The sequence below is a fragment of the Myripristis murdjan genome, chromosome 17 (genome assembly GCF_902150065.1).
Source record: "Myripristis murdjan chromosome 17, fMyrMur1.1, whole genome shotgun sequence".
NCBI classification, from domain to species: domain Eukaryota; kingdom Metazoa; phylum Chordata; class Actinopteri; order Holocentriformes; family Holocentridae; genus Myripristis; species Myripristis murdjan.
In genome coordinates, this window is record NC_043996.1 from 28,787,622 (window position 1) to 28,859,710 (window position 72,089).

General features: G+C 41.4%; 1 protein-coding gene across 6 annotated transcripts; it reads right to left on the minus strand.

The window, feature by feature from the left end:
• Positions 1-6,284: 6,284 nt before the first annotated feature.
• Positions 6,285-56,257, minus strand: zmynd11 (zinc finger, MYND-type containing 11). 6 transcript variants are annotated; one of them, XM_030074358.1, is made up of 16 exons: positions 56,106-56,257; positions 48,484-48,622; positions 44,912-45,071; positions 43,020-43,043; positions 32,213-32,374; positions 31,150-31,227; positions 29,121-29,213; positions 26,415-26,502; positions 24,040-24,095; positions 22,629-22,706; positions 20,582-20,700; positions 16,803-17,088; positions 14,550-14,624; positions 13,769-14,047; positions 11,829-12,014; positions 6,285-9,723 (listed from the first exon to the last, which is right to left on the minus strand). In XM_030074358.1, the coding sequence occupies exons 2-16, from the start codon at positions 48,612-48,614 to the stop codon at positions 9,601-9,603; spliced, it is 1,938 nt and encodes a 645-aa protein (XP_029930218.1). In that variant the 5' UTR covers positions 48,615-48,622; positions 56,106-56,257; the 3' UTR covers positions 6,285-9,600. The 6 variants fall into 6 exon arrangements, with proteins under 6 accessions (XP_029930218.1, XP_029930216.1, XP_029930215.1 ...); XM_030074356.1 differs by having other exon boundaries at positions 16,794-17,088; positions 48,484-48,619; positions 56,106-56,256; XM_030074355.1 differs by having other exon boundaries at positions 16,794-17,088; positions 56,106-56,256.
• Positions 56,258-72,089: the final 15,832 nt, after the last annotated feature.

Genomic DNA, 72,089 nt, shown 5'->3' on the forward strand with positions numbered 1-72,089 from the left:
TCGAAATCTAATCAATCACTTATTGTGTGGACTGTACAAGGTAAATACCTGAATTTAATGTGCTTTTATAGGTTTTCACATATGGGGAATTCAATGCCATGCTCAGATTTAAGATCAAGACCACAGAAAATGCTTGAAATCAATGTACATGATTAAAATTGTTGTCTCGGATAATGAATAATTCATGAACAAAAGAGGACCATGAAACGGGTTGATGGTATTCTGAATAATTTACTTGAAATATGTTTAAGAACAAGGTTGATTACAATATTTTAACTATTTATTTACTTATTTAACTGAATTTTAACTATTTATTTATTAATGTATATTTTATACATCCATGGTGTGGAGAGGTAGGCTAGATATGCACACATACACTACCAGTCAAAATTTGGACACACCTTCTCATTCAGTGTTTTTTCTGTATTTTTACTACTCTCTACATTGTAGATATATACTGAAGACATCAAATATATGAAGCAAAATATATGGAATTATGTAGAATTTTTTTTTTTAAACAACTCTAAATATGTTTTATATTTTAGATTCTTCAAAGTAGTCACCCTTTGCTTTGTTGACAGTGCTGAAAACCCTTGGCCTTCTCTCAGTGAGCTTCATGATGTAGTCACCTGAAATGGTTTGCACCTTACAGGTGTGCCTTGTCAGGGTTCATTTGTGGAATTTCTTGCCTTCTTAATGGGGTTGGGACCATCAGTTGTGTTGTGCAGAAGTCAGGTTGGTACACAGCTGACAGCCCTTTTAGACAGCTGTTAGAATTCATATTATGGCAAGAACCAATCAGATTCAAGAGGTAGTCACCTGAAATGGTTTTCCAACAGTCTTGAAGGAGTTCACAGAGGTGTTTAGCACTTGTTGGCCCTTTTGCCTTCACTCTGCGGTCCATCTCATCCCAAACCATCTGGATTGGGTTCAGGTCCGGTGACTGTGGAGGCCAGGTCATCTGCCGCAGCACTCCATCACTCTCCTTCTTGGTCAAATAGCCCTTACACAGCCTGGAGGTGTGTTTGGGCTCATTGTCCTGTTGAAAAATAAATGATCGTCAAACTAAACGCAAACCGGATGGGATGGCATGTCGCTGCAGGATGCTGTGGTAGCCATGCTGGTTCAGTGTGCCTTCAATTTTGAATAAATCCCCAACAGTGTCACCAGCAAAACACCCCCACACCATCACACCTCCTCCTCCATGCTTCACAGTGGGAACCAGGCATGTGGAATCCATCCGTTCACCTTTTCTGCGTCTCATAAAGACACGGCGGTTGGAACCAAAGATCTCAAATTTGGACTCATCAGACCAAAGCACAGATTTCCACTGGTCTAATGTCCATTCCTTGTGTTTCTTGGCCCAAACAAATCTCTTCTGCTTGTTGCCTCTCCTTAGCAGTGGTTTCCTAGCAGCTATTTGACCATGACAAGGCACACCTGTAAGGTGCCTCTCCTTAGCAGTGGTTTCCTAGCAGCTATTTGACCATGAAGGCCTGATTGGCGCAGTCTCCTCTGCACAGTTGATGTTGAGATGTGTCCACCACTAGAACTCTGTGTGGCATTTATCTGGTCTCTGATCTGAGCTGCTGTTAACTTGCGAGTGGCCATCATTACTTTAAGAAATGAAGGACAGTTAGTCCGGAAAATTGCAAAAACTTTAAATGTGTCTCCAAGTGCAGTCGAAAAAAACATCAGGCGCTACGACAAAACTGGCTCAAATGAGGACCGACCCAGGAAAGGAAGACCAAGAGTCACCTCTGCTGCTGAGGATAAGTTCATCCGAGTCACCAGCCTCAGAAATCGCAAGTTAACAGCAGCTCAGATCAGAGACCAGATAAATGCCACACAGAGTTCTAGCAGCAGACCCATCTCTAGAACAACTGTTAAGAGAAGACTGCGCCAATCAGGCCTTCATGGTCAAATAGCTGCTAGGAAACCACTGCTAAGGAGAGGCAACAAGCAGAAGAGATTTGTTTGGGCCAAGAAACACAAGGAATGGACATTAGACCAGTGGAAATCTGTGCTTTGGTCTGATGAGTCCAAATTTGAGATCTTTGGTTCCAACCGCCGTGTCTTTATGAGACGCAGAAAAGGTGAACGGATGGATTCCACATGCCTGGTTCCCACTGTGAAGCATGGAGGAGGAGGTGTGATGGTGTGGGGGTGTTTTGCTGGTGACACTGTTGGGGATTTATTCAAAATTGAAGGCACACTGAACCAGCATGGCTACCACAGCATCCTGCAGCGACATGCCATCCCATCCGGTTTGCGTTTAGTTTGACGATCATTTATTTTTCAACAGGACAATGAGCCCAAACACACCTCCAGGCTGTGTAAGGGCTATTTGACCAAGAAGGAGAGTGATGGAGTGCTGCGGCAGATGACCTGGCCTCCACAGTCACCGGACCTGAACCCAATCCAGATGGTTTGGGATGAGATGGACCGCAGAGTGAAGGCAAAAGGGCCAACAAGTGCTAAACACCTCTGTGAACTCCTTCAAGACTGTTGGAAAACCATTTCAGGTGACTACCTCTTGAATCTGATTGGTTCTTGCCATAATATGAATTCTAACAGCTGTCTAAAAGGGCTGTCAGCTGTGTACCAACCTGACTTCTGCACAACACAACTGATGGTCCCAACCCCATTAAGAAGGCAAGAAATTCCACAAATGAACCCTGACAAGGCACACCTGTAAGGTGCAAACCATTTCAGGTGACTACATCATGAAGCTCACTGAGAGAAGGCCAAGGGTTTTCAGCACTGTCAACAAAGCAAAGGGTGACTACTTTGAAGAATCTAAAATATAAAACATATTTAGAGTTGTTTAAAAAAAAAATTCTACATAATTCCATATATTTTGCTTCATATATTTGATGTCTTCAGTATATATCTACAATGTAGAGAGTAGTAAAAATACAGAAAAAACACTGAATGAGAAGGTGTGTCCAAATTTTGACTGGTAGTGTATGTGTGCATATCTAGCCTACCTCTCCACACCATGGATGTATAAAATATACATTAATAAATAAATAGTTAAAATTCAGTTAAATAAGTAAATAAATAGTTAAAATATTGTAATCAACCTTGTTCTTAAACATATTTCAAGTAAATTATTCAGAATACCATCAACCCGTTTCATGGTCCTCTTTTGTTCATGAATTATTCATTATCCGAGACAACAATTTTAATCATGTACATTGATTTCAAGCATTTTCTGTGGTCTTGATCTTAAATCTGAGCATGGCATTGAATTCCCCATATGTGAAAACCTATAAAAGCACATTAAATTCAGGTATTTACCTTGTACAGTCCACACAATAAGTGATTGATTAGATTTCGACCTGGCGGCGGCGGCCATTTTGGATTTCTCCATTTTTGAGGCATTCCGGAACATTTTTGAGCCTGGCATACAGAAGATTTGAATTCAGCACCCTTCAAAACCCCCAAAAATGTTGTATGCCAAAAATTAACATGATTTGCCTTCGGGGTTAACTTTTTTTGAAAATTGACCCTGACTAACACTGTTGTAAGGAGGACTCTCAAAAATTAAACATGATGAATGAAATTAAACGTTTAAATTCTTGTTTCATGAATATAGTCCAGTCATTTTATGAAAAAACCTAGGACAAATTGCAAGAGAAGCAAACTCAACTGATTTTGTATCCTCAGTTTGTCCTGAGTGAGGGGAAAAAGGCTATATATATAGTAACCTTTTAATTCACGGTTATATAGTAACCTTTTAATTCAAGGTTACTATATATATAGTAACCTTTTAATTTACTGTTTAAATGTCTCTTCTGGCATTTATTCCTCATATTCCTTATTAGCGCATATCAAATCAGATAATGTGAGACATGCATGTGTAAACAGAATAATTCAAAGAACTTGTAATTGACTTTTTTCTTGTCTTTGTGTGTGTAATCATCTTGTGAATTTTTATAGTGATATCTGAAAGTAAAATGCTGAACCCCTTTCCCCTGTATGTTAAAAACAGTGTTTTTTGGTAATATGTGATCATAAATAGGTGATTTTCAAAACTTTCCACCAATGGGATTTCTTGGGACTTTTTTCCCCTCACTCAGGACAAACTGAGGATCCAAAATCAGTTGAGTTTGCTTCTCTTGCAATTTGTCCTAGGTTGACCCCAATTTTGGCCTAAAATTACTGGACTAATATAACCTTTTTACTTTTCACTGAAATCTGCAAAAGGCCTTTTCATCGGCATGATCAGGTCACTGTTTTTAGATGCTGGTAACAGTAAGCAGATATTTTTGGACACATGTGCGTGTGTGTGCGTGTGTGTGTGTGTGTGTGTGTGTGAAAAGGCAGACCAGGAACACATGGGACCTTACTGACTGGATGGCTGCTATTTGTAATCGCACCCAGAGAAGTCACTTTGACTTTTCTAAATTGTATACATTTTAATTCTGTGACGGCCCCTCCCTCTGTATTGGGTGTGGTGGTTGCTGGCTGGCTGTTGGTTGGTCTGCTCTGTCTTTCAGGGTTTCTTTCAGGCAGAGGTGGGACTGTAATTAGGTGATGCGCTGCACCTGGGCCCGGTGAAGCGCGCACTTATTGTCTCCGCTGGCAGTCACCCCGCTCTCTCTCACTCCATCCACGCTGTCTGAGGGGACGCCACGGCGCGGCTGTGCTCTCTGTTTTCTCTTTTGTTTTCCACATTCACTCACACACATGCATCCATACACGCCTACATCACTGATTACTGACACTGATCTTTTGTCTTTACTTTTAAATGTAGTAATAAATATGTTTGTTCGTGCGAACCTCGTCTTCCCTCCCGTTCTTGGTTGCAGTCCCCGAGCCGGGCTGTAACAATTCATATGATTATTCACAAACAATAAATGGAAATATGGGAGAAAAAAATCGCTTCCAGGATTCAAACTCCACCACAGAATGAATGAATGAATGAATGAATGAATGATCAGACACCAATACCGCAATACCGTCTCACACCACCAGGGGGCTGCAAACTACCAGTTGAAAACCCCTGCAGTGGAGGAAAAGTAGAGCTGTCATTGTGCTTTCAGCTCCACAGCATCTCTGTTAAGGAAGTTATCAAAGTCTGCACACACACACACACACACACACACACACACACACACACACACACACACACACAGAGCTCCAAATGTGTCAGTAGTAATGCTTATGACTCATTTTAACGCTACAGCTTCCACTTGAAACACTTGAAACATGACCTACATCCAAACGGTGACAGACAAGAGGAAACCTCGAGTTCTTGTGCGAGGCGATCCAGCTGGGGAACCTCCAGAGGAAACCCTGCTGTCTCCTCCTCCTCCTCCTCCTCCTCCTCCTCGTCTCCGGCTGGCAGCTGGGAGCCCGAGGGGGAGGAGTGGCAGCGACTGACTGGCCTCAGAGGTGTGGACCTGGACTCCACAAACCTGCTGCAAATCTGATGTTTACACTCGACAAAAATCAAGAAAAAGACTTGCACCTCGACCTCACATTAGAGACTCGGGCCCGGGTCAGAGTCCAGCTGGTTGGATTAGTGTGAACACGACCGCTCCCTCTCTTCATTCACTCTCAAGCTCACTCGACCACCATGCACTCTCTTTCTTTCTCCATGTTGGAGTGTGTAGATAAACAAGCATTCTCTGGTACAGAACATTAGTGATGTGACAGCCCCTTTAACACCGGTGACTTTAACTTGAGCCTTTTGACTCGTAAAGACTCGACAGTCGATTTTCTCCAAAGCCAAAGATTACAAATTATTCTGCTCGTGGTGTCCGGAAAGCTACTTAAGTCACCTTTGACCTCGCCGGCAAATATGAGTTTCACTGATGTTGGAAGATCAACAATCACCTCTAACCAAAGTCAGCTGGAAAACACAGCTCCTCAAACGGTTTTATTACAGTTTGTGACTTCAGGGAACTGGTGGATGATGTGGACAGAGTTTGAGAATAACACCAAAGAACATCCTTGTTTTTAAACTGTTGTAACTGAGTTTCCCATCCCTGTAAACAACTTGTCACTGAGTTCACATCTCTGACATCATCTCAGCAGCTGGCGAAATAATCTTTGATATCAATAAACAAACCTATAAATCCTTTGCAACACATTCTGGTCATTTTTATGCTGTGAGACACTAAAAATCTTTGCTATTTCTCCTTTACTTGGTCCAAATGATTCCTCCTGGGGTGGAGCATTAAACAGTGAGCATGCAACACACCAGCTGCCTTCTCTTTTCTTTTCTTTTTTTTTTCCCAAGTCACATTTTCCAAATAACGCTGAAACGCAGGAACTTGTTGATACATTTATTTCTCCATGTTAGCACATAGAATATATTTATATACATATTGCTAGCTAAAGCGTCAAACAGAAATGTCGGGAGCATAGAAAATGTTAAGCCACGATTAATAGTTTACATATGGACAGAACAGAAGATGACCTGGTCGAGGGGCAGAGTGACATCGGCCTCGCTCCGCTGGAAAGTGTCTGAAGCTCACAAAACGCCCACAAACTCAACTCACGCAGCGTTTTCGTGGACTTGAAATACTTTTCCAGACGCGGGAACGAGGACGCTGCAAAATTCTCGTTACTTGAGGACAATCTCATCGACGCTGTACTTTCTCAAAACTGAAGAGAGCTTCGATATCGGCGGAGAGGTAAAAATGAGCTCGACTGCAATTCCAGAGGCTAGAAAACAAAACGACAAAAAAATTTAAAAAAAAAAAAAAACATCATTGTCATATTGCATCGATCTGAGGGAGTGCAACTATGTCTTCTCACATGGGGAAAAAGAAAAAAAAAAGAAAAATAAAAAAAACGAGCTGGAGATACACACACCTTTACTCATGCAGTTAAAACCAGAGATACAAACTGGAATGACATCAAAAGTTTTCCACAGAGGAAAAACAACAACAAAAAAAAAACAACATAAAAACAAACAAACAAAATCACACAGTCATTACGCGTGGATGGACGAATATAAAAGGCAAACAGTCGAAGAGAAAGCGACTGCGACATAAAACCCATCGTTTTCGACGCACATGTTGCTTGATATGGTTGTACATCGTACAAAACTAAAAACTAACAGTCATCCGGAGAGCTGTGAGCACACAATCAGCTGAAATCTAATTATCCGTCATGGTTTGCGATCCTTTACAATGTACACTTAATATGACTGAGATATTGACATGATATCAGACGTTTTATTTACATGTAGTGCAATACTGGTGAGGAAAAAAAAAACAAAAACAAAGAAAGGCTGATTTTGACCTGAAAAACCAGAGAAATGTGGTGATGCGAGCAGCTGCTTCACAAACAAAGCAGGATGCCCAAACAGAAAAACTAAATATATTTATAATGAAAACAAAAAAAAAAATACAATGTCGCACACACAGTACAGCTCAGACATGAGATCCTTTCCAGAAATACAATATTATATTTGTGAAATCAAATAAAGATGTGTTTGAGAGAGAGTGGAAAAAACATAAAAGAAAATCACACAGCACGTGGGACAGGAGGAGAAAAAGACTCCACAAAAACGTGTCACATCAAAACGTGATGCACTTAACATGAGTTTTACAAATGAGTCGCCACCGCAAAACTCCAGAGATGAGCGAGTGAATGAAAGAAAAAAAAAAGAAGAAGTTTGGAACGACGCGCATTCGTTTTGTCACCAGATGAGACTCGTGACGTCAGCGTGATGAGAACGAGCGCGCACGTCGCTCCAAACCAAACACACAGCCGTTACTGATGGAAACTTACTAAGAGAGAGAGAGTGTGTGAGTGAATGAATAAATGCATGATTGAATGACTTTTTCCTCCGCTCAGTCGATCTTCATAACTAAGGAAACAGTCATCAGATTAAAAAAAAAAAAAAAAAAGTCACACTTGCCAGGGAAATTCTCCCAGAAGAAAAAAACAAAACAAAAAAAATAACCCAACAACAATAAAATTGGCAATCTCATTGCCCCTTTCAAAAAGATTTCAAAGTTAAGCACCATATTATACACCAAGAACACTTGACATACAGCTTAGGGGGAAATAATAATATTATTAATAATAATAATGATAATAATTATATAAAAAAAAAAGCTTAGTTTGTTCATTCACATTTGCATATATTTTATATTGGTCCATCCGTCTTCATTGCCTTTTGGAAACCAGATGCTCTGCAAGCTTCTCGTCTTGTTTTTTGTTTTTTTGTATTTCACCTTAATGAATTCAAAAATTAAAATGATGAAACCATCAACATGCACATAGCAAGTGGAATAGGATGATGTTGGAAAAAGAAAGAAAAAAAAAAAAAGAAACAGGCACTGACCACCAACTACAGCATAAGCAGTGAAAGAGTCTCATAGCTAGTCACTTGGAAGGTTAAAAAATTTAAAAAATAAAATAAAATTTCGTACTTTGAGTGTAACATCACCATAACAATGACACCGACAACGCTTGAAAAAAAATGTACATTAAAAAAAAAAGAATAAAAGGGGGGGTTAGCACTCAACACATCTTCTCTTCAGGTGGGTTCAGCAAAATGTCACTTTTTTGGCAATATTACAAGCATCCGAGCTGCGAAAAACAAAACGACGTGTGCAAAAAAGTGAAAAAACGGTCAAATTAAGGAACCTCTCTAAGATCCAGCTCAAGAAAGATTGCTGTACATTTTCCCCGATTTATTTAGAACTGATTAAAAACTTGTCGTTTACTTTTTTCTCATCTTTAATTCATTAAAAATTACACTATTTAAAAGAGAACAAAAAAAAAAAAAAATAGAATGTGCATAACAATAATAATAAATGGAAGATTTTTTTCGTCGGCATCTTTTAGGGCCGACTTGGTAACCCTGTTCCCAATGATACGTAAGTGACTTGAAGATTTTAGGTAGAAACGATAAAAGGTGCTATCCACCGCAATATTTTCATGAGAAAAAAACAATCACGCTTAACGTTTGAGAATTACGTCATTCATGATTTCATATCGTATGCAGTTTTTTGTTAATTTTTTTTAAATAGATTTTCATTATGAAAGCAGAGCTAGTTCAATGTTGCAATAGTACTTATGTTTTTTTTGTTTTTTTTTAAAGATCGACGGTGTGTATTGTTGCATTTACAGTAAGAAAAGTGATTAAAAAATTCAGGTAACAAAATGTATTCAGTTAATGCTCATCGGTTACTACACACTTAAATAACACATTCTCTGACACGGGTTCAAAATTAGCACTTCAGTAAAGAAAAAAAATAAAAAAATAAAAACAAGAAACAACACACACACACACAAAAAAAAAAAATCATACCATACTCTGCCTTTGAGCCATGCTCTTGAGCAATCTGTTCATGATTCAGAGAAAAACAAAAATACAGAAAAAAAAAAAATCAATACGATGGGTATATTAAATAACGGAGACAAAATAAAAAAAACCAAAGAGAGAAATTGCTGTTGCTGCACGCAAAACATCGGGTCCACAAAGTTTTCAGGAAGGCAAGTAGAGAAGCAGAGAGGAGGGGAGGGGAGGATGAGAGGGGGGGCGGATGTTGAGTGACAGGAGGACAGAGTGTGTGACAGCCAATGGCGTGCTGGCTAGGGGCCGGGGAGGGGGGCGGGACTTGTTCATCTCTTCCTCCGGCAGGTTCGTTTGTGGTCGGCGTGCCAGTGCTCCTGCTGACACTTGATGGAGCAGTAGGAGGTGTTCCAGCAGCAGTGGTACATGGCCTCCTCCTCGCAGTTGTAACACTGGAACGAGAGCAGAGGCGACACTTAACCCTCCTATTATGTTTGGGGTCAATTTTACTCCAACCAATGTTGAACATCTCTAAATAAACGATTAACATCATTTTTTTTGCTTCATATTTAATGAGTGTTCCTAATGTAATGGGTGCTACCAGGTAAACATGAAATTCACATGATGATATGTTTTCAATGTCCTGTACACACCTTGTAACGCATTGGTTATAAATAACAAAAATCTGTACTTAGAAATAATATAAAGCCATTAAAACACCAAAAATTAATATTTCTCTCCAATTTTAGGTCAATCAGTGAGATTTTATGGTGATTTGCATATTTTTTCATAGTGACATAATAGGAATACTGGATGTATAAGTGGGAGTGGGAGGGAGTTATGTTTTATTTAAAGGGCTATTTAGGTCGTCAACAAAGAAACATAAAGTACCTGACACATAAACTTTGGGAACAATTTTAGTTATAATAATTTTGTGGAGGTTTAAACTGCTGGGGTCAAATTGAGCCCAAACATAAAAGATGTTCGTAAGGGGCAGAAACCTTCAGGCATGCTGCGCTCCTGGCCACACCCAGGAGGGATTTTGCACGGGTGTAACAACACACACCTTCGTACTGAACCGATATGTATCACAAACTGAAATAATGTTAATAAAACTTTTTTTGTTTTTTTTGGGTTTTTTTGGGGTAATGTTCTCATTTTTTGTCTGAACAAGGCCTTTGTTTCCCTGAGAATTATGAAGTGATGGTAAGAAAATGTTGGATCTGTTTAAATTGGTTCTGCAGGACCTGCCCCCAGCACACAGACATGCCTGACTTTTTGCATTTTATTTATATTTATTATCATTATCTTTGCCCCGCTGTTCTAATTCCCTCTTCAATTTTTAGACGACTGTTCTGTTCTGCTCATTAAGCACTTACATTTTATAACACAACTGGACTATTTAATTCTCTGTCTTATTAATTTTCTTATTGTGATTTTTAAAATGTCTTGTGTTGTATGTTGTCTTGCTGTCTTCATGCCAAAGACAAATTTCCATTTTTATGAATTTTAAATGGACAAGAAAGTAGTCGGAGTCTGAGTCATCAAAAAACAGCGGTGTGTCACATCTGCTACACAACAGCAGGCTCCACCAGCGGGAAATCTTCAAACACGGCAACTCATTTACGCCGACGACGCCCCGCTGCGTCTAACAGGTGGAACTGGAAGGAAAACAAGGAGCAACACACTCGCTGCAAACTGTCACTGCTGCTTTGGACTAGAAAATAAAAGCCCAGACAGGATGAACTGTGGGAAGCAGCTGCTGTTGCTCTGAGCGCAGCAACGAACAGTCACCATCATCACCAACAAATAGATCACACTTTATGATGTTAATTTTAATAAGGAGCGTCGAGTGATTTTGTTTTAAATCCGTCATTGTTAAAATTTTAAAAAAAGATCATACTTAATTATGTTTTCATGGATTAAAATTTTTTAAAAATCAAGTAAATTTCACTGGCATTTTGACTTTTTTGCTGTATTGAAAACGTAACACCTCCGTATGGCATTGAACCAAAATGTGAACTCAGTGTTACACCCCTACTGTTTTACCATTAACACGGCTATACACTAACTTTTTTCCCCCAAAGAGCACATGTGCCCCTAAATGAAAAAATTTAAGAGCACAGATAAAAATATTAAAGTAGCACCGAGTTTATTAACAATTAATAACAATATATAGATAATCCTTATTGCCCACCGATGTGGAAATCTGCCTTTAGCTTCACAAGTAAATCACAACACATACAATAATAATAATAATTAAAAAAACAACAACAACATGAACAGTACAGAGTTAGTGCATTTTGTATGAAAGACTGTTTGTAAACGATTTCCCACTCAAACAAAGGCTCAAGACAAACCGGAGCTGTGATCTCTCTTTTAACTGGACTTATGTATAAAGTAGTCTTTTTTTCTATTGGTGTATCTGTATTATTTGTAAATTGTAACTAATATTGCCTGTGTTTTTCTGTTACCTGCCTGGGATGTAATTGGATGTAATTGACTGAACCGATTATGGATGGTGGAAGCTAAAAAACACACTGTTCTGTTCACTCACCCACTGTTTCTTCTTGGTCTGCGAGATGAGCTGCTTGTGTTGGGCCACCATCTTCTTCACCTCCTCCACCAGCTCCTCCTTACACTTCTCCTTCACCTGCTTGCACTTCCTCTCCATCTCGGCCTGCGCTCCGGCCACCGCCTTGCTCACCGCCTGGCGCTTCTCCTCCTCCATCTCTGAGCGCAGCTGCAGAATCACACAGGCAGGACGACAACATTTTTCTTGACGCACGACTTGGGAACGTCTGCCAATTAAAGGTTAATAAATATTCCAAATAGGTGTTGACATAAAACATTAACACTGGGTGAGCATTTTGTCCAAAGTCTGAACGATGTGTTTGAACATGTGTGACCCTGGTGGTGTTCATGTTTTCATTGGTGGAGTTTACGCACCGATTTACTTCAAAAAATTAAGAAGCTGATGAAATTCAAAGTTATCTTGCTTACCCAAAACAGTGGAATGTCTAATTACAAGGTGTGTGTGTTTTTTTTTTATTTATTATTATTTATTTTATCAGCTGCTGACTGTAAAAGACCCCATGAAATGGACTCTCATGATTTGATGTATTTCCTGTTGAAACAGGAAGTTTGGGCGGGACATGGTGCAGGGAAGGATCATTCACAAGAGCAAACCAACAGGATCTCAGTTTGGGAGAGAAACTCACTTTTATTTTGAAGGGATGAGGTGGAAGAGAGAGGATGTTTAAAGATTTGTGAAAGTTTTATTGGTTGAAATTTGAATTTACACCCACAACTTGTTCAGCAAATAAGAAAAACTCTTAATAATAACAATAACAAAAAAAAGAGAGATGTTCTTATTTTCTATTTGCTATGTTTGACTGCAATGACTACTTTTGTTTTATTTGTATGTTTTCAGAGCGCAGTTCAATTTATAAGCCAAAAACTGCAAAGAACCATGTTGGGAGTTTAATAAGGGCAGATAACATGGCCTTAAAATAATATTGTACTACTTCAGGGGTATTTCATGATGATACGACAAAACACCAACATGTGTTTTACAATTAAATTCAGCAACACAGAAGTGGAACAAAGTAAAAGTGTTTAAAGTTCTGATGAAAAAAAAATTTCCTGTAATTCTTCACCTTGTAAATTAAACAGAAACTCAAAGTGAGGTGGCCTTCACATACACTCACAAAAAGTTAGGGATATTTGTCTTTCGGGTGAAATTTCAGGATGAACCTAAAATGCATTATAACCTTTACAGGTGAACTTAATGTGACCTTCTGTAAACTTTTGAATGCACATGTCCAACTGTTCAGTGTTTCAGTACTTTTTGCACAAGTTGCTGTTCTCTAACAAGGAGTTTAACGGCAAAATTCACAACAGGTGTTTGATGCTCCAGCTCATCGAGGTCGTATCATTAGGGAACGGCTGCTGGAGACTGGGGTACCTCAAATGGAGTGGCCTGCACTTTCTCCAGACCTGAATCCCATAGAAAACCTATGGGATCAGCTGAGTCGCCGTGTAGAGGCTCAGAGCTCTGTACCCCAGAACCTCAATGTCCTGAGGGCCGCCCTTCAAGAAGAGTGGGATGCCATGCCTCAGCAGACAATAAATCGACTTGTGAACAGCATGAGACGTCGTTGTCAAGCTGTAATTGATGCTCAAGGGCACATGACAAGTTATTGACACTGACATTTTTTGTTGTGGTATATCCACCACTGTTGTTGGCTTTTGTTTCAAGAAATTGTTTGAGATGAGGAAATCACCAGTGTATGCTTCTACTTAAATGCCCTACTTTCATGATATAATATCACTGTAGCGTGAACTTTTTACATTTTCCATAAATTTCACCCGAAAGCCAAATATCCCTAACTTTTTGTGAGCAGTGTATAACCAGTAAATCCAAATAAAACTAAACTCCAATCTTCGATGCTAATGTGCACATTTCTTCTGAATCGTCCGTTCACACTCGCTCACCTTCTCCAGAGCCTCTCGCACGACCCGCTCCGTCTCCCTCTTGTTGTCGGCCTTCATCATCTCCTTGACGTCGTTGAAGATCTTGGTGTACTTCTCGTGGCACATGTTCTGGCAGGCGCCGTCGCTGCTGGTCTGGGTGCTGCGGTGCAGCGTGCGCGGCGACCCCCCGCTGGCCTTCTTGGTCTGGGTGGAAACCGACAGCTTCTCCGGCTGCTGGGGGGCCGACGACACCGGGATCTCCTGGCTGGAGCTCACCGCCTCCATCTCCGGCTCCGGGTCCTGCAGCGGCGCAGCAAACCGGGGACAGGACAAGAAAAGGGACGGGAACATTTCAGCTGGCAGGTGACTGAGGCACACTAGCATCACTAACAGGGAAAAGAAAACAATTTCAGGTGTGTCTGAATGGCATGTGGGTGATGCAAGACCTGTGCCTGTTATTAGCGAGAGGAAATGTGTGTGTATTTTAGGAATTTGTAGGGAATGAGCCCTTGTTAGCCACCAGTGTGCATTCAGACTGAGTGACTTACTGTCAAGCTAAGTTTGTGTCGTAAAGCAGTTCATTCATTTACTCCAAATCCAACGTCACAGTGTGAAACACAGCAGAGCACAGGAGAGAGCATTTTATTCCCATTTTACTGCAATCATCTCGAAAATAATCCCCTAATAATGATGTTAAAACGCTACACATTAAACAGTACCTTTTAAAAGATGAATATAAATTTACTGTGCAGTAGTTTTAATAAATTTAAATATGTGTCACTTATATTATAGTTTGACTTACACTGGCTTCTTCTTTGGGCTCAACGGGTTGACTGCGACGGCTCTTCTTCGCTTTGGGCTCCTGGCTGCCTTTGAGCTGAACATGAACACAACAAAACACCAGATTATCAAATTCAATTCAATTCTGTGATCTCAAACAGACTTTGGTCCGTTTACAGAACCAAAGAGCTTTTTAGACATTCAAAACAATTTCCCTGTATGTCAGACACAAGCAAATATTTTTTTTTTTTTTTTTTTTTCAAAAGCTGCATCATATTCCTTGAACAGCTGCTGGGGGGAATCCCAAAGGCTGAAAGAAAGAAAATAAAACAAACAGCACCAACTTCAAAAACTCTGTTTCTTCAGGGTATTTTCTCACATCTCAACGTTTTTCTGTCTGTTTTGTGCTCAGAATTCAGATATCATGTTTACACCCAGCTGGTGCCTGACTGAGCATGTATTACCACACGGCAGAGTTTTATAATAGACTACTTCAGCCACCAGATGGCACTGTTTTCCACTATTTCCAGCTGGTTTGTATGAATGTGAGGCAGCAGCACGTGGATGGGACATGGAGGGACTCAGAGGTTTGACAGACACAACACAAGCTGCTAATGAAAAAAAAAAAAAAAAAAAGTAAAACATGAAGTTTAAACTGTGTGTGTGTTGACAAGGTGCCGGTGTAGGAAGGTCCAGGTTTACGTGACAGAGTGAGAGATGCTGTTTGAGCGCTGAACTGCCCAGCGCTGAGAATGAGCTGTGATTGTGAAGGTGGAGGTGTGGGAGAAAGAAAAACAACCCAAGATGACAGGCAAGAATGCACTTTAACTCGAGGAGGAGAACGAGACACGGAAACCAAAAGGTGGAAACGACAAGCGTGGGATTAGAAACCAGGAGAGTGCAGATCTGCCCTTTTCCAGGTTACGGGCTTCGCTCTGTGGCCGCTGAGAGACTGGGCAGCGAATTGCACTGACAAACTCTTTTCAAATTACAAATTAAATTACTGTATGATTAAAATCAAATACAACACAGTACAGAAAATGTGCTGTAAAACACATTTTCACAGATTAGGTTTATTGTTCTTTTCCACATCGTGCCAGCTGTGAGGAAGCTATGACCCGTGAGCCATTTCTCACCACGTTTGAAAAAAGAGCAAAGAGCAAAATTCAAAATTTGGCTACTAATAAGGTCTCTCTGTCTTTCTCACACACACACACACACCGTTCAGCCCGGGCTTATTTTTACAGTTGTGAAGCATCAGGCTATTTGAGCTACTTCAACTGCCGTTTGCTGACAGATTAAATCAGCCTCTGACATTTTTACAGTGTTTTTCTCCCGTCTGTCTGCGCTGTGCTGCTGTGCTGACTTTCTCCATCAGCGGTGTGTTTTAGAAATGCAAACGCATGTCCTGGATTTTTCCCACCTGAAATCGGAGCAAATGCTGCCACGATATGGTAACAAGAATATGAGGCTGATGGACCCAGTAGTATGAAAACAGAGAGAGAGAGAGAGAGAGAGAGAGATCAGCAGTGGTCAAGCAAGCTAGACAGTGAATGAAGAGAGAGAGCAGAGGCACCGAGAACAAATGATTTGGATTTCGAATCACCGCAACCAAAAGAGGTTCTTCATCATAAAGTCATGACTGTGCACAAAAAGGTTCAGGTGGACAGGACCAGGAGTTTGTCAGATGAGCTGTGGACACACACACACACACACACACACACACACACACACACACACACACACACACACACACACACACACACACACCTGACCAAACACATGATCTCCTCCAGGCTGCCGCCGAGTTGGCTGCAGTGGCTCCCGAGTGTTTCACTATTTCACAATTTTTCTTATTTCTTCATCATCTTTGCCTTTTTTCAATTGTCTATTCTTTCATCTCTGAGAGTCCAAATGTATTTTAATCATGAGATAAAACCTTTGAGCAACTATTTTTCCCATATAATTCAGTTTTACAAACTTATGTAATTCCTTCTGAGACTACAGCCACTTTGTGCTGAACAAGTTGCGCTCAAGGTTTTCTCCAAGGTTCTCCGTGGGCTGAACTCGGACTAATGATGCACGTAAATGCAAATTAGCTGCATCATTACCTTGAGGCTGTCAGGCTTGACCCACTGTTTGCTCCACTCTCATTTATGTCTTAAAACTGTAGTATCTTATTATTATTCCCATTAACACATCCCGGTTCCACCTTGTAACGTGAAATAAGACAAACACTGACAGAAACCAGAGGGGCCGGACTTACATGTCGGACCTGCTCGTTGCTGGTGGACGAGATGCTGGACTCGGCCTCGTCCGTGCGCTCCAGCCTGTCCGTCCGCCCGCTGCCCTCCTCCTGCGGCTGCCGCTGGCTCTGTTGGTGGTGTTGGTGCGGCTGGCTGCCGTCCTCCATCTTGGTTTTCCAGAAGCGTCCCTCCCTGTGGAAGCGCTGGTAGAGCTCCAGCTCCTCGCAGGCCTTCTTCCAGCCCATGCTGCGCTTCACCTGCAGCTGCTGGACGCTCACCTTGATGTCCTGGATGTTGTCCGAGGGGATCCACGCTCTGGACGGGGAGGGGGGGACACAGGTTTACTGAGGGGTGTCTCATCGCTCTTTACTGAAAAAAAAGTCTTTGTAAACATGCAGGTGGTGTGCTAAAGTCCATTTTTTTAAAAAGTTGTTTGGGCGATAACTCCAATTTTGTCCCACATCCGTCGCTGATTGGCTCCAAGTTGTGAGTTCAAGTGCGAAAATGTTTTGTAATCATAACATAATCTTTACAGCTAAAACATTTGGGCTATACTTATTGTAGCTTTAGACAATAGTTAAGACTAAATTATAGGGTTTTTATTAATTTCATTTTCACTCATTAGTGCATTAGTATCTGTATACAGTGGTCCCTCGTTTATCGCGGGAGTTACGTTCTAAAAATAACCTGCAATAGGCAAAATCCGCGAAGTAGTCAGCTTTATTTTTTACAATTATTATAGATGTTTTAAGGCTGTAAAACCCCTCACTACACACTTTATACACTTTTCTCATGCAGACATTAACATTTTCTCACTTTTCTCTCTTGTTTAAACTCTCAAAGTTCAAACCTTCGTAGAAAAATAAGTCCAGTAAAAAAAAAAAAAAAAAAAGCATGCAAAATTGCACTAAAAAAATCCGCAAAACTGCGAGGCCGCGAAAGGTGAACCACGTTATAGCGAGGGACAACTGTATTTCACATTTCATATCTCATATTCTTCAGTTAGTTTTTATTGTATATTTTTAGTCTCTATTGTATATATTTAGTCTTTATTGTATATACTTCTGCATCTATTCTATTCTATTTAACTTTATTTTATGTTTCTATTGATGCTGCTGTAACATGGGAATTTCCCAGTTTGGGATAAATAAAGTAAATCTATCCATCTATCTATCTATCTATCTATTTATTAGTGGTCACTTCCTCGCTGCACTAAATGAAAACAGAGGAAACACAGCCGTCAATCAGACAACTTGTCGCTCTCAACTCAAGGATGTTATTTAAAATAAGACTGTACGTTAGTGAGCCTGAAGTGACAGTCAACCCTAAAACAGCATTTGACCCATAAAAAAAAAATCTTGACCGTATGACTGGAGGTCACACAGACTAACCACCGAGGTCAGTGTTCAACTTTTCAGAATCAACCATTTCAATTTGATGTGGAAAGTTGAAAGTGTGTTTATGGGAGACGGGAATATGTTGTGTTTTTGTCTAAGTATGACCAAAATATTATAAACTAATAAAATAAAACCTTTCCTCCCAATTTCTTTAAAATTATAGTTATTATTGTAAAGTCACTGCAACTAAATGTGTTGTGAGGTTACCATGCACTTTAAGACTGAACGCATTTCTTGGGGATCTTAATAAGAACACTTAATCAATTTCTTGTTAGATTAAGAGAAAAAAAGGCAAAGAGAAACATAACAGCTCCTCCTGGTCTTTTCCTGCCTTTGCACTCATGTTGAACTCAGACCTGCAGCGTTCGCCTAATTTATAATGTTATTTAAAATGTTTAAAAATATTGGCAAATTTCCATTAAAAATTACCGGAGCCTGAAGCGGTATTTTAAAATTGCTCGCTCAGATGCAAAAAAATAAAGTATTCATTTTATAATGATATGAAATGGAGAAAAGCAAGCCGATTTTAGCCTTTGTGAGGAAATGTAACTGGCAACTGTTTGGTGTGTTTACTTGATCAGATTTCTAATGAGCTATCTTTTCTGTTGGTGGACGGATCGACTAATTGTTTGTGCACCAGTGGAGCGTAAATACATGTAGACTGGAATAACTGGCCGGGGGAGGACTGGAGCTTCAGTCTGGCTCTTAACTTCAGCTGAAAACACTGAACAGCTTCAAACACGCCTTTAACTGGATCCCAGTCTGGTTCCACTGGTTGATAAACTGGTGCCAGAAGCCAAATACACAACTATTTCACCTGCAGAGCCGAGAGCCTGACACCCAGCCGACATCAAACCCCCGCTGAGGTGAACACACGGGTCACGCTAAACATGTAAGTCTCGCGGCTTTAGTTTGTTTTTTTGTGACAGAAAAAAACAGAAACAGAAAAAAACAGACACAGGGAGGAACATTTATAAATATATGAGATCAAGAATGATGAGCCAGAAGCAGCTTGAATCTTTAATGACAAGAGAGAAAACAAGATGTTGAGACCAGCTGAGGCCTTCAGGTGATCCAGGCCTGAGCTGCTTTTCTCTGAGTGCAAGAAAGAGAGGAAGATGACGAGTGAGGAAGCAAGAGGAGGAGAAAAAAGAAAAAAGAGGGAAAGAGAAGAGGACAAAGTGTGAGCAAAACAAAAAGAGAAAAGGGAGAGAGCACAAGAAATATGAGAAATCAAAAAAATTAAAAAAAGAAACATTTCTATAACCCTAAAAAAAATAGTGTTTTTTTTAGATGAAAAGTTGACGAAAATCTAAATTCTGGTATCGTGACAAAACGATGTGCCTGGATCCAACACCTGTGAGTTGCTCATTCAGGTTTCCCACATACATTCACTGGTTACCCGTGTGCCCTTTTCACTGTATCTGTGATTCATGACACCGGCGCTGTCATCATCTAGGCTGCGATCCTGACTCACTGCTCTTCCAACTAATGCCAAATTCCTGTTTTTCCTGACCAATCACAGCAGGAGAAAGCTTCTTCACGTGCGTCCCGCCCATGATTTGACGTCCAATCAGAGCGCCTGACCGACTCCTGAGACCTGAGCGCTGCCAAGCCGGTGAATCACGAACGTCGCCTTCACGCGGTGAGAGCGGAGGAGACGCCGCTGACATCCAGGTTTAGGACGACTAATTAAGAAAAGGAGAGAGAAGTCGACGTGGTTTCCCCAAAGCGCCGACTCCTTGCCCTCTGACAAGCTTTACCTACATGAGATATTAACCTAAAAACTTCACTTCTGCGGCTGTCGGAAGGTCCTCAGGCGATTAAGACTTAATAAAGTGAACAGGACGGTACGTACTGTGCTGAGGTCAGTGAGCGGTGTCAGCTGTGGCTGCAGCTTTCCAAAGAAAGCCTCTTACATCATTTTAATGGATTTGATGGATGGCGTTGTGAGGACATTGGAAACTGTCTTAGGTTTGGGTGTTTGACGCCTGCTTGGGGTGTAACAGCTCACCTTTTCCACGGTTTGGATCTCGGTTTGGTTTGTGCCACTATCTAGATTGAGAAAACTGTTCTATCTTTTTCATTTCAACATAAACCGGCAATTCAACACAAAAAAACCCCAAAAACGAATGGGGCTTTTATTGATGTTCTGTAAAAGTTGTGGAGCTACAGGAAGCCATTATTATAAATCAGCAATGTTGAATGTTATGAATCTGATCCCTGGGATTTTGCATTAAGAAAAAAAAAAAAGAAAAGAAAAATCACATGCAAAGACTGAACAAAAAAATCTTCTGAATAGAAAAGATGCCGTGTGGAAATGAGGGAGCTAGCAGCCGGCACAGTAACAAGAGCTGTGTAACAGAGAGGAGAGACTGTGTCCCGTTGTGAGGCGTGTTAGCGGTGCTGACCTCTGGTGCTGGTGTCCGAAGAAGCGCACGTCCACCTGGTTGTCCTCCCTCTGCAGGACTTTGGCCGGCCAGTAGCCGAAACCTTTCATCTTGGCCCAGACCACCTCGTGGCTGGGGCTCTGCAAGGACAGAGAGGAGGGAAAGAAAAGAAAAAAACAACAAAAACTCACATCAGACCAGGAACGCAGAGATATGCTGTGGGGTACAAAAGGTGGTCCTAGCCATTTTTACCAGTCTTACAGCCATTTTAATTATCAATACCTATATTAATTTGTTGTCAAATGACACAATATAATACAAGTATTAATGTGTTGCATAACTAGACAGGCATGTAATTCAGTAACAGCTCAAAATGCTTTTTAATAAAACGAACCAAATCAATATCGGATCGAATCGGATCGGATTGGATCGTGATAACTGATTCTGAATCTTGTGAATCGGAATCGAATCGATTCTTGAAGTTTGAATCGATACCCAGCACTAATGATGATCCACTGAAGTTACCTGAGAGAACACATTAGCCTGCTTCTGGTATTGCTTATTTTATCTTCTAATTCTTGATAATTCTCCTCCTTATTTTTGTGTTTTTACTCAAACTATTTCATGACTTGCTTTTCCCTTTAGTTCTTTGTCACACACACACACACACACACACACACACACACACACACACACACACACACTCTCCCTGTGTATCCGCCCCATTGACTTTCTTCGTCACCATCGTAAAATCACCCCAAAAAACACAACTCATGTCTTGGATTTTTTCACAGCAGCAGGTGAGCCGCGTGTGTGTGGAAGGTCGAATCGGACCTGGGCGGTCGTCAATACACCTGAGCAAGCCGGCCAAGTTTAACATTTGTGTGGGAAATACTGCTGCATTAATTCAATTCAACCAAACTTTTATTTCAGACTCGATTTAAGGAGGTCTGATGATGGGAGGCACACCTCACATAAAGTGTAGAGAAAGTGAAAACGGCATAAATGAATAGTGAGTATCAACAGTGTTCATAATGTTAAATGGACCATCCCAGTGATTCTGCATATTTAGCATAATTTCCTCAAAATGTTTCAGCTAATCTTTTCCCAAAACAAAAGGTGGTATTTCAAAGCTGCCGTATCATTCCTCCTCTCTTTTCTAAAGCCGCTGGTTTCCATTTATTCCACTACGACAAGAACATGAACTTTCAGAGACTTCAGACTTTCTTCACTCCAGTATCACATCACAGGAATAAAGTCCTCCACATGAGTTTTCCTAAAAGCAGCAGCACTGTTGTGTTTTCAGGACTTGAACTGGGCGAGGTGATACGCTCACTCCTCCGCCAGGGAAAATAGTCCCTAGGGGGAAATATTTGCTTTCCACAGCCAGTTACAAGTTGTGTGGTTTATGGATATTATATACATATTTAATAATTGAGGAATTTGGATTATATGATGGGAAATCTGCAGTAAAAGGGCCAAACATTCAACATCACTGGTATGGTCCTTTAAAATGTCCATGTTTGTGTTCTGTAATACAACCATTAGTACATCCACTACAACTGCTACTAATGATGAATATATTGATTGTGCAGCACTTGTACTGAACCTGAGTTGCAGATATTAAAGCAGTTTTCTTTGTTGTTTGTTTTTCAGAACCCAAACCTCGCTGAAACTTTTCTCTGGCATCATTACGTTTTGGAAAATCAGATGTGTGACGGTTTCTGTCCCCGCTGGGCGGTGCTGAGGCCCGGCGAGGAGACGCAGTTCCTCCGTGCTCGGGCAATCAGATTTTAAAAGTTTTGTTCTGTACGATCCTACTTGATGCCAGACAAAGTTTTAATGAGCTTTGGGTTCAGGGGGAAAAAAAAAAAAAAAAAAAAAAAAAAAAAAAATGAGCCCGTCTTTCAAAGTCTTGGCGTGAAATAAAAGGAGTAAAAACACGGCTGACAATTAGCTGTAATAAGGCGGGAGGAGGTGCACCGCTGGCTCGACTAGGACGTATCGCTTGTTAAAAAGAGTAAAGAGACGTGGGCGTGGCCTGGCGGGGCCGTCGGGGTGTACTCACACAGGGGTAACAGAACCAGTTGTCAGGCCGGGCGTTGGACAGGTAGAAACAGTTCTTACACAACAACAACTCGTTCAGCTGCAAGAGAGAGGAAAGGCTTTCATCTACACGTGTCTTTAAACCAGCCATGTCACCTACACACACACCATCAGCAAGGATATTAACTAAAAAACTAAAACTAGGTGTGAAAGGAGCAAAAATTAAAAACTACACTTTAGGAAAAAACTGAAACAATACTGTGTGCTAACAAAACCAACTAAAATAAAATAAATATATACAGAAAATGTCTTTATTTTGAGTCTGTCAGTTTGTCAAATGAGTCAACACAACAAGCATGAGGAGGCGTTGGCGCTGATATTTATTAAGACCGGGATGTCTACTGATAACTTCATTTTTTTTTCCATTGCAGGTTTACTATTTCTGTTTCATATGTAGAGTTATTTTACTTATTTACTGATCTTTAAATTTGGGCTGTTTTTGTCATTTTGGGTTATTGATACACTGTGATTTTAACTATTGCTTCTTTTTATTGTTGCTGTTTTTGTGTGGACCCCAGGAAGACTGGGGATGGGGAATCTAACAAAAAATAAAGAATACTGAAACTAATAAAAATTAAACTAAAACTAAACATTTTTAAAATAATAAAAGCTACACTGAAAAGGGCAAACTCACTCTGGAAACTAACTAAATTAAAAGCAAAAATAAAAAGTAATTTTAAAAAAATACAAAACAATAATAACACTGGCTGTCTGAAGGTTTCACAAAGCCAAAGTTAACACCTTTCTGATGCTACCTGAATTTAAAAAAAATGTACATTTTTTGTGCAGTAAGTTGCTGGTTGTGAATATTGAACTGTCAGGAAAATTCATGAGCACTTTTTTGAAAATATGGCACTGTTAGCCACAAACACACATCTTTATCTCTAGGCTAATGTCATTAATGGCCACTAAAAATTAAAAACGATTATTAAAAACACAACCACAGCACCAGAACTGAAGACATTTTACTACTTAATAAAGCCTCAGAACTGAGATAATATATTTTAGTCCTGAATGTTTCCTTAGTGCTCGTTTAGCAAGCGATGCTCCACCACAGCAGGAAAAACAACTCCTGAGAGAGTGCATGAGGAATTAAGAAAATAAAGCAGCTAAATTTTCCCCGTGCACACAAACCGGTGAAGCCCTGATGTTTAGCAAGAATGTTTTTTTATGATAAAGTTCCCAAAGGACAAAGTCTGAGGCACTGGATCTTACACTGGAGACACAACAGGGAACAAAACAAACAGGTTTTACCCCGCGCTCTTCATTATTCTGATACGAAAAAAGAGCTGTATTTTTATTATTTTTTTTTTTTTTACTACATCAGGAAATCAGTGAAAAATGGATTAAAATAAAAAAGGAAGCATTTGTACCTCGTGGCATGTGTCACTGTAGAGCAACCGTGCGATCTCAGCCTGGTCACTGTGCACTGAAACACAAAACGAACAATCAGAGAGGAGATCAGGAGCAGGGAAAAAAATAAAAATCAAACAAGAAAACAGTCCACCAATCAGAATAATGGGAAATGTGAAAGTCTGGGGGAGGAAAAATCCTGAAAAAGATGCTGAAAAATCATTTTTCCTGGACATTTTGTTAACATCAGAACAGCAGCAGGCACGTCCAAAAACTTTTTAACCCAGCTGGGTTTAGTTTAGGTCAGGTTAGGTTAGGTTTTCAAGACAGGGTTTGGGGTCCCCCAGGGGTCCTTAGTGGGGCTCCTTAAGTTTAATTTCACCAGAAATGATTTCACTTGGAATTATCACAGTACAAAAAAAATGTATAATGTATTCATTCTTGATCTTTTTTTGTTTTAATCTCACCACTTTGTCTTTCAGTTCAAAAATGAAAGCTGAACAATTTAATGGTTAACACAAACCAAAATATCTTCTTCATATCAGGGTCCCAAAGGACAAAAATCACATCAAATGAGGGTCTGTAGTTTGATGAAAGTCAATTTGTGGGTCTGGAAAACATGAAAAAGGTTTGAAAACCCCCTTACTTCATGTTTCTGGCAGAGGCAAAACATGATGGTGAAATGAAGTGACAGAAAATTATGATTAAAAACAGAGGAAGAAAGGATGCAATAACAAAATTGAAATTGCCAAACAAAGAGCGTGTCGCCTCCAACGACAGAAAGAGAGAACAAAGAGAAAACAAAATCACAAGCTGAGACTCTTTGTTGAACCATTTTCTGTGTGACTGTAACTCAGCTTCTTGACGCAGTGTTTCCTGGACTTTGTAGATGTGTGAGTGGTAATTTTGGTTTAGAGACGGAGCCTCGCTCCTGGTCCCGGTCCAGGATCAGACCCAGCAGAGGAGCCGCAGCTTGAGAACGGCTGACGTTTTGGACATTTTCATTGTGATAAATGTACGACTGCGCTGGTGTTGCATCTAAAACTGTTATCTTCTTGGAGCGAGCTGAACAGTAAAGCCAAGTGATTTGTTTTCATTTTATTTTCCAGCTGTTTGTCCAACAGTCTGGGGACCAATCAGGGTGAAAAAAATGCTTTTTCCCAATCTGGCGCTAATGTGAAATTCAGTGACTTTAGCTGAAGCTATGAGCTAAAAATGAGATTCCCTCCTGAATCATTATCTGTCTTTCAAAAAGAGGTACAGAGTGTGGTTTCCACCTCCAGCTAATGTGAAGAATGTGTGACACGAGTTGTAAAACACAAGCTGCTATTTTCCTGTTAAGTCGCTCGTTGGTAAAACAGACACTTTTTTTCTGGGGTTTCCAAAGACTTTTTCATCACTTATCACTTTTTTTTCCTGAGCTGCCACTGAACAGCTGTGCTCTGATTGATTAATTGATTTATAATAGATCTTAATGCACAACTGAAGATGTTAAGGACAAATATAAACACAAAAAATGTTAAGGCTAATATCCAGTGTGGTTCTCACTGACATGATGGACGTGACAGGCAGGCGACATTTCAAAACATGAAAGAAACACACGGCATCGCGACACAATGTGCAATTGAGAGTGTGTGGCAGGCAGAAATGGTGATGATGTGTCATTAAACCTAAATTAAACAGATGATAACCAATCTGAGTATTTTACAATCAATTATTAAAATATCATTCATTTAAACCTACCTTTATGGCTGGGCAATAAACATGGATCAATCAAAAATTCATGTTTTAAATCGATGCAGGAAAACGAGACACTTTGTTCTTTGAATATTTCTGAAAGTCTTTTACAAACTGCTGTGAAGGAAACATGCTGCTGTTTGATGTCATTTCCTCGACTCGAGGCGGACCGTGTTTGGACGTCTCTGCTGCGGCCTGCCTGCCTCCTTTGTGTTGCTTTTCTGTATTGTTTCTGCTCTATCATGTGAAATTGTTTTTTAATTTTTTTCATTTGAGACTAATTGTGCTGCTGTCTCGACCAGGAAGAGATTTTGTGTCTCAGTGGGACCTTCCTGGCTAAATAAAGGATAAATAAAATAAAAAGAACATAGCCAATTAATCAAAAGCGCCTAAAACCAACACAGTGAACTCAGTGCTGAAGTTTTAACACTTCCACTTTTCAAGGCCCTGGAAATTTACAGATTTCACCACAATCCTGTTTATTGAACCCTATCAAACACCCTCCAGATCAAATCCCCCCGATGTCCCCTTTCTGGAATACACAATAATAATATTCCATGATTTTTCTATGAACCGAGGGAAACGCCGGACGTGAGAGCAGAGGAAACAAATTCAGGCAGAAACGTTGAAAAGTGACGGCCGACGTGCAGAAACCCACCTCCAAACAAAATGGCCGTGTTGTGAACGATCAGCTGGGCGTCTGCCTTGAACTCATCAAAACTCTTATACTTTCCTTCAGTCAGGTTCTGAGAGAGAGAGAGAGAGAGAGAGAGAGAGAGAGGAAGAGAGAGAGAAAGAGAGGGAGGGAGGGGGGAGAAAGAGGGTGAGAGCAAGAGGGAGAGAGAGAGAGAGAGAGAGAGAGAGAAATATGGAAAGAGAGATTTAGAAATTTGGACAGAGAAAGGGAGGAACAAGTACAAAGAGGTCTATTCACAAGCTGGGTAGAGGTGTGTGTGTGTGTGTGTGTGTGTGTGGTGACAGACATGTGAGAGGGCCAGGAGAGGGCACTGTGCTCCACACACACACACACACACAGAGGTCTGGGCAGTTTTCCAGTGTGTTTGGCAGCGGCAGGGTGTGATGCACCACAGCACAGCAGAGTCCTGCCTGACCTCACTCACACACACACACTCACACACACACTCACACACACACACTCACACACACACTCACACACACACTCACACACACACTCACACACACACTCACACACACACTCACACACACACACACACACACACACACACACACACACACACACACACACACACACACACACACACACTTGACTCAAGATAACACACCCATAACCCCAAAACAAATACAGACTTTTAACTTACACACAAACACATCCCATCCCAACAACACCCAAACACACACACACACACACACACAAACACACACACACACACACACAAAATACCTCCCAAATTCTTAACTCACGTGAACAGAAACACACACACACACACACACCCCGCAGGCTCTGACATGTCCTGTGTGCAGACCTGACAGTGAAGAAAACACCAAGACACACAGAACAGGGTGATACCGGAGGACAGAGGAATTCTGGGTAAGTACGCGGCAATCTGCTACTGTAACAGCAACAGAGTCCCGCTTATTACCCAGAAGCCCCTGGGGCGGGGGATCTCATAATTACAGTAAAGAATGCTTCAACAATGCGGAGTGTGACGGAGCGGCGACGGGCGTGTTGGCGGGAGGCTGATCAGCTGACTGATGGATGGAAAACTAATCAGGTAAAATTCTGATGATCAATTAATCATTTCTGTCATTTATCAAGTGCAAACCTTATTTACAAAATATTCAGATTTATTCACATGGACAAAATATTTCATTCACGGATTTGGAATAACAATATGAAAGCAACAAATATTCTTGCAAAGGCAAACATGTCCTAAGCCTATTTAAGACAAACATCAAAATACTTTTAAATACTTTTTATTGATATTCACTGATTGATCAGCTCAGTGTGTGGCTGTGTGGCTCTCATACAGCGGATCTGTTTAAAATGCTGCATTTTTAACCTCCCGGCTCAAAAATGGGAGCAAAAAAAAGCTTGACAAGTTTTACACCCTCCTGATTACGATGGGGTAAAGCAGCTGTGGCATTTCTCAATTATATTATTTTAAGAATTTCAAACAGCACAGTCTGACTTTAACCTGCAGTGGAAGCGGTGCGTGGTTCCCGCTGCTCTGAGACAAACAGGTTTAGGAAATGCCGTCAAACCCCAGCAGATAAACTGAGAAACACATCGTGGTCAGGCCCAAACCGACGTTTGTCTTAGTTCACGAAAAAAGCTGACATTTAAAGAGATTTTGGGGTTTTCACTGGACCGCAGCGCTCGGCTTGGACCGGGCAGCCCGCATTCCTTTATCACAGCGTTTCCGAAACATCCGTTCATGAGGCAACACGGACCGCCGGGCTTTTTCCTGCCGGTGCACAACATTTAACAAAGTTTAACAGCTCATGTCATGTTTTTAGACGACATTTATCATTTGAGTTTAAGTGCAATTCACCCTTTAAGAGTCTAAAAACTTGATTTGATTTGATTTTGGAGTGTGCAGAGGTTGGTGAATCCTCGATTACCCAAATCAGACACTGAAATCGACTTTTAGTGTCATGCATTTTTTTAATACACCAACTGCAGAAGGCTTAGTGCTCGGTCTGTCTCTGCAGAAAAAAGCTGCTTTGTGCTGCTTGATCACAAGGGTTTCATTCAAAAATTCTTCAGTCAGTGTCAAAATGAAAATATTAATGCCTTTCCTTTCATTTTTCTTTTTTTTTTAACCTTGTTTTTAACTAATTAACTAATCTGCATGCTTTTGTGCTTTTTAACTTGGCTTCTCTTCTTCTAGCTCTTGCCTATTTAACATGACGGCCCAGGGACTACAGTTGAAAATTAGCTTTGGCTAACACTGACACATTTACAGCTGTTGCAGATGTTAATTAATGTGTACTGTCCCTGTTAAAATAAAGTCTAAAATAAAAAAAAATAAATCCTCTCCCTCTGCTTAGTGTTGTAACACATACTTTATTAATATATACATATAAGGACTTCATTCCTTATTTAGTAGTATATTAATTTCACTAATTTTCCAACCATCTGTCTCTTTTTTTAATGGCAAAAATGGCTACTTTGCTTCAGCAGAAATATCTTCTTTTTTTTTTTTTTTTTACATTATAAAAAGATAATTGTGTCGTGTACGGCTGCATGATGTACAGTTTCAGCATCGACGTCACAATTTTAGACACTGCAGGACGCGCAATGTCAAGCGAGCGGAATGAACTGAAACACACAAGTTTGTAGTTTGTTTGTTTGTTTGTTTTTACTGGGTTTGATGTTTACCTCCTGGATGTTGGAGACATCCAGCGCAGTGTGGATCAGCCGTCTGTACATGGGATGTTTAGTGTCTTTGCCTTTCTTGTTCAGATCCACCGCCTGTGAGGACGAGAGAGAGAGAGAGAGAGAGAGAGAGAGAGAGAGAGAGAGAGAGGGGAGGAATAATGATTTAATACCACTTTTACAGAGAGGGAGAGGGGGGATAGAGGGATGGGACGAAGAGGGAATAAAGGGAGGGATGAGGAGATGGAGGCTACACGGAGGGAGGGGTGGCGAATAATGAGATTTAACACCACTTTTATCAAGCAAGACGAGGAAAGAGGGAGAGGTAAAGGGTGGGAAGGAATGAAGGGAGACGCGGGTGAGACAGAGGAGGAGGAGAAATAATGAGATTTAACACCACTTTTATAGAGCCGGAGTGTAAGACTGAGACGAGAGAGAGGGAGCGAAGGAATGGAGGAGGGATAAAGCGGAGATGGTTGATGTAATGGATGAAGAAGCAGAGCGGGAGGGATGGGAGGATGGAGGGGGCTGGAGATTTTTTTTTTTTTTTTTTTAGGTGGCTGTTGTGGGCAGTTTTACAGGTCCTTGATTTAAAACGACATAAAAGCCAGACGGTGGAGCGGAGGCAGCCGGCCGTGGCCTCACAGCAGCAGCGGCGGCCGCAGACCGGCTGAGCGCACAATCACAGATTTAACAACTCTGCCGGAGAGAAAATTAAGGCCGAGATTTGCCAAACCGAGGTCCTGGAAGCTCCAGAGGCCCCGGGGCGCGGCTCCGGGGGTCCGCGGGCGAAAACGAAGAGCGGTTTAATTTAGACATCATATCACGTTTGGTGAAGCTGCTGAGGGAAGTGACGACTGAGAGTCTCCGGGTGTTTTTATACCCGGCGATGACACATCAACAAGTCTGCCTACGCCGACCGAACAGCGGAGAGTGTCGTGTGTAGGCGCCCTCAACCGTCAGCGTGGGGCGGAGCTGATGCCATGGTCCATTAATTAATGAAAGAGCCTTGTTTGGAGGACACAGAAAGCTCTCTCTCTCTTTCTTTTTTTTTCTGAACATGAAGCCAGCAGGACAACATGGTGGAAAAGTTGAAGATAAAAATTTTTCTTCATGGAGCCATTTCTTTACAAGTCCAGTATTTTTTCTAACTAATCCACAGGAGAGTTACTGAACTAGTAAATGAAAAAAAAAAATTGATAAGCTCAAGGACGTGCACACCATAACAAAAAGACATTTAAACGAAAAGAATTCTCATCTGAAAGATTCCTTAAATAAACAGATCCACATTTTTTACTGGAGTGGAACTTGTTTTTATTTATTTATTTATTTATTTATGTATTTATGTATTCAGATGTCTCCTGCACAGCCACTTCATTTCTTAGGGTGCCGGTCAAGCGAAGAAAATTCGAAAAATGTTCAAGTCGAGGAATCTTGCTGCACACCGACAAAGCTCTAGACCCCGCTTGGTAAACTGCATATAAACTATTCATTAGATTTAGTTATTTATGAACTATTTTAACGTCCCTATGAAAAAAAAACCTCACATGACCTCTACTTCCATGTAAAACAGAGCATCTTATATAGCGACATCATCCTGCACTAGTGGCTGTAAATTAAAATTTCAACCAATAAAACCAATAAAACGGAGATCCTGTTGGTTTGTGATTGATCCTTCTCTGCACCCAAACTTCCTGTTTCAGCAGGAAATACATCAAATCAAGAAAATAAGAGTCCTTTTCATGGGGCGTTTAAACCGTTTAACTGGGTCTGGAGCTTTGTTGGTGTGCATGCTTTATTTTCCACCCCTTGATTAGGATTTGCCTTTTTGCGATGAGATGTTTACATGTGAGATGAGTTATGATGTAAATGCTATTTCTATGTTTGCATGTGCGTTTAATCCACATAAGAACATCAGATAAATGCTGGGAAATGTAAACGTGTGTGTGTGTCTGTGTTTAACTCATAAACCAGTGCCAGTTAAATGCCTAACAAGGAGATGTAAGACTCGTGTGTGTGTGTGTGTTCTTACCCTTTCCTTCATGCGTTGAACAATGAAGCGCAGGTATTTACACATCTCCTGTTTGTTCAAGTTCTTCTTTTTACTGCCCTGCAGATGGAGGGAGGAACAAAGTGGAGGAGAGGAAGAGAAGGAGAAAGAAAGAAAGAGAGAGAGAAGTAAACAGTTAAAAAAAAAAAAAAAAAGAAGAGAAGACTACAATCTGAATTTATAACCTAAATACTCATGCAGGCGTACACACACACACACACACACAGGTAATATTAGTGACAGCCCGTGATAGAAACATGACGTCTTTAATCATGCTGGTGATAAACTGGGAAGACTTTGCGCCGTAAACTTTTGTCACTGGTTTGTTTGGTGCATGAAAGCCGTTATGTAACACCGCTGCAGCCTGGAAATTTGTGTTTTGTTGACACTTTTGGTCCCAAAGGAAGATTTCCAGGAATTTTACCAGGTCCTGAAGGAGGGAAACTGCCAGACAACTTTCCAGCATTTTGACACAGAGGATTTCCAGAAGATTTCTGTGCAGGGCTGCAAGTGTGAAAGACGTAAGACGGGCTAACTGAGTGTAGTCGGGGTCAGCCAGAGGTGAGATGATCCTCCGTCAGGTAGCGGTATGGTTGAATGTAAAAAAAAAAACACAAGGTTCATGGTATTAAGAGTGAAACGATTTAGCAAATACGGATGGGAAATTCGTTTTGATCTCACTGATGTTTTGAACTGTGGTTTATTTTTCTTCTTTAGTTACTCGTCTTGGAAAAACGAGAATGCTTTCTATGTTGGCGCTGGCGTTACAGCTTAAAGGGATGCATATCAGCTCACGGCAAGCAACGCCAACGGTTCCAAGAGGAAACGTTAACACCGCTGACGAGCGACAGCTGGAGGACAATCGTGATGAAAATGAACAGAATCGAGTTGAAAACGTCCTTAAAGTGTCCTTAAAAGTCCCTCGGTTGGTGCAAACACACTAAAAATACATGCAGCTTTTCAGAGATATTTGATCCATCTTCACACACACACACACACACACACACACACACACACACACACACATCCAGCCACCAGCACCTACCCTGCAGACGACACACTGCCAGTGGGAGCCGCCGTCTCTGGGCTTGTACTCCTCCGACAGGCATTTGAGGTGGTAGACGCGGAAGCAGTTGTCGCACATCAGGACGTCACCCGGTAGGTGACACTCGAAGCAGTACCAGTCGTGGCTCTCTGTCTCCCAGTCCTGCAGGACAGACACAATGGAGCACAGGGTTGGGTGACCCCCCCTCCAGCCCACCAACCACACCAGGGGAGGGAAACAAACTTCTCCATTCACCACTCTCTCGATTGTGCTTGGGCAGCAGGATGGGCCTAACGCTTAAGAGAGACTGTCCCCTAACCTGAACATCTCAGGTATCATCCATCAACACTGAACCTCTATCCACTGTGTGACATGACGACATCCACTGTGGGACAAGAGAGATTTTTCATCTATCGTTTCTATCGCTTGTCACAAAAGCCGCCTCAGGGTAGTATTTTACATCACAAGTCGGAAAATACTGCCCTGCTGCCGCCTCGTTGTCCTGAATGCACCACGTGGGCTTGAATAACAAAACGTGGAGGCGCGTCACACAGAACAAAACTCCCTACAAAACTGAACAGGACGCAGCCCACCCGGGACAAGACGAGGAACTCATACCGAAAAGGGAGGGTACTTCTGTCGTTCAGATAAAAGAAATCTGACACCAAACACCAAAAAAATTCACTCAGCAGAATACGCCGCAGACCGGCTTCCTCGTCAGCCTCCAACACGACAAACTGCCAGCATCATTTTTTAAAAAATGCTGCTCACGGCTGAAGGGACAACAGTTTCAGGGTGTTCGCCACTGGATGTTTGCAATGTGTGTTATGTGCAATGCAGATTATGGACTATTTATTGTTGTGACTCGATTCAGCTGGTGCTGTATTTTGTTTACATGAAGTTTGTTTCACTACAACTGTGGAGGCATTTATGTGTGCAGCATTTGTCCAAGACAAATTTCCCCCACGGGGACAATAAAGTATACTGCATTGTACTGTATTATACTGTATTTTACAAAGGAACCATGAGAGGCAGTACAGGGAGAGCCGAGGATGCGAGCTGCATGGATGGAAAGTGCTGAAAGCAAAAGCAAACCTCAGCTCTGTTCAATGTCATTTGCAAATAAAAGGAGAAAAGACATAGTGGCCTTCATTTGTATTTAGTTCACAGACTTATCAAAAAGTAGTCGTCTTTATTTAATAGACTTTTTTTCCATCAAATATAAACAAAACACACTATATCATGATATATGTCGTTATCAAGATATGAAACTATCCATAACGTGAGAGAAGATTTTGACTAAATACGTAATTGACTAAATACGTATTGACTAAATACGTAAAAATAATGTTAAAAATCTCATTTTTGCCAACCAACCAGCCAACCAGCCTCCTGCATCAGATCTTTGCTTCCTTAGATCTGAAAATGAAGCGATTCCTGAACTGCTAAGTCTTTCTTCTCAGTGGATTTACAATGTGGACAGCTTTGCATCAATTTATCAAATCCTAATTTTTTTTGAGTGCTTATATTGCGAAATTGGACTTAATTTTCCAATGTTGATGACAGTTTGTTTTTCCTCTGAATGTTGCCTGTCTGCGACTTTGATGCTGCTGTCTTTGTTTGTTCTCCCTTGAAAAAGATACAACCTCTGCATGAAGTACCTGGTTAAATAAATAAAAAGAAAAGAGGCTTGTTGGTAACCTGCCAAAGTGGCTGTAGAGTAGGCACACTTAACTCTGTTTTTTTTTTTTTTTTTCTGAACAGATAACGCATAGGGAAAAAAAAAAATTGCAGTAGTGTTGAATGCATGGTTCCAGTTCTGATAAGCATGATCGTGATATCTAGGCACACTTCTGTCGTTCCCCTGTGCATTGCACCAGCAGCTTCACATATTCACTATTTCATTGAAATTCCAGACTAGCCACTCTAAATGCAAATTTTATACAACTTTCATGCTGTCCATGGAAAAAATTCAAAATATTTAATTTTCTGAACTTTCCTCCTGAATCTGATTATGGAAATATTCCAAGTGTAGCCTATTGGTATTCGACAAAGAGAGGGAAGACTGAGGGAAGTGAAGTGAGTTTGAGTTTGTTTGGTTAGAGTTATTCAGGCCTTAGCCACATTACAGGCCGGGGATAGCCGTAAGGTTAGAGAAGCGTGCGAGAAGGACAACGGCTCAAATCCCGTTCCAGCTGTGAAAGCCCGGGTGAGAATAGAGGATGAGAAACGCTCTCCCCTCCCTAAAAAAAAAAAAAAAAAAAAAAATACTGTCTGGGAAGTGAACCCCCTGTTGTTCCCAAGGAGCTGCTGGGTGTGAATGACAGAGGAAAGACTGTGGCTTTCCTGGGTAGCTCCCAGCTGTGAGTGCGTGAAACCGTATTACCGACTACATTTACATGCGCACAAAAAACAGATTACTGTAACCGGGTTATGGAAGGAAATCAGGTAACGTGTTACCTTACTCTGATTAAAATACATTAAAACCCTACTTATAACCTCATTAAAACTGAGTAAGCTTTAAAAAAAACATGAGTAATAATCAAGAGTCATGTTGAAATCTGAATTTGAAATCAAATTGTGGCATGTCAGGATGTCTATGTACATGGACCATGCTCCTCTGCAGCCATGGACAGGCAGTTTATCTCACTTGAACTAATGAGTAGATTGTGTTGCTTCTGTGTTTTCCTTTTAATCACTTTTGTTTTATCACACTGCCTCCATGATTCAGCACTGTGCAACTTAACTAAGACCAAACAGTGCTCTGTGTAAAGACAGATGACGTGTTTGCCAACTCCGGGGGTAATTATTAGCTTGCCTCTTGCAAAGTTTAAACGGTGACATAACAATCTGCCTTTGTTCTGCAGTAAGTAAAAGTTAATACTGAATCTTGGATGTTTGCGTTGGCAACGGAGCCGGGGCAGGGCCATCCCGACGACTTTCAAAATCACCAGGCAGGATTCTGACGCCGTCTGCTCATTCTCAGTTCATGATAGATAAATATATATTTTTAAAACATGCTTGGTGCATTAGTCCTGATGAAGCTTCTGTGAAGGGCACAGACACAGGAAGTACGAACCACTAGAAATTCAACGATTCAATCAACCTGTCGAGAGTCCAACTCCTCCCACTCACAGTCTGGACAGACTCAGGAGGAGAGCACCAGAGTCGTGACTGACTGCAGCTTAAATGTAAGCTGAGCAGAACGGCACTTCACAATCCATGTCTCGCTCTCTTCCCCATTTGCTATGCTTCATACATTTTTGGTCCAGCTGGAGGGAAAACACCAGATCCAGCTAATCAATGCGGTGACAATGAGATATAGCCTATAGGAGTAGCACTTGATAATCTCCTTTTTAAAAAAACTCTTTTCTTCTGCTGTGTTTTCTGTGGCTTGTCGGGCTGAGATGAGCAGCTTTAACTAATCAATGTACCGCTGATCAGCTGACTGTTTTCAAATCTGGTCTGAAAGCGTTCTGTCGGAGGCCTTGAAGCCGAGCTACCTTGGGGCAGTAACATCGAACTAAGTATTTGAGCGAGTCTCGTGGGCAAGGGTTTGCTCAACCCTGCGGTTCTGAGCACAGAACAAAAAAATCCTTGCCAGGAAACATTTAAATGAATTTTGACGGTTGCTGATTACTGCCAAATGCCGGGAGTCTTACCCATCCACATAAATCGTAAAGCACATCACCACCCTCATGAAAACAACACAAACCCCTCAACCTCTTCACGCAGTCCCTTATGTAACCCTGACAAGTCTTTACACAGAGGACCTTAACAAGGTCGCGCACAGCAGCACCGCAGCCTCCTTCTGTCTGAAGATACGACTGGATTTAAAGTGACGCAGGCTGGAGTGCCTCCATCGGTCGTGCCGGGGTGAAACGAGCCCAAACACAACCATAAATAGTCATGAGGACAAAAGCAGTGAAGACAGCTCTGACAGTCACGCTGCCAGCTTCACTGCAACACCAAGGGCCCTGATGTGCCTGCCAGAAACACTGCACACTCTAAAAACCAGGGGTTCCTCGGGGGCTCATGTAGCACAGGATCCAATGAGCACCGCAGGGCGTCTACTCCAGAAACAAATAAACAGATCCCTAAAGGATCTCTTGGATGTTTGAAGAGGTACCATCAGGGCTCATGAACTCTTAATGAAGGCGGTGTTGAAGAAAATTTCTGAGGGAACATTGCAAGCAATAAGTGTAATTTCTCGACAAAAGCCAAGTGGGAGCGCTCATTCCCTTCGCAAGTGGTTTACAAATTTGTTTTCCCTTCCAGGGTAATCAAGCATGGGGCATTAGCATCCGCCGATTCTGCATGTCATTGCTTTTGCAGTCGTTCTTTGGTTCATCCACCATTCTGTGATACGGGAGCGCAAAATTGAATCTGTATTATAAAATTCATCAAATTTTATCCTTTTACTTTATTGCACCCTTTATGACATATCTCCATTAGGGTGCATCAGAAAATAAAATTTTTGAATTTTGATATGGCTGGGTGCTAAAAGTGTTCCAATATATGTTTTAACAACACATGCAAAATATTTTTCCAATACATGAAGGTTTAGGGGTGCCAGCTCACATGTGTTTCTGTGGATAAAGGGGCAACAGTGCTAACCGGTCACCATAGAGCTCTGATGTAAAAAAAAAAAAAAAAAAAAAAAGACTGCATCTCAAGAAAACTGAGGAGATATTTATATTTTTGTGTTGGGTATGTATACACTTATTACATGTAATTACCATATCTGCAGTTGTTTCTTTGTATATTGAAATACTTTGAGTAAAATGTAGTCATATTTAGAGGTATTTGGTGCTCATTACATCTAAGGTTAACTTGCTAGCCACAGTTAGCTAGCTATGTTAGCTAAGCTATTAAGCTTATCATCAACAGTATTTTAGAGTAGGCAATATCCTATTCAGAGTATTGATGTCTCATCTTTATTGAGTGTAGCATTGTAGCTGTTCAATTAACATTTTAAATAAAGGTTTATTTGAGTGCAGCTAGTCACTCTGGTAGAGATGTTTTCATTCTCAGGCACTCTACAACACAACAAACCCCAGGATCAGCTAAGATGCTGTCCTCACCAACTGTAGGGTTCTTTCACGCAGAAAAGGAAAAAAAAGTCTGTCCTAGTTTGCTCAGAGGTTAATACTGAAATGAGGCCATATCACACTTCTTTGGAAAATTACAAAATAAACAGGCTTCAATCACAAAATGTTAACAGTGATAATGCACTGACTGTAACACTGCAATTATTCATTATTCGTTTAAGGGGCTTTCACACAGCACTCGGTTTGGGCCGCACGCTATTAATTATTATTCCCTGCACCGAGGTGTTGTCACTGGGTGCTGCGCCCAAGTTAAAATATTTTCAATTTGGCTCCCGGGTACCTGCTGCTGTTGCTATGGGCAGGCACTTTGTAGCTTAGCAACACTGAGTGACAGCGCTTTCACCAATGAACGGAGTGCACACTCACTGACGTGTGTGAATGAGCTCCGCTCATTGGTCAAACAGCAGGAGAGGGGGCAGACTCTCAAAAATAAGGGACAAAGTACGTCCCATATTGGTTCAATACGGGACGTGTGTTTTGGTTGCCAAATACGGGACGATTCCGTATTTCAAGGGACGGTTGGCAACCCTAACCAACTGGTCCCAGCCAGACTAGCTGGAGACATTTCGGGTGGGATGCACCAGCTAGGTTCAAGGTTCCATTTCCATTCCCTCTCTCTCCCTGGTGATGTTGCTCAGTGAGGCGGACTCTGGCACAGACTGAGCATTTACGTTTTGTCAGTTCTTATCATTAGGTTGTGTGAGTTTCCACTAGGGTTTGTTCTTTTAAGTGTCTCACTATTGCCCCTTGTGTGTAACAGTAAAGTCAGTTAAACTTTATATTTGTGTCTGATGTCCATCTCTGCTGCACAAGCATAAACAAAAAGGTGAAGCATCATCCAACTTAGCACCCATAAAATTTTGGCTTGGATCTGACATGTCGGTCCTTGATCTCCAGTCATTGTTTGGACCAGAATTACACAACCTATAAAACAGATTTTGAACAAACTTGATACAGGTGTGAAGCATTGGCCAGCCTAGAAACCCTAAAATGTTGGTGTGGATCCAACCCACAAGGCAGGTCCACAGGCCACGAGAAGATGTCCTATTGCCCTCCATTCATTTGTCTATAAGCTGTCGTAAATGAAGAATCTTGAAAGGTGAATTCTAAGAAATCCCCAAAGTTATCCAAAGGGCAAACAAACTAATTTTGCTTGAGTTACCCTATAGAACATGTTTCTGTATAAAAGTTCACCTTTCTGGGTCAACCATTTGGCAAATAGACTAAAAAATGCACATTTTTTGACATTTCACAGAAGTTCACATGTTAGCTGCTACCCCTAAATCTCAATGGATTTCCACAAAACTTTGCAAAAGTCATTTGTACATGAATAGGAACAAAATGCAATGCCAGCCAAATTGATATTTTGGAATTAAAATTTCACCATGTTAATTTGATGCACCCTAATCTCCATATTACATTATCTAAAATCCCAGAAGATATCGAGTCTGTATTTACAATATTGATATATTGCCTACCACTACATGACACTAAGAAGAAGTGTATTTCATTTAATTCGATTTTCATCGGTGGTACGGTGCCATAAAACTTTTCAAGAGCTTTCTCTGATGACCGTGTAGAAAAGACAAAGTTTTTATTCTCCCTACAGGTGTATATTAATTTTACTGTGCCAATTTTATCTCCATGCACATGCTTACATGTTTCCATGGCCCAGGAGGTTTCTCCTGCAGAAATCAAGCTGTGTTAACCGGGTTTCTCTTGATGCTCGTAACTGAAACCAGATGTCTTATTTTCATGGCATTTCTGAAATTAGATAATTGCTGTGCCATGTGTATAACTGGATTACCAAAAGCACATGTAAAAGCGTTATTTGTGGAATAAACTGTATAGCCAAATCAAAGCCGGTGGGCAAAATTATAAATATATACACCATCACGCCACCCTAGATCAAAGCGAGATCACGTTCTTGCTCCAAACGAGATGCGACGAGGCCTCCTGAGCGCAACTAAACGAATTACGTGGAAAAATGCTCTGGAAAGCCACACGGGGTACTAAAATGGATTTTAACTTTTTAGAGTGTAATAGACTCTTCACACACACAAACACTTGACAATGCAGAGATGGCTCTTGTGTTCTGTCAAGCACTGAGAGGTACTTCCCTGTTGCTGCACCGTCTGATGAGGGGAAAGTGACTGACTTCAAAAGGCAGGAGCTCTATGGAAGCCAAGGACGCAGAGTGTGTGTGTGTGTGTGTGTGTGTGTGTGTGTGTGCGTGTGCGTGTACGTGTGTGGTTTTAGCAGAGCGAGGTTCGTCGGCAGCAGACAGGCCAGAGTAATACAGATACTATTGCACTGGCATGATATTTGAGTACCATCTTGGTTTAGAGCTTGCGCCTATGACAGGGAACAGAAAATCATAGTATTTTCAAAAGTCTTATCTCATAATACTATCTCACAGGGTTCAGCCAAAGTTCAAGAATATTTACGCCCTATCTCAAATTTACCAGACATATACAGCGTAGAGTTGTCCCTCGCTATAACGCGGTTCACCTTTCGTGGCCTCGCAGTTTTGCAGATTTTTATAGTGCAATTTTGCATGTTTTTTTTTTTTTTTTTTTACTGGACTTATTTTTCTACGAAGGTTTGAACTTTGAGAGTGTTTGAACAAGAGAGAAAAGTGAGAAAATGTTAATGCCTGTCTGAGAAAAGTGTATAAAGTGTGTAGTGAGGGGTTTTACAGCTTTAAAACATCTATAATAACTGTAAAAAATAAAGCTGACTACTTCGCGGATTTGCTGGTTATTTTTAGAACGTAACTCCCGCGATGGACCACTGTATACATTACGGTAAATAACCTAAATATAGTCATGTGAATTTTTGGCAACTCCGGCGAATTAAAACTTGGTTAACAACAGGTATGTCATCCCATTTGATTACTTTTTCTTTTTAGTGGTAACTTTTGGCACTCGTTTTACCTAGCGAGCTTCAACAGCAGGAAAAAAAAAACTGGGAAAAAAAACGGGGGAAAAAAAAAAATCAGAAAAAGCATCATGTTTTCAAAAGTCTTGAAAAATATAAGCTAAAATCGTAATACTATCTCACAGGGTTCAGTGAAAGTTCAAGATTATTTAAGCCCTGCATGAAATTTACCAGGCAAAATCAAAAGCCAGAGGAGGAGGAGGGGGAAAAAAAGGTGAAAAGAAAGAGGAAAATCTGTTTGTGGGCTTACAATCACAGACTTCCCTCAACATCTGAGAAATGCCTCTGTGCTTTCTGGAGGGAGAATTGAGCCTCGACTTAAAAAAGCTGCCAACAAAAGGCACAGACTCGGAGAGCGACAGAGGAGGGGTGGAGGGAGACGCAGGGTTGGCTGCCTTTCGCTGCCTTCCCACTGCCTTCCCTGCTCTGGTAACAGCCCTGCACTGTCGGTGTCAAGCTGGGACACGCCGGAGAGCCGAGGAGGGCTGAGCAGCGAGGGCTAGCGTGCCGTCTAATGACCTACACAAAACATCCTCGGGACTCGCTGCAGCCCCGTGTCCTTAAGAAGCGTCCGGCGCAGGTCTGCGGGCCAAAAATGAAGCCAGACGCTGAGCTTTCGCCGAGAACGCACTGAAGTGGTTTCCAGCATTCAGCAAAGATTAGCATGACTCCTACACATTCTTTTGAATTTTATAATCCTACCCTTTTTAGGCTTTAATTTCTTGACTGGATTGGAGGATTTTTGGCTGGACTTCAAGGCCCGTGGTCAATTATGCAAAGATCACAAAAGAGCAGCTGTCACAACAGGCAAAACAGAACACGAGTCTGACACTACTGTTTTAGCAATTATGTCTAATAGAACTGGACAACACCATTCCCCCCATGTGTTTCAGACTTTTTAACCATGTCAGAGTTTTCTTGAAAATCTTTCGGCACACCTTTTCCAGATTTTCTAGCCTTGCAGAATCTTACTTTTATCAGTTCGACTCAAAAAGCCCTGCTTCATTTTGTTGTCTGCTGTAATCTTCAATCTTGAACTGACTACACCTGAGCACAATGTAAACCGGCCGGTCAAAACAAAGCCGCTATGCTTACTATCACTTCTACGGTTTACACACAACCTGGACTAATTTATCTGAGAGCATCTTCCATTCACAAACTTGCAATGCATTAAAAACCAGAATAAAAGAGAACGTTTGTTTGGGCCTGTTTATTCGGGCCCTCTTTTGCAGCACAGTGTACAAGTCGTTCTTTAGGGCCACTGCTAAAGGCATCAGCGTATTTTCAGTATCATTTTCATCATCACTGTACATTGTAATACTGCACATTCACATTAGTTTCACCCCTGTGTTTTCGGATAAGCAACAAAAAATTTGAACCAGTTTCCTTTAATGAACTGAAGACATGTTAAAAATGAAAAACTGAAAGTATGAATTCACAAAAAAAGACTAAAAAATAATGCTGGGCAAACCTGGATTAAATCCAATCTGACATCATGCCATAGCACATTTGAGCTTATTCCCAAGAATTTGGTCAAACCGTTTTCAGGATGCAAACGGTGCAGGCATCTGCTTTTGAGGAGTAAATGTTCCTGAGGTCAACACAAGGACACGGCACATGCCAGCTGGACTGAATCCAGGCGCCTAGAGTGAAAGAGCTAGCCTCCATCGAGGAGGAGTAATTGCTTTACCATGCTTCTCATGGACACACAAAGTTCAGTGATTTGACTGCTGACCCCAAGGAACCGGTCAGCTGCATCGCTAGTAACAGGCATGTAAGAGACCATTGAGTACGACCACACAAACCACAACCCTGTCCCGGCCCCCTCCCCACCTCCACTCCCATTTCATCAAATAAAAAGAGCATGCCAGACAGAAGAAAGAACACAGAGTAGAACACACCTCTTCTGAGGAGAACTACAACTACCATGACCAAAAGACTACAAGAACTACAAACGCACACTGATAGATGCTTGCTACCAACCTGCGGCTATGCTAGCATTGCTTGTCGTCTCATGTGAAGCCATGAGTCAATTAAGTAGACACTGATGACGGTTAACGCTGAAACTTTAACTTGTTGTTTTGTCTGTGGTTGGCAATGTCTCTAAGTGCAAAGCCAGGGAACGGATGCAGCTTTGAGCTGCACCGAGTAATTCCTGACGCTGTTTTAAGTTAGTTGTGTCTTTATCAAGCAACGGCACATCTGTAGATAAGTAGCGAGCACATATTTCATGAAGATCACTGATCAATTCCGCAAGAAATTTGGCCACGTAGACACAGCGCTGCAATGGACTTTCATGAAGCTTTTTACAAGTCATGTCAGCAAGTTGTTTCTGGCAGTGTGATTGTACTCTATTGTAGGCCTATGGACAAGAGGCGTTTGCAAATGGAAACCTTATTTTTATTTAAGTCTTTTCAGCTTCCGCCTTCTGCAGCCTCTGAGACAGTTGTCTAATTTAAAAGGTGCATTTAGCAGACTCGTCCACAAACATTATGTTGTGCGAGGAGACTGAATTTCTCGTCGGTGGCACAGAAGGCCTGGATTTTCTTTTATTTTCTGTAGCCTACATCTTGGCACTCACCAGAACATTTGCTGTTTTGTTTTTAATTATTTTGACTGCATCCCGGATAAAAAGATTCACTCAAATCCCTGACTGCACTGCATGTGGCAGAACTGATTTCTCACAGAATGATGTTAGTTGAGAGGGGGAAAAAAAATTGAGAGAGATCAAATAAAAACAGCAATGAAACCCTTACCTTGCTTCCCTCGGCTTTCGGCTCCTGTGATTGCAAGTGATTCAGAGAGTAGTGTTTAAAAGTCTTGCCGCGACAGTGACCCGAGAGCTCCGCCGGGCAGCTGTTTCATGTCCTGAGAGGCTAAGAGCGTTTTCCCCATGCAGGCTCGTTTGCAATGACACCCCACATTACGGCACAGGCTCGCAATAAATGGCTTCCCCCGATAGAATATGTTAAAAGTGCTTGCTGTAAGCACAAGTTTTTGCCCATGATTCATGTTCTGGCCTGCCACTACCATAAATAACATCCAATACACTGACTTGATCTACGAGATACACCTAGCCAAGGCATGAATTAGTAAAATGTGCATGGTGCAGGGGTAACGTGCAGCCCGAACCAGTGTTTTAACTGGAGCAGCAGCTAAAATTACAATTTCATGTTAAAAGCAGAAGCAATTTTTTTCCTGTCATCATTATTGTGCTGCTATAATTCACCTACAGTGCTTCTGATATTCCTACACAGGGGAGTTATTACTTGCAACACATCACTGTTGAAGGTCTTGCAGTAAAAAAAAAAAAAAACAGTTAAAGACTTAAATCTCACTGAGGCACAAACACAAGGATAAAAGCTTGTTTGTTAAAAAAAAAAATGAATCAACATATAATTATCTATATAGTGTTCTTAATTAAAAACAACAATAGATACAAGAGGATTCACCGCAATTTGTGCTAGGACGCTGTGCCGCTGCTTTTTTAATGATAAACTGAATCCTGGATGTTTGGAAATTTCAACTTGGCGGTGCTGCAAAGTCGACAGTGCAGAGACGCTGTGACCGTGCCGGGCGAGAGCATTACAATACAAAGCACCGTGCCTTTCAACTAACAAGGGAAATAAAGGGAGAAATGAAAAACGGACTTCGAATCAAGAGAGGGAGGGGAAAAAAAAATAAAAGCAACACTAATACAAAGCTGGACGGCTCAGGGCCGCCTTGCTTCGAAAACTGGACGCCGGGGTTATTCAGAGAGAAATGATGGACCCTGATTTGACATGTCTAATGAACTGCCGCTCTCCCATCTTGGCACAGCGCTTTTCCATGTGAATAGAACAATTCAATTACACTCCTTAATGGAGACACACGGTAATACTGGCTCCCTCTAATGTCGGGGGTGCTGTGACTCTGATTGTGTTCACACTGCAAGAAACCTGGCTCTGTTCTGACCAATTGTGCCTGGTTCAAGTGGCTCAAACTGCATGTGTGCACTGAGCGGATTCAAGCAGCTGATATTGAACACCATCAGTGCTTGAAAACTGCACATTTTTGGCATATTTTGGTATTGCCTTTCATGTTACATCACTTTGATTAGCACTTAAAATCAGGTAATAATATAAAAAAAAAACTCAACTGACTGCAGAGCTCACCACTGATGGATGTAACTTTTTTTTTTTTTTTTTTTAAAGATGTTTTTTCCTTTTGCCTTTCCTATTGGCAACGTAGAGAACCAGGATACTGTAATTGGCTGTAATCAGCTTCTCGCCTGTTTTGCACTTGCCAGGTAAAACTTTTGTTGTCATATCAGCAGGGAAATGAGGGAGCACGGAGATACGACTGGCTGCTACCGGCTCACGACTCGAGCCAACTTTCCCGATAATGATTTGTTGATTGTTTTGCTCACAGTGTGAACGCACAGAGGCCCTTTCACTCATTACGACCGGTTGCTAGCCATGTTGGCAAACTAATAACTGAAGCTTTTTCGCCTGTTGCATGCATGAGAGCTCTCTGGAAGGGCGCCAGCTGCATGCCTGAGATGTAAACGGTTGAATTCTCGGCGACCAGCAGCGGTGTTTTTGGTAAATCATTCGCCGTCTCTCCGGGCCTCTCACAATCTAACGCATGGTGGGGCAGATGAACTTACCATCTCGTCCCCGGGCAGCCAGTAACCCTCCTGCTCGATGCCGGCCTTCGAGCCCTTGCAGCCGACCGTCAGGGTCTCCACCACCAGACCGTCCTTCACCGCCAGGCTCAGCTGTCTGGCCGTTTCCTTCGGGTGCATGCCGAACACACGGCTCAGGTACCTGAGAGGAGACGGACGGGAAAAGGAACTGAGGAATGCAAGATGGCCGCCGTACCTTGCTGCAGGGGCAATCCTTGCGAGGCTGACCAGAGGAAGCAAAATGCTTACATGCACTAACTGTCAATATGAACACGTGTGGATCAGAGCTTTTACAGTTTTGCACTTTTTAATTTCAGTTAGTTTCCAGGGCACTTTACTTTGATTGTTTGAAAATGATTCGTTTTAGTTTAGTTTTTATTTGTCTTAGTTTTAGTTAGTTTTATTCTAATATGGGTGTGTTTGTCAGGATAGGTATTCCAGTCCAAAGCCAACACTTTGGGAGGGCAGCTGACTCCCAGCCATGTCAACATCCCAGTCTCAATAAACACCCACACCTCCTCTACGCCTCCTCATGCTGGTTGTGTTGATAAATTTGACCAAACTGACAGAGACTAAAAATAAAGACATTTTCTGTGTATTTTTACTTTATTCTAGTTAATTTTATAAGTACACAATATCATTTCAGATAGTTTTCACTGTTTCTAAAGTCTAGTTTTTTTTATTTTTAGTTTAGTTTTAGTTCATTATTACAATGTGTGGATGCAGCTTTATCTTACTTGTATATTCTGCATATTTGACATTGCATTTCTGTACTTTCATTGCTTACAGAGCCTGAGGTTGGTTTGGATGGTGGGTGTTGAGCATTTACTGTGATTGCTATCACTCTTACTTTATTTTAATTTGCTTTCACTATTTTCTTGTTCTGTTTGTTTCTCCACTTTGCGTCAGGACTTCAGGATGCCTACTGATGCCACAGCAGGACTGTTTTATTTAATTATGTTAAACAAAAGAAAATCAGAAACAGCCAGGATCAGTATCAGCAGGTCAGGCTTGAGGAAAAATCAGCAATCAGAATCGGCCAAGAAAAACGCAATCAGTGCATTCCTGTGTTTGTAGACCTGAATGCCACTATGTCCTAAAGCAGTGGGTCTCAAACTGAGGCCCGGGGACCCCAAGAGATCCTCGAGAAGGTTCAGGGCTTCTTAATTTCATTATAACGGATGAACAGGGTGTCACCGCTCACATGCAGTGCAGACAGTTAAATACAGAAGCCTTTCCTCGGGTGGGTTGAGACAGAATATAAACTCAACTGGTAATTTGTGGATTAAAGTGTTTGTAGTTGTGGGTGTGACATGAAAATCCGAGTCTTTAACGACCTCACAGTTTGGCCTTTGCTTTGCTCAATTTAGACTGTTGGCAAGAAACTGTAAAGAACTGAGAAGAAACTATACAACTCCAAATCCTGGAGCAGCAAGTGGAAGACCTGTGGGTAAAATTTAAAAGCCACCAGTGAGTAGCCAAAAGCAAAATGGAAAAAGCAAAAGTACTCAACAAATTTTGAGGGTGGTTGCACAGAGCTATATATTGGTAAATCAGTGATTAGTTAAATGACTTATTAACTAATAGATTTAAAACAAACTGCTGTGCCGCTGACCCTTCCTTATGAGGAGATTATGTTTCCCTCTGAGGCAGAGAGGGCGGTCAATTATTCTCCTCTGCCTCGCTGACTTTATTCTAATTCTGCTCTTATTTCCACGGAGCCAAAGTCATCACCCGTAAAGCCACAGAGCCCATTTGGTGAAATTAAGCCGGCGTGGGACGGGAGGGCTGGGACCATCCGTTGCATGCCGCTGCTTTCCGTCACCATGACAACAGCCGCCCGCCGGTATTCATCTGGCGGGCGGCCAGCTCCCAAGGTACTCGCCGACTCGCCGTACGAGATGTGCTAAGTGTTTCATTTAGCCGCCGTGCTCCCTCCGCCGACTGAAAGGAGCGACTGATCAGCGAGGTCTGCCGTGAGCGATTTGTCAGCCTCTCTGCGCACTTTGAACAACGGAGACGCTCCCCCGCGGATCAAAATCCTAAGTTAAAGCATCAAGACGGCAACCTGCTGTAGATTTTATTATCAAGGTTTGATTTCTGCCGGAGGGGGGGGGGGCTGCAATGCGGGCTGTCTGGCTGCACGGCCAGAATGACAATGAGTGAGAGGCGGCTGGAGAATATCAGATTGCGAGCAGCTGTCGATCAGGCTGATTGATCGGCATCCTGCGCGGCCTTGAGCGCAGACCGGGGATCTGAGCCGCGTGAACCGGCCTCGCGTTTGCGCCAACATTTACATTCTAGATCAAAAGAGCCGGACAACGAGGCCTGCAGAGGGTGAGAGTATCTGCAGGATTACACAACTTCTTAATGGCGTTTAGGGGGAGATTTCACACCAATTTCCCTGCTCAATTAAAATTCAGACCTTCATGAATACGGGTCAACATCCCAGTTCACGTCTCATAAAAAATATACTGACAAAACAAAACTTTCTTTAAAAACCAGTCCAACGGTAGGCTTACATTTTGAGATACTTCTTGATTTCAGAGTTCTTGATTGAGTGGACCGAAACAAAAAAAAAAAAACCTACTAAGGCGAGGGCTCATGTATCCCACCATGTCGACAGGAGTTCAAGCCATTATTGCGAGTGTGTGAAGCTGTTTTTCTCTCATCATGCTATCAATAAGCTGCTTCCAATCATGTGGAAACACTTCTGATATTCCCACATAATGTATTTTCAAGTGATTATTCTTTACAGATCGCTAATGAAGGTCCAGTAATGTGCTACAAAGGTTCTTAAAAAGAGACCAGGCCCACTAAAACATGAGCTATTAACTGAGGCGTTGCATTCATGTGTGTAATGTCACGCTGATTTTAAAGGTGCTAAAGCAACAGTTCTCTTCTTCTGGGGGTTTTAGACTTTACATAATCAGACTGATTTGCTAGCTGCATCAACAACAGAAACTCGGGAGCTGTTTTTCTTTTTTTTTTTTTTTGGTCAAGGACACCTCAGCAAGGCAGATCTGAGCCAAAATGGGGCGCTTAAAACCTGATTTTCTGGCTGGTTGAAGGTTTTTTTTTTTCCCAAAAGGATTAAACATTTTCAAACAGATTACAGTTTTTCCGTTTTTTTTTTGTTTGTTTGTTTCTCATCCACTTCCTCATGGATGCCAACTTCTCTGAAAGCACTGAGACGCCAAATAAAATCTTGAAGCCAGGGGGACTTCCTAATTTCACTTCTCATTCTCAAAATACACAAACCGTCAGCTGAGCGGGCCGAGACGTATGCCATGCACTCACAAAGCTGTAGGTATAAATCTCAAACATCAAAGCCTGGCGATTAAATACACTATCCTCGAACCAAAGAGGTTGTACCTTCAGTCCAAGCAAAAGGCAAATGACAAAGTGTCCAAGAGAAAAAAAAAAAAAAAAACACCGGATTCCCACCTGCCTGCTCAGTTTAGTCCACCAAAGCCCTGACATGTGAATGTGGCAGCACTGCTACAAAAAAATAAATAAACTCCACCGTGTCTGTCTGGTCTGCGGTGACTTACTTGGAGATCCTGTCCATGTTTGCGATTTGTTTCTGGTTGCGGATGACCTCGATGGCCGCCCACACATACTGGACCACCTTGGGGTCCGCCTGCCTCTTCTTCACCACACGTGACATGACTTCCTTATTCATTTTACCTGCTGGAGACAGAAGAAAACACCCATCAGCCGACAGTGTCGCTCACAACAGCCTCCCATTCTGTACATGAACACAAGTGAAAAGGGGAATTTGAAAGGGGTCCAGACATGAGCATAGAGACTTGTGCAATTTACAAAAACTTTAGCTTGAAATCACACAGAATACTAACAAACAGCCTCATAAGTGGCCAAACCATTAGTAGTATCAGTGGCAGTAGTACAGCAACAGGGTCCAAGCACGACATTTTTTCCCCAGGTAAAGTGAGACAATTTACCGGCCAAGGACATTTTTTGCATTAATGCGTTCCGCAGCAGGAGGCCTCATCTTTACGGATATTTATTGATTGCTCTCCGCAGTGAAACGAGTCACATCAAAGATCTTTAAGTCCCAGTCAATCAATATCACATATCACACCTCGCCTCTCCTTGGCTAAAGCTCGTTTTTCCACACATTTGGCACTTGGGAGGTGTTAATTTTGGACGCAGACTGGAAACAGTAGAACTAATAGTGAGCAAGATAGTAATGGTAGCAGTAACTGTATTTGTGATGGTAATATTAGGATGGTAATATTAGTAGAAGTACTTCAGACGGTGGGGATAATAGCAGTAGTAGTTTGTTTTTATATCCTGGGAAAATACTTTAACAGATGCACTCACACCACACCACATAACAAAAACACGGCTATAAAAAAAAAAAAAAAAAAAACATGGCTTTCTCAAATTAGTTTCAAACTGAGTTAAAGAGTGAGGTGATAAAACACTTTTAGATGCAAATACTGGAGTGAGTGTCTGCACCAACAGCAAAATGAGACAATATTGTGTGTGTGAAATTTACTTCTTGGCTCACCTTGCTAAGAGCTGGTCAACTCAAAAAGGCAGATGCCAAGAATATGTTGCTTTACCTGCCAAAATAATTACTGCACATTTTTCATAGGAATAAAGTCACCCCATCCCCCTTTCAGCGCCTCATCGCGGGCACAATCAGGCACTGGGTTGTGTATTAACATAAATAAAAACGTGCTCATTAAATCACAGGCTAAGTTGGATCACGTTTTCAATTCATCATTAACTGCAACAGAATGCTGATTGCAAAAGAGCAAAAGTACATTTTTTAAAAGCACCTTCTCTCCAAAACAGAAACACGGAGTTGAATTTACAACGTTTCACATTCTGGTAATAACGCTCTCAGACTAACATTAGTCAAAACAAGAGTTTAGACGTCACCGCCTTGTGTAAAAACAGCACAACGGGCAGCCAATCAGGGTGTTGTTGGATATAGAGCCATAATTTCACTGTGATTCTATTGGTTCATGATCTGACCGTGTACGGCGGCTGGCAGCGACCAAACCTAAGAACATGCAAACTGATACAACCAAAAGATTCAAAAGTCACTGCCTCACAAAGTTGCCTACATACCGTTAAGCATGAATGAATCTATTTTATTCTATTTATCTATTACATTGTGATTTTATATTCAATGTGCACCACTGTTTCCTCTGTGCCTTTTCAGCCTCCACTGTATTTTTTTTTTGGTCTCTGAAAAGGTTGGTTTTATGTAAAGCACATTATATTGCCTCGGGTGTGTTATGTGCTCCATAAATACAGCCACCTCGTCACTATCCATTTGCCACTTAGAGAGTATAAATGTGAAGGGATGCACCATGCTGGATTTTTCGCCGATATTTGATATGCAGATTATTTTCCAACTCTTTTGCCTATGTCCATACCGATACGCACACATATTTTTTCCACCTAATCACAGAGAACAAGTGTCTCCTGTGGTGGAATTAACATTTTATTAGGCCTGCTCTTATTGTGAAGGCCCACTGACAGATGCTGATATAAAATATAATGCTGTTCTAAATGTACACACTCACTGAGCAAAACATTTCATCTTAGGTTACATAAAAACATGCCATAGTTATTTTTATGATTTTTTTTTTCCCCCAAACAAACCTGTAATATTCACCCAACTTAAACAGACCATGATGATGTTTCTCACTGAGCTAATCACAGCCACAACCTGGGTGAGTTTGACCTTTTTCCACCCATCAGCCAGTCAAATTGGTGTAAATCGTCATTTTGGGCCAATGCAAATTTTTCATTTTAAAGCCAATATCGGCTGATAACGATGGCATGCCGATATTATCATGCATTCCTATAAATTTGAGATCCTGCAGGCGCTATATCACCGTTCAAGTTTTCAAAATGTAGGCCAGTTGAGGCCATCCGCAGTAACCAAAGAAGCCAGAGGGCTATTCCATGAAACAGGATTATCAGGTTAGCCAGAGTCACCGAATATCTTCTGGAATTCTGTCTGTTATTACCAACCATGACCCGGGATGACGGGGTCACTGTCCTAAACCCGACATCTGACCTTTGTTTTACATTTTCAAATCGCTATCGGATGTAGCAGGATAATCGTTTCCACAGATATCTGGCTAACTTGCTAATCCTGGTTTGTTTTAAAACCCTGCAGGAGTCTTGCTGGAGCTCTGATGTGTACACGCTGTTCGATCTAAACATGTCGAGCGAGTTCTTTTACTGTATATATAGCGCTTCACCACAAGGACACAATCAACAAACACTGACCTGAATAATGAAATACAAAACGTGTAGAAAAAAATAACAGAACACAACAGCAAGTTCTAGTGGAATAAAAAAAAAAAAGAGTTCATAACCGACAAGGCTTGCCCCGACTCTGACATCTTTTAAAGCCAAGTTAAAAAAAAAAAAAAAAAATGCTGTTCACCGCTGCTTTTAAACTGAAATCCAACATTTTAATACTTTCTATTCCATTAGGCGTGCTGACAGCTGCACTCTGACCATTGATATCGCTGCACTTTAATCTGGCACTTAAACCCTTTTAATTCTATTTCTTTGTGGTTTCTGTGTTAGTTGCTCTGACTGGTTTTGGTGAGTACTGCAGAACCAGTTTGGGCTATTCTTCTTCTTATATCATTTGCTCTCTTTTCTTTCTACTGTGTTAAGCACTTTACACGTGCTTTATCAACTTGCCTCGCTTTTCCTTTCCTAGATAACCTGGCCTGCAGTGCAAATAATTAAAACCTCAATAGGAAACCAAACATGGTAGAGTTTCTTCATGACATCCATGTCCTGACTCGTCTTGCCCTGCAGCGATACTCTGGCTGAGCCGTCCTAATACAGCGCCACTGGTTCCCAGATAAAACAAAAGCTAAGCTGATGGATCAGACTGAGCCGCACAAAGCAAATCCCTCAAAATCTAATATACTTGCTTGTAAACCCGCATGGCAAAACAGGGGGAACATGGCACCAGCTCTGCCGGGGTCAGGGCTTCATTTTCTCTCCACCAAACCTACATGAGCTTCAGATGAAGCCCTCGCCAGATGAAATGTGAGGTAGCTTTGAAGCAGCGAGAACCACAACCAAAACAAGCAGTCCAACATGTAACCTTGACGGCGTTTCTTCACAGGGGTGGCCTATGTGTTTTAAAAATGTCCAAGTAAATAAATAAACTCAAGCTACAACCACCCAGGAGGACCGCAGCAAGCTCACAGGACGAATTCAGCGTACCATCATGCCCTGCTCGCTTCCTTTGACAATGAGGATGAGAGCTCGTGTCATACCTAAGCACCTTAAATTTAAAATTCAGATGTAATTACTCCTGAAATGCATTTACAACCTTTCAATGCGGGAATATTCATAATATTCAGTACTGTCATTACAAGGCCTACTGCCATTTTTTCCTCCTTGCCTTGTGGACATCAAAAACAAATAATGCAGTGATGACGGAGGCTTTGAAAGAGCCAGAGGGAGTTTGACGAGAAAAACTCTTAAGGACCTTCAAAGGACTGGAATTATACTGGTTTGACTGCACCGCATAGGCCTGGCCTACCCTGAATATCTTGAAAAATTCAAATCCAATTTTCTGCAGTGCTCTCCTTAAGCATCCGTGAAACTTAAGATGTCACTTTCATAAATCACAGCCAAGAGCTAGCCGTAATAATGATCACAGCATTTCTTATTCTAGGGCTGACGCTTGGCTTTAGTGCTTTTTGTGGCAGAAGAGGCAACGGCGGATGTAGCGAGAGGATGTTGGTTTTAACACGTTTCTCACGCAAGTGTGAACTGTGATTGTAAGATTTTAAAAACGAGAGAGAGAGAGAGCGAAAAAGAGGGAGAATATAATCACCTAAGAATGAATGCATCGAAAGCTAAGAGGAACACAAAACGTGGCCGGGCACAGCGGCATGGAGCCCTGGAACACAATGGTTTGCGTTTTGCATGGTCGGTCACGGGCGGAGGTGGAGGTTTCTGGACTTGAGATGATTGCACAATGGGCAACGCTGAGAAAATCCTTTCCTTAAGCCTGTTGCACCATTTCCTGCTCCATTATGGACCTGCATAGGCGAGATGTGAGCCCGGGGTAACATCTCGTAGACAATGTGAAACTGAAGCAGCTGATACTGACTTTACGAGCCGGGTTCTCCTAAAACACACTACCCACTATCCAAATTCCTCTAAAAATGATAATGACAATGTATTAACATTAATAGCATTAACTACTACTGTTATTATTAAAAAGTCACAAAGGTGTTTCCATAATCTCATCAATTTTGGGGTGAAACAGGTGGGATGCGACAGTCCACCGTCGCTTTACTCATAATTTTTTAGCTTTCACAAATTCTAGATGCATCCAAAAAATATTCAAGCCTGCAGGACACAACCACAGCGTCTTGGCAAAAAATCCATTAAAAAAAAAAAAAAAAAAAAAGGTGTAACAGGTTACTTTAAAAAAAAAAAAAAAAAAAAAAAAAAAAAAAAAACAACGGCTGCAACGAAGGAATATTTTCACTGTCGATGAATCTGCTGTTTTGAAGATTAATCATTTAATCTATAAAATGTTAAAACAGATGACTAATCACGCAGGATGTGAAGCAGCTGATGTCAGGGAAGAGAAAATCTTTTACGTGGTTAAACGACATGTTATGTGTCAGTTTATGGCTGCTTGGCTGCTGGTTTTACATATCATTGTGTCAATCTTATTTCATCTTTATGTCAGAATAAAATTGGGAGGTTTTGCAAGTTACAGTCGTGCAGGACTACATTCCTTCTAATATTTGGTCTATGTTTTTCCTTCACACCTGCCTAACGAGGACTCAGGTGTGCAGAAGTTGCTTGTTATGTCTGTAATGATATGAAACTCAGAAAAGCAAGTAATTCCAAGTGTTTGTGCAGCTATGACCAGCAAACCAATCAATTTTCAAAATTATAAATCGATTAATTTTGTGTATAATAGATCAGCTCGACTCATTGTTTCAGATCATGATGCCTATTGGCATTTCATGAAGTGACAATCAAATAGACAGCTGTCCAGAAGTCAAACCAATGGGAGATGTGAAACAGCATGTAAACATAAAAACTAGAAATATTTTTTGGTAAGTATGGTTGATCATTAGGGCTGCATGATGTGGACAAAATTTCCTACCAATATTTATGTCAAATATCTCAAAAGCGATACAATATGACCATGGGCCCACACTTACATGAAATTTTACACAGTGAAGATTAAGCATTCTTTAAAAAAACAACAGCTTAATAAAACCAACTGGATGTAAAAAATGCAGTTACGTATGTTATTGATCTGAACAGACCAATCACTGTCTTAGGCCGCATTAAAAACTATTCAAATCAAACATTTTCCTGCAACCTGTTTCGACACAATGCTTCAACAATATTTTAAGTGTAACAGGGAAAGCTGAGCATTCTTCAACTAACACCTGCTGGATGCAGAAAATGCATTAACTTCGCAAAATATTTTTTTGATCAGAACAGGGCAATCACTGTCTTTGGCTAACCCTAACCATAAATTTGATACTGTCCGAATAATTGCCTTTTGAGATATTAATATTGTGCATGTTTGTATCTAGAAAACGATATCATGACAGATTGTTCAGCCCTAGTGAACAGGTGCACATTATGAATTTGGGTAATAAGGTAAAAAGCATCTTCCACCCCATCATAACTTGAAACATCACAGGTTTCTTGGCTCGGTGAGTGACAGTAGGTGAAGAAAAAAAAAAAACAGGTATAGCCTGCAGCCTTCAAGGCGGCAGAGGGAGAAAGACGAGAGGGGGGCAGCGAGGTGACAGAGAGCAATGTGATCTCCCTGTGCTAGGCCAAGCGCAGTAGGTGTGAATAAGGGCCACCTGTGCCATGATGCCAGAGCTGCAGGGGACACTTCAGCGTCTCCCTGCTGCTTCATATGTGTCCGCCGGGCTGGCACGACTGCAACACAGCCATCGCTCGCTCGCTCGCTCGCTCGCTGGCTGCATGGCACACACACACACACACACACACAGAGAGAGAGACAGAGCCTGGGCTGCACCTCTGTCTCCAGGGACCTCTCACTACATGATGCCACGACAACAGATTCTGAACCTCACCATGCTCCCCAATCAATTAGATAAGGTGTGCTTCCACCGGGGGCCAATTAGAGGCAGGCAGCCCGGTGATGATGAGAGGATGGAGACCGGGGGTTTGTGGCTCCCAGGGTAAACAAAAGAACTGTTCCCTCCTCAAAACATCTCATGTCTCCTTCCCTTCCAAAAGAGCCTGCGTCCTCGCCACTTGTAATATCCTTGAAAACTGACACTAGTTGTGAGGCATGTTGATGTCTTCTGCGGATGCCAATGCTGTCCCAAAAAAAAAAAAAAAAAAAAAAAAAAATCCAGCATGAATTTCTGCCATCCAGCGTTAGCCTGCTAGCAGACACTGACACTGACACTGATGGGATGAGACCAGACTAGAGGTTTCTCTGAGACATGAGGACCTGAATCCGTGTATCACAAGTTTAGTTCTTCAAAACAAATCAGTTTTAGACGAGACATGGAGCACAAGTCATAAATTTGGCAACAAAGGGACAGCGATGCAAGGCCAACGGCTAACACTGATATTAGCCCAACGGTTAGCCTACTAACCGACTATATAACGTCCTGCCACGACAAAGAAAAAGAAAATGCTTCTCTTAAATTGCGTAAATGAAGCCCATTTCACTGTATATGGGATGTGTCGTGACATATGCCCGCAACCAGTCGATTTAAACCACGCGTGGCTAACACACAAGCTAGCTAATGTTAGTTAGCTTAGCCACGTAGCTAACGTCTGGTTATCTGGTTATGGTTTGACAGCGAGCCCGGACTTACCGGCTTCACCGAGACAAACACGGAGTTTTCAAGAGGAAAATGTGCGGCGTGTTACGAAGAAGGCACCGAGACACATGAGCGAAACGCAGTCGAGACGCTAGCAGGCTAGTCGTTTGTTTTGGAGGGCGCCATGTTCACCATCCTCCATCATGAGAGAGGGGCGGCCAGCTTAGCTTAGCCTAGCCGCGCTAGCGCCGCCGCTCGCGGGCTGGCTGTCCGTCCGGCCGGCCGCGCGCGCTGCTGTCACGGAGGCGAGGCACGCCAAAGCAACATTAGTGAAGATAAACATCCAAGCTCACCTGTGCTACGGTGTCACTATCACACAACGCTGTGGGGAATCCGCGAAGGATTGAGTACGAGGCAGCTTACATTTGTATTTCCGGGCTGGCTGTGTGTGTGTGTATGTGTGTATGTGTGTGTGTGTGTGTGTGAGGCTGGTGGTGTGTGTCCAGCTGGCTGGGAGGTAAACACAGCGCCTGCAGATCACACTGAGCTCTAGCGGTGAAAGCCCTCAGCTCACACACACACACACACTCAGAGTGTGTCACAGATCAGTGAGTGAAACACCTCACATCAGCAGCACTGACGGACTGGGACATAAATAATAATATAAAGATAATGATGATGATAATAATAATAATAATAATAATAATAATAAATCTACTTATTCAACAGTGAAGTGGGGTAAAAACAAAACTGCGGACTATCTGATATACACTACTCACAAAAAGTTAGGGATATTCGGCTTTCGGGTGAAATTTCAGGATGAACCTAAAATGCATTCTAACCTTTACAGGTGAACTTAATGTGACCTTCTGTAAACTTTTGAATGCACATGTCCAACTGTTCAGTGTTTCAGTACTTTTTACAAAAGTTGCTGTTCTCTAACAAGGAGCTTAACGGCAAAATTCACATCAGGTGTTTGATCCATGAATCGACCAATAAATTTCCTGGTTCAATTAGAATTGGCATTTAAACAGTCCTCCTCATCATGCTGTTCACATCTTGACATCATGAGACCAAGATGACACGTCACTGCCCTACACTTTGTGAATGGTACAGTGACAAGCCCATACCACCTGAATAACATCATTAATCCAGTCATTGTGCCCCTGCATGAACAACACAGGCCTAATTTCATCTTCATGGACGACAATGCTCCAGCTCATGGAGGTCGTATCATTAGGGAACGGCTGCTGGAGACTGGGGTACCTCAGATGGAGTGGCCTGCACTTTCTCCAGACCTGAATCCCATAGAAAACCTATGGGATCAGCTGAGTCGCCGTGTAGAGGCTCGGAGCTCTGTACCCCAGAACCTCAATGTCCTGAGGGCCGCCCTTCAAGAAGAGTGGGATGCCATGCCTCAGCAGACAATAAGTCGACTTGTGAACAGCATGAGACGTCGTTGTCAAGCTGTAATTGATGCTCAAGGGCACATGACAAGTTATTGACACTGACATTTTTTGTTGTGGTATATCCACCACTGTTGTTGGCTTTTGCTTCAAGAAATTGTTTGAGATGAGGAAATCACCAGTGCATGCTTCTACTTAAATGCCCTACTTTCATGATATAATATCACTGTAGCGTGAACTTTTTATATTTTCTATAAATTTCACCCAAAAGCCAAATATCCCTAACTTTTTGTGAGTAGTGTAATTTGCCACCAAAACCTCCAAAGTTACTCAATAGACTGAATTTTTGGGCTGCGATATCCTTATTATTTGATACTGTCACGATACCCATTTGCCGGTTCGATAAGTATTGCGATTTATTTTTGTTTTTTGAATTATCCTCTGTTCTGGAAATGGCTCAGAACCACACGCCGTCTGAGTGACCCAGGTCTCTAGTTTGTGGTTGTGAAGTTTCATATGGCTGTGATTATCCTAAAGGTCACTATAGGTCATTTTATACAGTGATGTGAAGTTTCCAAAAAAAAAAAAAAAAAAGGTCTCCTATGGGGGCCAACATCATCACACATGAACCAAATGTGGCTCATTGAATCCACAAGAGTCTCAGCTTTCCAGTCAAAGCTTACTGATGCAACTCCAAGACTGTTTAGGCCCCAGCTGGAAATAAGTTTTTCCCTCACCAAAATTTAGCCAAACTTTGGAGAAACATTTAGGTTCCAGAATTTTTATTTGGTTATAAAGGAAATACAATGATTTCCATGTTTTGCAGAATTTTAGAGTTGAAAAATTGTGATTTATGGTCGCTATCAAGAAGAAGAAGATTGGGGCTATTTGGAACATGAGTCACAAAACCTGAAACTCCAACTCCCATGATACATCTTGTCTTATTGATCATCCAATCATGAGAGACAACATCTTCAGGGATTCAATACCAATCAATCCGTCAGCTGCATTTCTTTACACAGCACATTTCATTCATAACAGTGCAATGCAAGATGAGTCACTGAGTAAAACATGTGCAGTGTGATTTAAAAAAAAAAAAAAAAACAAGAAGAAGAAAAAGTAAAATGCACAATAAAGGCACTGACATGGAAGATAAAAAATAACAGGCAGGTTTTGAGCCTCTGTCTGATGGTTTGAACAGATGTAGGCGTCTTCAGATCGCAGTGTGGGACTCTGCAGCTGCAGCTCAGGGCGTCTCTGTCCTCGTGCGACCCGGGCTGACCTGAGCGCCCAGGTGGGAGCGTCCAGGGCGTTCATGCAGTCACGGCCCAGCGCACAGACACGTTTAAAAATGAATGGGAGAGGCTTAAAATCTCCTTTGAAACTGAGTGGCAGCATTTCTGTGCTCTTCGTTTAACTGTGAAAAGTGCAAGTTTGTTTTGTTTTGGGGTTTTTTTTGAGGATTTTTTTTTTATGAATGTGAAAAACTAACAGTGATTCTTGAGGCTCTATCTCTGAAACCACCGCTTTTTCTGCAGCTTGCAATAAAGTTTTGTCATGCATGGAGTGAACACACACACACACACACAGAGAGAGAGGAATCCAAATACGTGTAAAGTAGCCTATGGATGTGCATTCCAGACATAACAGACTATCAATATAAATAAGGGGAAGGTATTTTTTTTCTTTCTCAAAGGAGAATGAGGAGGTGTAGAAGATGAAATTTTATGGCTAGACCCACAAAGAACGCAAGAGTTTTTCTAAAGTTTTTCTGTTCTTTTTTTTTTTTCTTTAACCATGCATTTGTTGTTGTTGTTTTTTAGGAGAGTTACAGTAAAATATTTTGAGAAAAAAAAATATTTTTCCCCTTATTTGTACTAAAAAGTGTTTCATTTTTGGAATATCTATACTTGACACTTTTAGTTACCTGTGTGTGTGTGTGTGTGTGTGTGTGTGTGTGTGTGCATATTGACGCACATACACACATTTTTTAAATGAGTTTGGAGAGTTTTGCAGAAATTGTTGGCTTTTGAAAGGGATATATAATGGCTTGCTGGTTTGATGTGAGGTTTTGTTGTTTGAGAGTAGTTTTGCAAAAAAAAAAACAAAAAAACAGCCACTACTTTCAAAGACGGTGCCTCAGCAATCAGAAAAAAACATGTACATTTATTTGCTTTCTTTGTATTTGTGGAGGAATATCACTACTCATTCCTGTATCTTTGAGAATAAGAACTGTGGACACTGAGATGAATCCATGGACTAAGACTTTTATGCCGTGTTGTGTCTCTGAATGTGTGACTGCACTGTTTGATCGCACTTGATAAAAGGAAATAAAAAAGAAACTGCGTGTTTGTCGGTGCAGGGCCCAGGTGTGACAGGAGCTCAGCTTCAGTAAATATCTTGTAGTTGCATTTTGTTCAGAGAGCGGGGGAGCCAAGGTGCTTCAACTTAGCTGGGAAAGTTTTGGATCGATGCAGAGGTGTCATGACTGAGAGTCTGACTTTTACAGTGCAAAAAATCTCCATCCAGTCTCATTTCCAGTTGTAAAAATCAAACAGTCAGTGCTAGAAGTGGAAAAAATGAAGTGCCTGTGCTCCTCTTGATCACAGGTTAGCAGGTAGTCAGTCAGGACTCCCCTCTCTTGTGCTCCAAGTCAAGATTTTGTCCTTTTTGTTCTCCAACCTTCTGGGTGTTTTAATGTTTTATCGTCCATTAGGAGAGTTCACGTCTGGAAGTTCGTCCTTTTTTTATTTAGTGTAACTTGTGATCCTGTAAAACCCTCTGAGACTGTAAACAACAGAGATTTAGGGCTCCACATCTTAAACTGAATTTGAAGTGTTTCACTGGTATCAGCAAACAATTTAAAGTAATTTATTTAAATTTGTACCGTGAATAAATTCTACTATATGAGATATTGCTTTTGTTCACTTGTTTTTCATTTTGCTGTTTCTCCACAATACTCCAAGAAAAATACTGGTTCTCAAATGGTTCTTCAAAACACTCTGTGGTTCTACAAAGAACCATCAGCAGCTGAAGAACCTCTTTATTTAACTGATGGTTCTTCACTTTCTGTGGTTCTTTAAAGTCCGACAACAACAAGAACCGGCCAACAACATGTTCATGTTGGCTTTCAACCTGCACACAACCATCTGATTTAAAATGCTCAGAGAGCCTTTTATTCTGAAAAATTACTAAAGAAACATTTAAAAAAAAAAAAAAAAAGTTCTTTACTGAATCAGTTGGGTTCACAGAGAACTTTCTTAAATATGGTTCTTTAAATTAGTGGTTCTCAAATGGGGGTACGCGTACCTCTAGAGGTGCGTTGGAGTATTGCAGGGGTATGAGAGATTTAAAAAAAAAAATTTAATTTAAAAAGTATCAGTCATGCATAATTCCTTAAAATGATTAGCCTATTCTTTAATCAGTTCAATAAAAAATGTAAATGTCAGTTTGATAAAGGACGTTTTATCTTCACTTTTCCCTCTGGGTTTCCTGAAGGTGTCAGATGTGTGTGTTTGTGGTTTAAATCTGCCGCCGTGGTCGTCAAGCGAGGACGTTTGTTCACTGGACCAAAAAAAAAAAAAAATCCAGTAAATGGATTAGAGGTTGAAACAGAAACAAGAGAATCTCCTCAGTATCAGGTTGTTGTTTCAGACACTGATGGAGCTGGACTGGACCGCTTTATATAAGTTTTTTTTTTTTTTTTTTTCCACCAAAATAGTTTCAGGGGGAACTTGGCTGAAAAAAGATGTTTCTAAGGGGGAACATTATTGAAAAAGGTTTGAGAACTACTGCTTCAAAGAGCCTATTTTTGCTAAAGTCCTTTAAAGAACAATAAATGGTTCCTATAGGAACTATTTACCGTCTACAGTAATGGTTCCTCCAGTGTCTCCCTGCTGCAGGAGAGTCAGTGAGATGTTTCCTGAGGCAGAAGCTGCTGTGAACATCCAGCTGAGCTCTGCAGCTGGACAGCAACCATCAATCAGCTGCTCCATCTGCTGCTGCAGATCAGCTGAGCAATGAAAACACAAACAGCCTCAAAAATAATAACAAATGCTCACGGGAACTTTGTCAGAACTTGATAAGGTTGTTTTACGTTTCATATCTTTATGAAATTAATAGTCCTGCCAAATTCCAGGGAAATGTGTCTAAAACGATGCACGACATGTGGATCTTTTCTATTTGATGTGATTCTGCAGTCATAAAAAAACTTCACTCAACACAGTATGGATGTGATGTTGCTGCATGATATGGTGGAAATGTTTTTTTCTAACTCTGAAGCTACTTAAAGTGGAAATTTAAGGGGAAAATCACAGTTTAAGGGCTTAAGGTAAAGTCAAAAGATTCCTGATGCTGCCTTTATGTCATGTGGGAAATATCAGAACTCAACAACAACTGGTGAAAATGAATGGAAAAACGTGTATTTAATGAATGTACAACCACAGAAATGGATTGAAACAGTACCCATTCAATTTCTACATGTACTTCCTCTTTTTTTTTTTTTTTTTTTTAAAGAAATAATAATAAGAGAAAGATTTCGTGTCTGTGTTTCCATAATGTTTGCTGCCCCAGTGAACATAAGTAGATAAATTCAAGAATTTCCCGATTTGGGATCAAAAAAGTACATCCATCCACGTATATATCACATTAAGTGTAATTTAATATATTTTTGTAATCAACAAATGACTGCAGTAGCTGGTGGGTTTCAGATATTTAATAAATTTTGAAATCGCTGGCCTTGTTGAGATGGCACAGAGGATGATGATGAAGGTTTTCTCTGATATCTTGCGTAGCGTTTCTCCCCTCCAGACTGAGTGTGTGTGTGTGTGTGTGTGTGTATCGTGTTTTTTTTTATCATCTGGAGAAAAGAATCTTGACATGAAAACGTCCACAGATATTTCTGAAGCCCTCCTTTGTGTTTTCAAAGCCTCTGGGAAAAAAAAAATTAATCAGTTTCAATCAAAACTGTAACTTCAGGAGAAGAACAAACGATTTCACAAAGTGTCCTTGGGGCTACTGTTTGAAAAGCCTCCCAGCGGTATTCAGCAAATTAATTTACATGCACTTTCTGCCAGATTTGCTTATTATCCTCTGACAACACCAGTTTGAGCTTTACAGTTTACGCATTCACATAATATTAGTTACGTCTGGGGAAATAAAATGTACCGCAAAACCTGAATTTATTAAACTGTCACAACAAACACAATGATGCTACAAAAACAGCTGCACAAAAACAAAAGAAAATCAAATTTCTCTAGGAAGTGCCTTTGAACGAATAAGTTGGTCATGAATTGTGGCTTTGATCTACAGAGCAACAACACAGACATAAAAGCGCAGGAGATTTTAATGAAATTTAAAGTCATTAAAATTTAACCAGCTGGAGGGGAAAAAAGATTCATAGTTGTTTTGAATCAGTTGGGTTTTTTTTATTATTTGCACATTTCAAAATGATAAAAACAGCTTTAATGTCTAACAAGTTATGAACATTATTTCCTCCTTTATGAAATTAAGAAGCAGTCTTTAATTTATTGCTCACTCCTGGAGTCTGATGAGGCGACAGTAGAGGATGCAATACACTTGGCTACCACTAGGAGGCAGAAGAGCTCCACTGACGACACTATTAAAACGTTAATTGAGCATTGTGGGGACGTGTTTCTGAGGTGGCTCCGTTTTACAGTTTGATAAATTGAATGTAAATGTTCTTCTGAGCTACTCAAGCTGAAGTGTCTGCTGAGAAAAAAAAATCAGATTTTGTCTCTAGAGGAGTTAGAGAATACAATAAAATGAGAATAAAATGTCTTGGTCTGACCTCTGACCCTAAATGAAGTGTGAGCATTCATGAGTGTACATGAAGAAATGCATGCAGGAATTACTGCAAAAAGAAAAGAAAGGAAAAGAAAAGAAAGTAGAAGGTATTAATAACATATACATTTTTAAGACAAAAGACAACAAACCTGTTGATAAAAAAACAAAAACAATCATGTTTATAAAAGTGATTTAAATCTTCTACTGGGCAAAATGTAGTTATTTTTATATTTGCGCACCAACTGTTTGGCTTTGTTTGGTTCATTTGTCTCTCCGTCTGTGTCCTGTCTGCTCAGACGTATAAAGAACGAGCAGCAGAGGGTGACATTATATAACTGTCAGCCTCTGCCTGGAAACAATGCTGCGTTCAGGGGCCGTTGGAAATGTTTTTTATCGGGATTTTACAGGAACAGCTCAACGTTGTGGTAAATATGTGTGTGGAAACTGGAGGGGCATTTTTCCATTCACACTATTTGTTTAAAGCTACAATAAAAAAATGTTTTGTCTTGGGCCAAGAAAGTCCTGGGCCAATAAACTGAATGATGAACTCTGTGAGGTAATCCAGCGCCACTAGCCTTCTGTAAAATGAAATAAAATAAAATAAAATAAGAATAACACACTAGTAAAAATCCTATCTGTCTCAGCAGTTTACAAGCCAGCTGTGAATCACCTCTCGTCCTTTCACATGGAGCCGGTGAGGAAAACCAGCGCAACCAGTGAGAGTAGCTTTTAATCCCCTGCAGTACCACTGGTTTGACTCAGGAGAAAACAGCTGACAGAAAAGACTTCAGACTCTCAGGTTCATGATGGTTTCTGCACCTAATAATGATATAAAAAAAAATATTTTAATGCAAAATGACAAATTGGGGATTTAGGTCTGAACATAAAAGTGGCAGAGACACAAACAGACTGAGATTGCATGATAATTCTGATTAATTTATTCTGATTTTAGTGTAAAAATGAAATGGAAAAAAGTTGCATTTTGCAGCTTTATACAACATCTATATACACAACAAATAAAAACAATAGCATCAATTATCACCTGTCGAATGAACATTTTCGCCCCGCACATATAAAGGTGAAGCTTCCCAGGTGCATTTGAAGGCAGCATAAGAAAGTGGCCCATGTCCGCTCGCAGCCGCGGATGAAAGTTAACGAAGAGCAGCCGCATGGCAGCGATCACAGAGCTCCTGCGCTGCGTCCAGCCTCGACGTGTTTCCACGGCTGACGTCGACACCGAGGCCTGTTCAGGTGCCCCATTAGTCAGACCGAGGCCTGCTGGGAGCCTCGGGGGGTCAGCGGTCTGCTCAGTGTTTCGCGCTGCCCTCGCAGAGCCAAACAAGAGCACCAGGTTCCTATATTCATTAGGGAATGTCATAACAGGAAAGTGGGAGCGAGGCCGGCGGATGCGGACAGGAGATCCTGTATTGTGTTCAAAGGGGAGCTCATTAGACGCTGTCCCTGTCTGTCGTTCAGAAAATTGCGTGCGACTGCGGCAGCTCTCTGCTTTGCAAACGTCTAGGGGAGTGTTAAATCTGCTGGCTGAGTGTGAAGAGTTTAGATGTCTGCCATTAGAGGGTACTGAGATTTGATGGGAGCTCGGGGAAGAGAGCAGAACACCACGTCACAAACACAAATCTCTCCGTCCTTTATCTATCTCAGCGCCAACCTATTTTCCAATCCATTCTTCCTCCCTGTTCCGCTCTGTCTCTCTCAGCCAAACAAGATATTAAAATGTTTATTACAAATAAATGGAAATGGAAATTCGGCTTGTTTTTACCATCAAGGCTCTGTTTCTTTTTGCTCGCTGCAAAGTAGATTTTAAAGCAAGCCAGATGAGAGAGCCGGGAGTAATCAACTGCAAATGCAGAGCGTGGAGGAACAGACTCGAGAAAAATGCATAAGTTTAAGAGTATACAGTACGGTGAAAAACTTTTTATCTCTGACATAACGAGTTTATTTAGTGGCAATGTGAGAACCACTGATTGTTAATGTGACATTTCGGATGGAAAAAACGCAAAAACTTTGATTTATAAAAGTTGGTGAGTTGGGGAGGATATGTTTTATTTAAAGGGCTATTTAGGTCAACAGGACACATGAAGTAAATGTTAGTAAATTTGAAGGTAACAGGAGGGTTAACCTTGAAGCAGACCCAGCGTCCAGAGCACCAAACAAAACCAGTGAACAGAGTGGACTGCGAATGACAAATCTCCCCGTCTTCATATCTGCTCGGAGGTGACGGCCTCTGCCCTGACGTTCTCGGTCTCCTGCGGCCAGAAATGCTGTTTTAAAAAACCATTTGTCCCCACTGCCTTTGCACCTCTGGTACCCTTGGTATCCTCGGCTCCATCCTGTCCCAGATGTCCTATCGCTCGAGCCCTCCAGCAGGCGGCTAAGTGATCACCCCTGTCCGTCCTTAACTCAATACAGACTTGAAAGATTTGCACAAAACTTGGTAGGAAGCTTGGTCATTGGCCAGCGAAGAAACAATGACCTTCTCAGGACAATCGGCCTCAAGGGGGCGTGGCAACCGGCGAGTCTGAGCACAAACGGGACCATAGCCTCCAAAAATATCCAATTTTCATCATGAAACCCAGCAAGAAGGTCAGTCATGGGTCGAGGCACTTCCAGCACTGACCACCCCTCCACATTGACTGACCTGAGAAGGGGCGTGTCCTCTGACAACAAGATTGCCCAAAGGGGGCGGAGCTTAGGGGCTGTACTTTCCATATGCAGGCATTTAACAGAACGAAACCCGGTGAGGAGGTTGGTTATGGGTCAAGGCGGCACTGATGAAATTTCACCACCGAAACGCCGCATGAGTAACATTAGGTTAACTATATTCGCCATTAACCTGCAAACTCTGCCCTGTTTTAAAATCACAATTGCTTCAAGAATATTGAGATGTTTTTCTAGAAAATGAACACTGACACTAATACTGAGTTAGTCAGGGACTGGCGCTGGAAATCAGCTTTGGCTTCACACATACTGTTTGTGAAGTGCATTGAACACTGCTCCTATTGTACTTGTCCCTTTCAAAATAAAAGGTAGAATTAACAAGGTGTGCTATTTAATTCATTCCAGCAAATCTGTGATGTCTACAATGCCGTGGCTCATGTTGAATCAGCCAAAACATTTGTGGCATCTCTGTCGGCGTGCTGTTCCAGATATTTAGACCCAAACAAAAGTGGTGAAAATGTTTCGTTTCAGAGGATATGACTCCCTAAAGTAATCAAGCCTCCATTTTGTTGCCCCACTGGGAAACATCACCGTGACACTCGGTCTGTCAGCTGTGAGTTCCAGAGCGGCGTGTCTCAAAATCGATCTGGTGGAACGCCATCAAACACTGACAACGTTCATGTCAGCTGGAGGATGAACGTGGCAGTTTTGATGACATCATGACCTTTCCTTTAGTGCCACCGGTCAGCACAATCTCATTCCCAGGTCATAATATATACTGCAGTTTGGTCATGCCCCTTCAACATGTGTCAGTGTCCCGTGGTTAAAAAAAAAAAACACCTGGTTAGGTTAAGGAAACGTTAGACTTATACAACGTCACTATGCCCCTGTGGTATTTGACGCCCTGGGAATAACACTTAAATTGGCTATGCAATAAGGGCGGTAATCCCAATTACTACTTATTAGGCAATGGCACCTGGCACACTGATTGGTTTAACTGGCGTAACGCCCAAAACACGCCTATGCATAATATAGCGGGTAGCGCAGGTGTTTTGCGGATAGCGGGAGGTGCACAAGATAGCAACTTTTACGGGGGAACGCCTCTTCCTAAATCCTAAATCCGCAAATAGCGGGTTTAGGGAGTCTGGCGCAAGATAGGGCCCTTAGTGTTTTGGAATGACTCTTCATTTGATCATTCAGCTGACTGATGACCGTGACAATCACCAGAGTTGTTCACCAGGTTCTCTCATGACAGCGTATAAACAGGGAGGATGTGACCAGACGGAGACGTAGCGCCGCTCGAGTCGCCTGCCTCGGCCTCACACGGCGGCTCCGCCTCATTACAGCGGCACCAGCGCCGGCTCTTGATCACCTCCATCTCCTGTCCCCTCAGAGCTGCTCTCCAAAAGCCCCGATGATGGATTGATGGATTGAATCTTCTTTAATTGTAGCTGCAGGCGCTGACTTTGTTACATCAGACAGCCTCTCCCCCCACCAATTGTGGGAGTGAAAACAGCCTTTGTTTGCCGTAAATCCATGAGACCGGGTGCAATACATGAAGTAGTTTTCTGCAGACTGAGCCAGTGTAGTGCTAAAGACAGATCTGATCAGATGTATCGGGGGAGTTGGTTGATGGGAAAAGTGCGCCGAGAAAGTTTCTTCCCAACTTGCCATCTCCTCACTTTGAATCCGTCACTTTTCCTCCCTTTAGATCTGCATTAATTCAGGCTATAATTGCCCTGCTAAAAGCACAAGACGTATCTTCAGCTAACAGACGTCAAGGACCGAGGAGACGCAGGCAGACAGTCATTTTCTCTTGTCCCTTTGAAAACGCATCACCGCTTTTTAGACTTTATCAGAAAGGCTGGCATGTGAAGGAGCAGAACAATGTGGAGCGCGGACACTTTCCATCTGCGGCTTCATAAGCTCCGCTGCATCTATCGACTCCGATCTCATCTTCCAGACCGCTTTTTAAAATCAGGCCGCCCGTATGTCTGTCCTCTCTAAAGCCACGTTTACATTAAAATACATCTGCAGATTTACTTTACGTTAAAAAACCTGTAAAGAAGAGCCGTGTTTAGAAATGTCACTTAGTCCGCTGAAGCTAAAAGTCAGCGCACTCATTTTTGCTGTCAGGCACTTTGATCTGTTGTCCAGATTAGGGATTAAATTGGTCAAGAGCAAACTGATGTCATGCAAAACACTGCCCTGTTCCACCTCACGTTCAAACCTGAGGACGGATGGATTTGTGAAATGTGTGGACTTTAATTCTCCGGTGAGGATGAGTCATCACAAACCGCACGGACCCAAAGAGTTGCACAGAATAATTGGCTTTCACGTTCAAATCGATTATCGTGAATGGGCATTTAGCCGCTAAAGCAGATGTCACAGACGTTTTGGGGAAGTTGCCGAGGAGAAAAAACCCTCACAGAGACACACAGACAGAGAGCTGCTGTGTTATGAGACAAAGCGCTGCAGAAACAAAAAGATTTCCATCTTCAAGGGTTGTTTAGTCTCATCCTGAGAGTGAAAATCCAATTTTTCTTCGAACAAAGTAAAAAAAAAAATCTGCCAGCAGGATGAGATAATCCCACTCGTTTCCAGTGTTAATCAACTTTTTTCCAGACTTTTCTTGAATCAAGTGTCATTTTCTTGATCCTAGTGGGATAATCTGACTTATTCTGCCTTGTTTCAGCAGATTTATACTTATTCCCAGAAAAAGTCCTGTAAAAAAACTGCATCAGAAGCAAATGGGATTAGCTCATCCTACGGGTGTATTTTCCATCCTGTTCGAAGAGAAACAAAATATGTACACTAATTATGACAATAAGTGATTTGTTGATGGAAATTATGCTTTTTTTGCAGTGTATGACATGAGTTTTGTGCACATGTAAACCCACTGAAGTCTGCTTTAGTCGTTTCTACAGTGTTATTACAAACCTTCAGCGAGTTAATGGACCCAGGCAACATGTTTTTTTATTCTAGTGATGCATTTTTGGTTTGTTAATTGGACGAAGTGTATGTATTGGAGATAATTCTTCTCACTAGATGTACTGCCGGTTGGGCCTCATCTCGAAGGATGCAATACATTTTAATTACAGATAAATTATTACACCTTATTAGTTTCACACTTACAAATGACATCATCTATCACTGTTTTCACATTTTATGCATACCGAGGGAACAAATGAATAAATTATATCAGAATGAAAAGTAAAACAAAAAAATTACAATGAAAAACTGAATAGTGTTCAGTATTTTGTGTTTTGTTTAAGGATTTTTTAAAAAGTTTTAAACACGAATCTTTCAGAAAATGACACAAATCTCTCAGTGACTCATGAGACTCCATTTAATGTGCTACTGTCTCTTTAAGAGGTGAGATACATAGTAAATACCATTGCTGCGTTCCAGCGGGGAATTGTACCTGTGAATCACGACTTCAAAGTCACGAGTCACGACTTCAAACCGTTCCAGGCAGAACCGACAAACATTCCTGTTACAACCGGCAATGGCGGAACGTGCTGTGAGCGTGCTTATGTTATTTAATTTCATACACTTAACGGGTAATGATATATGTCGTATTTACAACATAAAGTTAAAAAAGTACTTTTTATCTCTACCCAATACAATATTTCTCACCGTTGGCTACTTGAAAAACAACCATCTCCAGGAATTTAAATTCCTATAATACAAATATCTTATATACTGTATAATTCAGTTCATTTCCGTTGTATCCAATCCATTGTTTATCAGTTCAGTGCAATTTATAAAAACCGTGCAGGTTAGTGCCCGGTTGTGTTGAACGGGTTACAGGTCCTGGGGTAGGCTCGCCATCGGGGTGTGTATGCTGATTGTGGTTACACAGAAGAAGGGGGCTCCTTGTCCGTCGTCAGGCTGTCTTCATAGGTCGGGTAAAAAACCTGGGCAAAACCGTCTTCAATCGTTGCATAAATCACCACTGGGATGTAGCAGGGTAGATTGTCCGTTTTGAAATGAATAATTTTCCTTATAGGTATTTATATTTCTGTTGGATCATGTGTTAACTTTTTCCGTGGGGTTTCTGTCTTTTTCTTCCGTTGGTGTCTGTCAGTTGAGCTCAGCCGACTCGCGCATAGTGTTTACTATGTATCTCACCTCTTAAAGAGACAGTAAGCTGAGTTCCGATCCACAGTGCACTGCGACAGAGCTCCCTACTTCCTACTCCCTGCACAGGGAACGTCGGCTTAGGGAACTTCACTTCACGAATTTACTCCAATCGGAACGTCACAGCTGTTTCTGGCCGAGTTTCCAAAACACACCCAGGTGAAATGTCTTGTGAAATGTTATTTCATTCATTCACATCACCGCTGTCATTTGCAAGATGTACGGTTGTCATTCCTCAATAACCGTCACGTCTCGTGCACCCTGTTGTTGTCAGCGTAATCAACTTAGCTTAACAAGCAAAAACTTATAAATAAATGTGATTTCATTGCAAGATGTACGGTGTCATTCCTGAAGAGATTCATATCACATCATTTACAAATTGTGTGTCATATTATATGTTGATCACTGACAGATTATTTTAAAATCCTTAATAATAACGGTTGTTGTTGCCATAAACAACGAGTTAACTGTTGGTTCGACTTGGTTCCCTGCACAGTTCACAGTGCCCTTCGAACTGCTCCCTGTAGTTTGGAATCACACTGAACATGGCGGCACACCCTGCGCAGGGAGCTACAGGGCGATCGGAACGCACCCAGTAGCGCATTAAATGGAGGGGGAAACATTTAACATGAAATGGGATATGATATAAACATATAATATATGTTTATATTTTTATGGTTATTAATGTTATATTTATTATATATTTATTGCTGTTTCCCAATCATGGGTTACATCAGCTCAGACTTTTAGCGCTTTAAGTCTCTACACTTCCATGGCCTTGTTTTGCACTGGTGGAGGCGTTGCTGCCGGTTGTCGCCATATTAATATTTCTAATATTTCGTACGTGTGCAGCCTCATCTGACCTCTGTGATGACTGAGTAAATTCCTCTTTATTTTCAACCATTTCTCACTGAAGCACCAGATTCGCGTTCACATAACTTAATTCGTTTTGACCGTTCACCTGACCGGGGCGATGCATTTTGATTGGCTATGAAGAAGAACGTTATTTTATACGAACAACCACAAGCCCATTCTTGAGGTTTTAATTGCACATCCCATGCAGCGGAATCTGTGGAAATGCTGGGAAATAAGAAAAACAAGAGACAGGGTCTGCTTTTTTTTTTTTTTTTTTAAATTAATTTATTTTCAAAGTAAAGGGTGTTCAACTATTCCAAAAAATCCCTCACTCTCTGTTCAAGAAACCCACATGCAGCAAAACAGGTCGACAAATGAACCTGATATTCATCTCAAAATCTGCATGTGTGTCTGCATAACCAAATATAATTCATATTCCACCCCATGCCTTATCAAATGTACTAATACCTAAAGAAAACACTGGATTTTAGATAGGAATTAAAGAGCACAGCAGGGTTTTAGGCTTCTGCTCCCTCTAATGATGTTAGATGGAGAGAACCTTACTGACTTATTTGCATATGACCATCAACAGGAAAACCCTCCTGCAGGCGATCAGCTCATGACCCCATGCTGCTGCTGCTGCTGCTGGATAAAAAACACGTATCTGCAAAAACAAAATATATATATATATTCTTCAAGAAGGAGGAAAACAACTCCTATGTACTCTGTGATACAACGTGCATCTTTGGAATTGTAAAAAGGCTTGTTGCTGTGTTTCAAAAGGCCCCGAGCATCGTGAAAAGTCACTCCGCGCTTTAATGACCATGCACGACTTCAATTCAAGTCCACAAAAGAGCAGTTATGTGGTTTTGAGCCGACAGCGGTGATCAACCCTGCGGTGAGGCGCTGTATAATGAGGGTGTTTAGATCAGCCCGCTAGAAAGCAGCAACAAGCTCCTCAGCTGCTTCCAAATTCAAGCATTAGTCTCCAGCTTCCTCGTTTTTTTTTTTTTTTTTTTTTTTAAGTCTTTATTTATCCACGGAGGCTTCAGGGCCTGCATGCTGTTTTCCAGCGCCGCTCTGCTTCATATTCATGTACACATTCACACCAGGGAGCCGCCCAATTTAACCACAGTTTCAAAACAGCTCTCACCAACCTGACAAATGAAGGTTGAAATTGGCCGTGGAGGGCAACCGTCAATTCTACCGGACAGTTTTTGCAGAATTTGTCATCGCCCACCATAACATCCAAAGAGGCAAAACATAAGAATCTCACACACCTGTGGTACAAAGTAACTAAAATCTATATGTAGGTTGTTAATAAGGTTGCTGATCAATGCTAATGATCGAAACGTTTAGAGTTGTAACATTTAAAATGCACCCTCTGGCCTATAGACCACCCGATTCAAATGTTATCAGTTTGATTACTGGGATCCATGTAAATACCAC

Bases quoted from the DNA above. Each gene is read 5' to 3' on its own strand.
- zmynd11 (XM_030074356.1), bottom strand. From the start codon at position 48,614: ATGAATAAGGAAGTCATGTCACGTGTGGTGAAGAAGAGGCAGGCGGAC. The intron at 17,089-20,581 runs GTCAGCACCGCT...CTCCCCGTCCAG, and splicing joins TTCGGACACCAGCACCAGAG to AGCGTGGATCCCCTCGGACA. The intron at 12,015-13,768 runs GTGAGCGAGTGT...GTGATTCTGCAG, and splicing joins TGCGAGAGGCTCTGGAGAAG to CTGCGCTCAGAGATGGAGGA.